The sequence below is a fragment of the Oncorhynchus clarkii genome, chromosome 2, assembly GCF_045791955.1.
Source record: "Oncorhynchus clarkii lewisi isolate Uvic-CL-2024 chromosome 2, UVic_Ocla_1.0, whole genome shotgun sequence".
In the NCBI taxonomy this organism is placed as follows: domain Eukaryota; kingdom Metazoa; phylum Chordata; class Actinopteri; order Salmoniformes; family Salmonidae; genus Oncorhynchus; species Oncorhynchus clarkii.
This window is the reverse complement of record NC_092148.1, coordinates 739295-811383: the sequence shown is the minus strand read 5'-3', so window position 1 is coordinate 811383 and position 72089 is coordinate 739295. Positions and strand designations below refer to the sequence as shown.

Sequence of the window (72089 nt, the reverse complement as noted above, 5' to 3'; positions counted from 1 at the left end):
TTCCAATGTAAAGATACCACATTCTATAGACTCTTCCATTGTAAAGATACCACATTCTATAGACTCTTCCATTGTAAAGATACCACATTCTATAGACTCTTCCATTGTAAAGATACCACATTCTATAGACTCTTCCACTGTAAAGATTCCACATTCTATAGACTCTTCCAATGTAAAGATACCACATTCTATAGACTCTTCCATTGTAAAGATACCACATTCTATAGACTCTTCCATTGTAAAGATACCACATTCTATAGACTCTTCCATTGTAAAGATACCACATTCTATAGACTCTTCCATTGTAAAGATACCACATTCTATAGACTCTTCCATTGTAAAGATACCACATTCTATAGATCCTTCCATTGTAAAGATACCACCTTCTATAGACTCTTCCATTGTAAAGATACCACATTCTATAGACTCTTCCATTGTAAAGATACCACATTCTATAGACTCTTCCACTGTAAAGATTCCACATTCTATAGACTCTTCCATTGTAAAGATACCACATTCTATAGATCCTTCCATTGTAAAGATACCACATTCTATTGACAAAAAGGAAAAAAATAGGCCAGTCTTTAAGGATTGGTTTCTTAGAAGGTCCCAGTTTTAGGTTTTTAGGATGGGTGATGTCCATTAGAAATAGTCCCACATTACATTATGAAAAGGGTTATACGAACCACACAGGCTCTTAGGACACTGCTTTAGAACAATGTCCTCTGAGTAGTTTGAAAATACTAGACCTGTAACCTTCCAGCTTCACTGGAGACTTCAGAGGGAATGTCATGGAAGAGTAAGTAGCAATTTAGCATTACATGTCAAAGTTAATTTACAAAGGTGCGTTGGAAAACGCGTGTTTTTACAGGCATCTTTTTTCCACCCTGTCTTCCAATACATGGAAAAATGATAGGAATTATGTGCTGTTTCTCCAGGCAGCTGAAAACAAATCACAATACAAACACAATGATCCAGACGCTTCTCCAGCATCAGCAGGTTGGATTCCATAACACATAGTAAAACATCTACTCGTTTAGTTTGAGGTGGTTACTGTCTCATTATCTATCTGCATCGATCAATCAATCAATCAATCAATCAATCAATCAATCTATCTATCTGCATCAATCAATCAATCAATCTATCTATCTGCATCAATCAATCAATCAATCAATCAATCAATCTATCTGCATCGATCAATCAATCAATCAATCAATCAATCAATCTATCTATCTGCATCAATCAATCAATCAATCTATCTATCTGCATCAATCAATCAATCAATCTATCTATCTGCATCAATCAATCAATCAATCAATCAATCAATCAATCTATCTGCATCGATCAATCAATCAATCAATCAATCAATCAATCAATCAATCTATCTATCTGCATCAATCAATCAATCAATCTATCTATCTGCATCAATCAATCAATCAATCAATCAATCAATCAATCAATCTATCTGCATCAATCAATCAGATTTGCAACTCATCTCAGCAACTGCTGATTCCTCTGTTTTCCCCTCCCTCCCTCTCTGACTCCCTAACAGACCTAGCTGAGAGCTGGCTGCTCTGTTAGGGGAGAGGACGCAGGCTGACTCCCTAACAGACCCAGCTGAGAGCTGGCTGCTCTGGTAGGGGAGAGGATGCAGGCTGACTCCCTAACAGACCCAGCTGAGAGCTGGCTGCTCTGGTAGGGGAGAGGATGCAGGCTGACTCCCTAACAGACCCAGCTGAGAGCTGGCTGCTCTGGTAGGGGAGAGGGCGCAGGCTGACTCCATAACAGACCCAGCTGAGAGCTGACTGCTCTGGTAGGGGCGAGGATGCAGGCTGACTCCCTAACAGACCCAGCTGAGAGCGGGCTGCTCTGGTAGGGGAGAGGATGCAGGCTGACTCCCTAACAGACCCAGCTGAGAGCTGACTGCTTTGGTAGGGGCGAGGATGCAGGCTGACTCCCTAACAGACCCAGCTGAGAGCGGGCTGCTCTGGTAGGGGAGAGGATGCAGGCTGACTCCCTAACAGACCCAGCTGAGAGCTGGCTGCTCTGGTAGGGGAGAGGATGCAGGCTGACTCCCTAACAGACCCAGCTGAGAGCGGGCTGCTCTGGTAGGGGAGAGGATGCAGGCTGACTCCCTAACAGACCCAGCTGAGAGCTGGCTGCTCTGGTAGGGGAGAGGATGCAGGCTGACTCCCTAACAGACCCAGCTGAGAGCGGGCTGCTCTGGTAGGGGAGAGGATGCAGGCTGACTCCCTAACAGACCCAGCTGAGAGCTGGCTGCTCTGGTAAAGGAGAGGTTGCAGCCCCACTCCCTAACAGACCCAGCTGAGAGCTGGCTTGCTCTTTGATTCCTCTTTTCTGGAAGAATTATTTGTCTGCTCTCCTTTTTTCCTGTCCATTCTATTCCTCCTTCCTTCCTCCGTCTGTTCTGTTTGTTTTAAAACTCAGGCAAATGGCTAAAAATAATCATCTGTAAATCTTAAAATCCTAAATTATCTTGGTTTTGTTATCATGGAAAATCTCAGGCAATTGCAAGCCATCCATGTGTTAAATACCACACAACACCACAGGCCCTACTAAAAACAAAACTTCAATGCATGACAGCCTGTCCCATGTTCCATAAACCTGTCGCACGCTGAGAGAAAACAGCATGGTGTTCGGAGTCCCAAATGGTACCCTGTTACCTATATAGTGGAGCTAAGGCTCTGGTCAAAAGTAGTGCACTACATAGGGAATAGGGTCCACATAGGGCTCTGGTCAAAAGTAGTGCACTACATAGAGAATAGGGTACCCATAGGGCTCTGGTCAAAAGTAGTGCACTACATAGGGAATAGGGTCCCCATCGGGCTCTGGTCAAAAGTAGTGTACTATATAGGGAATTGGGTCCCCATAGGGCTCTGGTCAAAAGTAGTGCACTAAATCAAATCAAATCAAATCAAATTTTATTTGTCACATACACATGGTTAGCAGATGTTAATGCGAGTGTAGCGAAATGCTTGTGCTTCTAGTTCCGACAATGCAGTAATAACCAACAAGTAATCTAACTAACAATTCCAAAACTACTGTCTTGTACACAGTGTGAGGGGATAAAGAATATGTACATAAGGATATATGAATGAGTGATGGTACAGAGCAGCATAGGCAGATACAGTAGATTGTATCGAGTACAGTATATACATATGAGATGAGTATGTAAACAAAGTGGCATAGTTAAAGTGGCTAGTGATACATGTATTACATAAGGATACAGTCGATGATATAGAGTACAGTATATACGTATGCCTATGAGATGAATAATGTAGGGTAAGTAACATTATATAAGGTAGCATTGTTTAAAGTGGCTAGTGATATATTTACATCATTTCCCATCAATTCCCATTATTAAAGTGGCTGGAGTTGAGTCAGTGTCAGTGTGTTGGCAGCAGCCACTCAATGTTAGTGGTGGCTGTTTAACAGTCTGATAGCCTTGAGATAGAAGCTGTTTTTCAGTCTCTCGGTCCCAGCTTTGATGCACCTGTACTGACCTCGCCTTCTGGATGATAGCGGGGTGAACAGGCAGTGGCTCGGGTGGTTGATGTCCTTGATGATCTTTATGGCCTTCCTGTGACATCGGGTGGTGTAGGTGTCCTGGAGGGCAGGTAGTTTGCCCCCGGTGATGCGTTGTGCAGACCTCACTACCCTCTGGAGAGCCTTACGGTTGAGGGCGGAGCAGTTGCCGTACCAGGCGGTGATACAGCCCGCCAGGATGCTCTCGATTGTGCATCTGTAGAAGTTTGTGAGTGCTTTTGGTGACAAGCCGAATTTCTTCAGCCTCCTGAGGTTGAAGAGGCGCTGCTGCGCCTTCTTCACAATGCTGTCTGTGTGAGTGGACCAATTCAGTTTGTCTGTGATGTGTATGCCGAGGAACTTAAAACTTGCTACCCTCTCCACTACTGTTCCATCGATGTGGATAGGGGGGTGTTCCCTCTGCTGTTTCCTGAAGTCCACAATCACTACATAGGGAATAGGGTCCCCATCGGGCTCTGGTCAAAAGTAGTGTACTATATAGGGAATAGGGTCCCCATAGGGCTCTGGTCAACAGTAGTGCACTACATAGGGAATAGGGTCCCCATAGGGCTCTGGTCAACAGTAGTGCACTACATAGGGAATAGGGTCCCCATAGGGCTCTGGTCAACAGTAGTGCACTACATAGGGAATAGGGTCCCCATAGGGCTCTGGTCAACAGTAGTGCACTACATAGGGAATAGGGTCCCCGTAGGACTCTGGTCAACAGTAGTGCACTACATAGGGAATAGGGTCCCCATAGGGCTCTGGTCAACAGTAGTGCACTACATAGGGAATAGGGTCCCCGTAGGACTCTGGTCAACAGTAGTGCACTACATAGGGAATAGGGTCCCCATAGGGCTCTGGTCAACAGTAGTGCACTACATAGGAAATAGACCAGGGGCCATTTGGTACGTCCCCATGGAGTCCAACCAGTCAAATAAGTCTGTTACCAAGTCATGCTGAAGGATTTTGTTTTGTTCAGACAAGCTAAAAAAAATGGTGAAACAATGATTATTCCAATTATTCGTAGCCTACAGCCTGGTTAGATAGCCTACAGCCTGGTTAGATAGCCTACAGCCTGGTTAGATAGCCAACAGCCTGGTTAGATAGCCAACAGCCTGGTTAGATAGCCAACAGCCTGGTTAGATAGCCTACAGCCTGGTTAGATAGCCAACAGCCTGGTTAGATAGCCAACAGCCTGGTTAGATAGCCTACAGCCTGGTTAGATAGCCTACAGCCTGGTTAGATAGCCAACAGCCTGGTTAGATAGCCTACAGCCTGGTTAGATAGCCTACAGCCTGGTTAGATAGCCTACAGCCTGGTTAGATAGCCAACAGCCTGGTTAGATAGCCTACAGCCTGGTTAGATAGCCTACAGCCTGGTTAGATAGCCTACAGCCTGGTTAGATAGCCTACAGCCTGGTTAGATAGCCAACAGCCTGGTTAGATAGCCAACAGCCTGGTTAGATAGCCTACAGCCTGGTTAGATAGCCAACAGCCTGGTTAGATAGCCAACAGCCTGGTTAGATAGCCAACAGCCTGGTTAGATAGCCTACAGCCTGGTTAGATAGCCAACAGCCTGGTTAGATAGCCAACAGCCTGGTTAGATAGCCTACAGCCTGGTTAGATAGCCTACAGCCTGGTTAGATAGCCAACAGCCTGGTTAGATAGCCTACAGCCTGGTTAGATAGCCTACAGCCTGGTTAGATAGCCTACAGCCTGGTTAGATAGCCAACAGCCTGGTTAGATAGCCTACAGCCTGGTTAGATAGCCTACAGCCTGGTTAGATAGCCTACAGCCTGGTTAGATAGCCTACAGCCTGGTTAGATAGCCAACAGCCTGGTTAGATAGCCAACAGCCTGGTTAGATAGCCTACATCCTGGTTAGATAGCCTACAGCCTGGTTAGATAGCCTACAGCCTGGTTAGATAGCCAACAGCCTGGTTAGATAGCCAACAGCCTGGTTAGATAGCCTACAGCCTGGTTAGATAGCCTACAGCCTGGTTAGATAGCCTACAGCCTGGTTAGATAGCCTACATCCTGGTTAGATAGCCTACAGCCTGGTTAGATAGCCTACAGCCTGGTTAGATAGCCAACAGCCTGGTTAGATAGCCAACAGCCTGGTTAGATAGCCTACAGCCTGGTTAGATAGCCTACCAATTACATAGGCCTTTGACCAATTCTGTTGATCTCTCTGTCCTTCTTAGATCAGAGAAATATAGCCTCTTTTACCAACCGGATGCTGCTAGCTTATAGATCCAGTCCACTGAGATGTTTCTCTACTTGTTCAAAGTATGAAGAAGTATGAAACAAATCAAATCAAATCCATTTATATAGCCCTTCGTACATCAGCTGATATCTCAAAGTGCTGTACAGAAACCCAGCCTAAAACCCCAAACAGCAAGCAATGCAGGTGTAGAAGCACGGTGGCTAGGAAAAACTCCCTAGAAAGGCCAGAACCTATGACTGAGGCAGTAGCAGCCACCACAACGTGCTCTTTTCTATGACCTTTGAACTCCACGTGAACCCAATAGTTGCCTGAAATGAATTCGCAAAAGAAGAAAACTTGATTACTAAAAACTAAAGGATTCACACAAGCACGCGCGCACACACACACACGCACGCACGCACGCACGCTCGCACGCACACACACACACAGGCACAGTCACACACGCAGACACAGAACACACGCACGTCGAGGCATCAGCCTCGACCACAAGGAACTATTTTCTGGGACCTTTAAACTTCATGTGAACCCAGCCCATCGCCTGACATGAACTGGACAGGGAACTGTCCAAAATATCCGTGCCCTATTGAAACATCTGCTATACTTTAGCTGGCCCATAAAAACTGAGATGTGTCTATTGTGTATCTTGCAGAAAGGGTTCAACAGTGATTAAAATTCCTTACTGGACACATAATGGAAACCAATAGCATGTCCCAAATAGCACCCTATTCCCTATTTAGTGCACTTCTTTTGACCAGAGTCGATATGGGCCCTGGTCAAAAGTAGTGCTCAATTATAGGGAATAGGGTGCGATTTGGGACGCAAGCAACGTAACAGGGATAAGTGCCATTGGGGTTATGTCAAAAAGTCTAGAAGCTGAGTTGTTAGTTAAACATCAGAAATAACTGATACGTTCACCAAGAGAAACAGTTCCACCATAATAAACCTATTCATTCCAATTATTCAAGTGATTCAACTGGACTTACTTCCTTTGACAGGCACCATCAGCTGCTATTCCAAGTGGTTTTCTTACAAATGGTTCCCATGAAAACAGCAGACAGCTTGACCCTTCACAAACCAATAACATGAGAAATGGAATAACTTTAACTAACTTATCATTTGAGTAAGGATGGGGGGGGGATATATATATTAAAGTATCTATGACTTGGGTGGTTGGAGTCTTTGAAAAATGCCCAGGCCTTCCTCCGACACTGCCTGGTATAGAGTTTCTGGATGGCAGGGAGCTCGGCCTTCCTCTGACACCGCCTGGTATAGAGTTTCTGGATGGCAGGGAGCTCAGCCTTCCTCTGACACCGCCTGGTATAGAGTTTCTGGATGGCAGGGAGCTCGGCCTTCCTCTGACACCGCCTGGTATAGAGTTTCTGGATGGCAGGGAGCTCGGCCTTCCTCTGACACCGCCTGGTATAGAGTTTCTGGATGGCAGGGAGCTCGGCCTTCCTCTGACACCGCCTGGTATAGAGTTTCTGGATGGCAGGGAGCTCGGCCTTCCTCTGACACCGCCTGGTATAGAGTTTCTGGATGGCAGGGAGCTCGGCCTTCCTCTGACACCGCCTGGTATAGAGTTTCTGTATGGCAGGGAGCTCGGAGCTCTGTCAAAGTAACCCTGACCAAGGCCCCTCTTCCCCCCATTGCTCAGTTTGGCCAGGCAGGACAGCTCTAGGAAGAGTCTTGATGGTTTCAATCTTCCTCCATTTAAGAATGATGGAGGCCACTGTGTTCTTGGGGACCTTCAACGGTGCATTTAAAAATAAATGTCATTATGGGGTATTTTGATGTCATTATGTGGTATTGTGATGTCATTATGGGGTATTGTGATGTCATTATGGGGTATTGTGTGTAGATTGATGATAAATGTGTTTTTATTGAATCCATTTCAGAATAAGGCTGTAACTTAACAAGATGTGTAAAAAGTGAAGGGGTCTGAATAGTTTCCGAACACACTGTATTTGTCATCACTATATTCTGCGAATCACACGACTGCAAGACATAGCTCCAGATTGAGCCAAGACACGTATCGAAGACAAGAACCGGGGAGGGTTAGGGGGAAGGTGTTGTTGGAAATGATTGGTAGATTAAGCCAATTAAGTCAATGCACAGGTTTCTCGTGGTCTTCCTATTGGCTAACGAAGGCGTTGCTCCTCCAGACTCTTTGCGCATTTGGGCAGAAGTGTCTGGGAACCAGATGACTACTCTGATGACAGAATAGAGGCTGTACAGGCCCTGTTTTAAGATTGAGAAGACACATTAAAGTGTCCTTGTACAACACCAGCACGTACATCAAGAGGTTGGACTGACATACAGAAGGTTAGTTGGTTTATGTCCCTTGACAGGAAGCTGTCTGAGATGAAAGATTGATTAGTGGCAATGGGAAGTATTGAAGTCCCTCAGAACCTCAAAAACATTGTTTGATGGAAAACCTCAATGATCTGAGTGTTTCCTTTCAAACTTGTCCCTTGAATTATTCCTCCAACTACATCTGTTCTGTGTTGGAGAAACCAGTGGAGCGCCACTTTATCCCATGTAGGGAGTAGCAGGTATCAACTGGTTCCTCTCCAGAACCCTTTCAGGTTTGGGGAAACACTGTCAATGAACATGAGGAAATCGAGGCTGAATGAAGCAAAGCAGTTTTAATAACAGCACTGTTGACCTTTTTATCCTTATTAAACTGCCATTAGAAATCAAACCATCGCATTTGGCAATGAGGCTGCTCTGAGCTTCAGAAGTTGTATTGACCTCAGCCTCGCAGGCCAATAAGTGAGCAGGCCCAAATGTCACAGAGACCGTGGCCAGTGTTCTGTCAAACCCACGTCATTAAGCACTATAATTAGTTACCAGTTATGACTAACTCTGAAACGCATGTTTTCAGATCGCATCATACAGGCTGTGAAATAGGTTAGGAGTCTGTTCAGCTCGCAGACATTGGTTGGTGTAGTCAAAAGGCAGGAAGTGAACACACACACACACACACACACACACACACACACACACACACACACACACACACACACACACACACACACATAATTTTACACACAGTGACACACAGGCACCAGAGACATACAGACCGACAGACATGCAGACAGACACTCCTAGAGGGGTTATGAAATCAGCCATCTATCCTATCCCACTGGGCACAGACATCAATTCAACGTCTATTCCACGTCGGTTTAATGTCATTTCATTGAAATTACATGGAAACAACGTTGATTCAACCGGTGTGTGCCCAGTTGGATATATGTGATGTCATCTCCCTCCCAGAGAGCAGAGAGGGTACAGAACAGACTCCAACACTAGCACCTCCCAGACTGGACCGGGTTAGCCCTAGGTTGGTGTTCAAAGTGGCACCCTATTCCCTATAAAGTGCACTATGTACAATAGGGCCCTGGTCAAAAGTAGTGCACTATGTAGGAAATAGGGTGCCATTTGAGATGTAGTGCTAGTGGACGGCCTGGATGGCCATTAGTCACAGTACTCTGCCCTGTCTGTCCTGTCCGTCTGCTGGGCCTTCAGGGGTGCATAGTGCACGGCCTGGATGGCCATTAGTCACAGTACTCTGCCCTGTCTGTCCTGTCCGTCTGCTGGGCCTTCAGAGGTGCATAGTGTACGGCCTGGATGGCCATTAGTCACAGTACTCTGCCCTGTCTGCCCTGTCCGTCTGCTGGGCCTTCAGGGGTGCATAGTGCACGGCCTGGATGGCCATTCGTCACAGTACTCTGCCCTGTCTGCCCTGTCCGTCTGCTGGGCCTTCAGGGGTGCATAGTGGACGGCCTGGATGGCCATTCGTCACAGTACTCTGCCCTGTCCGTCTGCTGGGCCTTCAGAGGTGCATAGCGGACGACGGAAATATTTCACATGTTACGCTATGTGCGTAGGTTAGACTTCCTATCACACTCTCTTGAATTATGCTCTGAATTCGGATGCATACTCTTTATTTTCTTGCCTGAGTGCGATTGGGGAGACAAACATTCAAAAAGGGATTTTGTTGGAAGGGCTGTCACTGAGTTTTGATTTCTGGAGACCACAGGATATAATGTTGTATGTGACTGATACACAAATCCACTAGATTTGACATAATGAGAGCAAACTGATTTGGCTCTGGGTTTTTCCTGGTACTGTAATTGTAGCTTATTACAGTAGGAAATACAGTAGATCACCTAAATACATAGGCCTGAGATAGAGAGCCTGAACAAATCATCATCTATTTCACTAGGCTATTTTGTTATTAATTCAAGGTTAATTATCCAAGTCAAGGAGTACACATAAAACACTTTTTTTTTTAATCACTCTGTTGTTTTGCTACTACATTTTTCTGTGTTACATCATAGAAAATACAGAAAGGCCAAGGCATCAAGATACAGAAGGACTAGTTCAGGGCATCAAGATACAGAAGGACTAGTTCAGGGCATCAACATGCAGAAGGACTAGTTCAGGGCATCAAGATACAGAAGGACTAGTTCAGGGCATCAAGATACAGAAGGACTAGTTCAGGGCATCAAGATACAGAAGGACTAGTTCAGGGCATCAACATGCAGAAGGACTAGTTCAGGGCATCAAGATACAGAAGGACTAGTTCAGGGCATCAAGATACAGAAGGACTAGTTCAGGGCATCAACATACAGAAGGACTAGGTCAGGGCATCAAGATACAGAAGGACTAGGTCAGGGCATCAAGATACAGAAGGACTAGGTCAGGGCATCAAGATACAGAAGGACTAGTTCAGGGCATCAAGATACAGAAGGACTAGTTCAGGGCATCAAGATACAGAAGGACTAGTTCAGGGCATCAACATACAGAAGGACTAGTTCAGGGCATCAACATACAGAAGGACTAGTTCAGGGCATCAAGATACAGAACGATCAGGGCATCAAGATACAGAAGGACTAGTTCATGGCATCAACATACAGAAGGACTAGTTCAGGGGGGCATCAACATACAGAAACACTAGTTCTGGGGAGCATCAACATACAGAAGGACTAGGTCAGGGCATCAAGATACAGAAGGACTAGGTCAGGGCATCAAGATACAGAAGGACTAGGTCAGGGCATCAAGATACAGAAGGACTAGGTCAGGGCATCAAGATACAGAAGGACTAGTTCAGGGCATCAAGATACAGAAGGACTAGTTCAGGGCATCAACATACAGAAGGACTAGTTCAGGGCATCAAGATACAGAAGGACTAGTTCATGGCATCAACATACAGAAGGACTAGTTCAGGGCATCAACATACTGAAGGACTAGTTCAGGGGGGCATCAACATACAGAAGGACTAGTTCAGGGGAGCATCAACATACAGAAGGACTAGGTCAGGGCATCAAGATACAGAAGGACTAGGTCAGGGCATCAAGATACAGAAGGACTAGTTCAGGGCATCAAGATACAGAAGGACTAGTTCAGGGCATCAAGATACAGAAGGACTAGTTCAGGGCATCAACATACAGAAGGACTAGTTCAGGGCATCAACATACAGAAGGACTAGTTCAGGGCATCAAGATACAGAACGATCAGGGCATCAAGATACAGAAGGACTAGTTCATGGCATCAACATACAGAAGGACTAGTTCAGGGCATCAACATACTGAAGGACTAGTTCAGGGGGGCATCAACATACAGAAACACTAGTTCTGGGGAGCATCAAAATACAGAAGGACTAGGTCAGGGCATCAAGATACAGAAGGACTAGGTCAGGGCATCAAGATACAGAAGGACTAGGTCAGGGCATCAAGATACAGAAGGACTAGGTCAGGGCATCAAGATACAGAAGGACTAGTTCAGGGCATCAAGATACAGAAGGACTAGTTCAGGGCATCAACATACAGAAGGACTAGTTCAGGGCATCAAGATACAGAAGGACTAGTTCATGGCATCAACATACAGAAGGACTAGTTCAGGGCATCAACATACAGAAGGACTAGTTCAGGGGGGCATCAACATACAGAAGGACTAGTTCAGGGGAGCATCAACATACAGAAGGACTAGGTCAGGGCATCAAGATACAGAAGGACTAGTTCAGGGCATCAACATACAGAAGGACTAGTTCAGGGCATCAAGAAACAGAAGGACTAGTTCAGGGCATCAACATACAGAAGGACTAGGTCAGGGCATAAACATACAGAAGGACTAGTTCAGGGCATCAAGATAAAGAAGGACTAGTTCAGGGTATCAAGATACAGAAGGACTAGTTCAGAGCATCAACATACAGAAGGACTAGGTCAGGGCATCAAGATACAGAAGGACTAGTTCAGGGCATCAAGATACAGAAGGACTAGTTCAGGGCATCAAGATACAGAAGGACTAGTTCAGGGCATCAAGATACAGAAGGACTAGTTCAGGGCATCAACATACAGAAGGACTAGTTCAGGGCATCAAGATACAGAACGATCAGGGCATCAAGATACAGAACGATCAGGGCATCAAGATACAGAAGGACTAGTTCATGGCATCAACATACAGAAGGACTAGTTCAGGGCATCAACATACTGAAGGACTAGTTCAGGGGGGCATCAACATACAGAAGGACTAGTTCAGGGCATCAAGATACAGAAGGACTAGGTCAGGGCATCAAGATACAGAAGGACTAGTTCAGGGCATCAAGATACAGAAGGACTAGTTCAGGGCATCAACATACAGAAGGACTAGTTCAGGGCATCAAGATACAGAAGGACTAGTTCATGGCATCAACATACAGAAGGACTAGTTCAGGGCATCAACATACTGAAGGACTAGTTCAGGGGGGCATCAACATACAGAAGGACTAGTTCAGGGGAGCATCAACATACAGAAGGACTAGGTCAGGGCATCAAGATACAGAAGGACTAGTTCAGGGCATCAAGATACAGAAGGACTAGTTCAGGGCATCAAGATACAGAAGGACTAGTTCAGGGCATCAACATACAGAAGGACTAGGTCAGGGCATAAACATACAGAAGGACTAGTTCAGGGCATCAAGATAAAGAAGGACTAGTTCAGGGTATCAAGATACAGAAGGACTAGTTCAGGGCATCAAGATACAGAGGACTAGTTCAGGGCATCAAGATACAGAAGGACTAGTTCAGGGCATCAACATACAGAAGGACTAGTTCAGGGCATCAAGATACAGAAGGACTAGTTCAGGGCATCAACATAGAGAAGGACTAGGTCAGGGCATAAACATACAGAAGGACTAGTTCAGGGCAACAAGATAAAGAAGGAATAGTTCAGGGTATCAAGATACAGAAGGACTAGTTCAGGGCATCAAGATACAGAGGACTAGTTCAGGGCATCAACATACAGAAGGACTAGTTCAGGGCATCAACATACAGAACGGTCAGGGCATCAAGATACAGAAGGACTAGTTCAGGGCATCAACATACAGAAGGACTAGTTCAGGGCATCAAGATACAGAAGGACTAGTTCAGGGCATCAACATAGAGAAGGACTAGGTCAGGGCATAAACATACAGAAGGACTAGTTCAGGGCAACAAGATAAAGAAGGAATAGTTCAGGGTATCAAGATACAGAAGGACTAGTTCAGGGCATCAACATGCAGAAGGACTAGTTCAGGGCATCAACATGCAGAAGGACTAGTTCAGGGCATTAACATACAGAAGGACTAGTTCAGGGCATCAAGATACAGAAGGACTAGTTCAGGGCATCAAGATACAGAAGGACTAGGTCAGGGCATAAACATACAGAAGGACTAGTTCAGGGCATCAAGATAAAGAAGGACTAGTTCAGGGTATCAAGATACAGAAGGACTAGTTCAGGGCATCAAGATACAGAGGACTAGTTCAGGGCATCAAGATACAGAAGGACTAGTTCAGGGCATCAACATACAGAAGGACTAGTTCAGGGCATCAAGATACAGAAGGACTAGTTCAGGGCATCAAGATACAGAAGGACTAGTTCAGGGCATCAACATACAGAAGGACTAGGTCAGGGCATAAACATACAGAAGGACTAGTTCAGGGCATCAAGATAAAGAAGGACTCGTTCAGGGTATCAAGATACAGAAGGACTAGTTCAGGGCATCAAGATACAGAGGACTAGTTCAGGGCATCAACATACAGAAGGACTAGTTCAGGGCATCAACATACAGAACGGTCAGGGCATCAAGATACAGAAGGACTAGTTCAGGGCATCAAGATACAGAACGGTCAGGGCATCAACATGCAGAAGGACTAGTTCAGGGCATCAACATGCAGAAGGACTAGTTCAGGGCATCAAGATACAGAAGGACTAGTTCAGGGTATCAACATACAGAAGGACTAGTTCAGGGCATCAACATACAGAAGGACTAGTTCAGGGCATCAAGATACAGAAGGACTAGGTCAGGGCATCAACATACAGAAGGACTAGTTCAGGGCATCAAGATACAGAAGGACTAGTTCAGGGCATCAAGATACAGAAGGACTAGTTCAGGGCATCAAGATACAGAAGGACTAGGTCAGGGCATCAAGATACAGAAGGACTAGTTCAGGGCATCAAGATACAGAAGGACTAGTTCAGCGCATCAAGATACAGAAGGACTAGTTCAAGGCATCAACATGCAGAGGACTAGGTCAGGGCATCAAGATACAGAAGGACTAGTTCAGGGCATCAACATGCAGAGGACTAGGTCAGGGCATCAACATACAGAAGGACTAGGTCAGGGCATCATCATACAGAAGGACTAGGTCAGGGCATCAAGATACAGAAGGACTAGTTCAGGGCATCAAGATACAGAGGACTAGTTCAGGGCATCAAGATACAGAAGGACTAGTTCAGGGCATCAAGATACAGAAGGACCAGGTCAGGGCATCAATATACAGAAGGACTAGTTCAGGGCATCAAGATACAGAAGGACTAGTTCAGGGCATCAACATACAGAAGGACTAGTTCAGGGCATCAAGATACAGAAGGACTAGTTCAGGGCATCAACATACAGAAGGACTAGAAAATGTATTTTCTATTCTATTTACATTCTCAATTACAATACAATAATATTTTACATTTCTCCAAGTTTCTCTCCCGGCGTGGATGGCTTTGACGTAGAGTTTTCATGGTCTCGCTCCAGAGGAATGCACCAGACCCAGTCAGCAAACACACAACTGTGAAGTCTGACATTTTTCAACTTCCAGAGAGAACACTATTTGACCAGCAGTGAATCAAGTCACTGACAGCAGCAGCAGAGAGAGCCGCTCTGAATCTCAGGTCACATTAATAAGATGCTTTTCCAGCAGCTGCTCCTTCTGGCGGGAGCATGAATAGGGAGATATGTGTCCCAAATTTACACCCTATTCCATATATATATGTGCACTACGTAGGGAATATGGTGCTGTTTGGGATGTAGCCTAGGGGTAGAAGGAATTGGACGCAGCATTGTTTTAGGTGTAGGGGTGATAGCCGAGATATTTCATTAATTATTTTGACTGGTGATAAATGAAGAATGGAAACAGTGTTTCATGGAAAGAATGGGAGGAATGCAGAGCTGGACTCCAAAATAGGAATTGAATCAAACCTTTACTGTTATCTGCAGCTGCTGTGAATCAGCCAATCAAATCTTAGTGTTATCTGCAGCTGCTGTGAATCAGCCAATCAAATCTATCCCTGTATTAAAGGGTCAAAACGGACACGTGGAAAATCAACAGTCAACTAGAGCCCGAATGATATGTGTCGTTTCATGTAAATGATCGTCCGTGTAGATCAATATATATATCAATAATTCCAGCGATAACCGATGTATTCGGCGCACGTGACAAATACATTTTGATTAGATTTGATTTTGTTCAATAAATTCGATGAGAAAAGAGAATCTCATGGTGGTCTGAACACGGGGTCATTCTCATGATGTGTTCTTGTTATTATTGTTATTATTGTTATTATTGTTATTATTGCTATTATTGTTATTACTGTTACTATTGTTATTATTGTTATTACTGTTATTATTGTTATTATTGTTATTATTGTTATTATTGTTATTACTGTTATTATTGTTATTACTGTTATTATTGTTATTATTGTTATTATTGTTATTATTGCCATAAAAGAAGAAATCAACCTTTGAAACATATTTCTTGGACAATTGGCTCTTTTCGATAAGAATTTCTGAGGACTCAGTGTGGAAAATGTTTTCACTTTTTAATTTCCCCAACTGTAAAACAGTATGTTGGCAGAGACCTGTATATCGGTACCAGTAAGTTTAGTTCCTTCAGAGATCAGAATCGGACCCCATAAAACACATTGGTTGGCCACTACAAAGCACACTGCACAGCCACCATTCAAAGCAAGCTCATCATGTTGACTTATAGGCACACATAGTATCCCAAATGGCACCCTATTTGCTACATAGTTCACTACTTTTTGACCAAGGCCCATAGGGCCCATAGTGTCAGAAGTATTGCACTATATAGGGAAAAGGGTGCCATTTGGGAAACAGCCAATGCTAAAAAACTCCCCTGAGTCTTACATTACACCACCAAGGTCATCAGTGATGTCCACACTACACAGCCCAATACTTTACAACTGGACAAATCCCCACTCCAACTGGCCAAATCCCCACTCCAATTGGCCAAATCCCCATCTCCAACTGTCCAAGTCCCCATCTCCAACTGTCCAAGTCCCCATCTCCAACTAGCCAAATCCCCATCTCCAACTGGCCAAATCCCCCATCTCCAACTAGCCAAATCCCCATCTCCAACTAGCCAAATCCCCATCTCCAACTAGCCAAATCCCCATGTCCAACTGGCCAAATCCCCCATCTCCAACTGGCCAAATCCCCCATCTCCAACTGTCCAAGTCCTCATCTCCAACTGTCCAAGTCCCCATCTCCAACTGGCCAAGTCCTCATCTCCAACTGGCCAAGTCCTCATCACCAACTGTCCAAATCCCCATCTCCAACTGTCCAAGTCCCCATCTCCAACTGTCCAAGTCCCCATCTCCAACCGTCCAAGTCCCCATCTCCAACCGGCCAAAATCCCCATCTCCAACCGGCCAAGTCCCCATCTCCAACTGTCCAAATCCCCATCTCCAACTGTCCAAGTCCCCATCTCCAACTGTCCAAGTCCCCATCTCCAACCGTCCAAGTCCCCATCTCCAACCGGCCAAAATCCCCATCTCCAACCGGCCAAAATCCCTATCTCCAACCGGCCAAAATCCCCATCTCCAACCGGCCAAAATCCCTATCTCCAACCGGCCAAAATCCCCATCTCCAACCGGCCAAAATCCCCATCTCCAACCGGCCAAAATCCCCATCTCCAACCGGCCAAATCCCCATCTCCAACCGGCCAAATCCCCATCTCCAACTGACCAAGTCCCTGACACAAATATCAACGGTCTATGTGTCAGACAGAGGGGTAAAGAACATGCCCAGGCTTAACAACACTGGAAGACACTGGGGTGCCGTTTGAGACTCAGACATGGTATTTTAAAACACTGGCAAACACAGTGGTGATGTCACTCATGTGGGCTGATTCAGCCAGTTGCCTCATTTGTCCTACTTCAGGCAGAGGCACCCACCACACCATAACTCGTTAGATAAAACCCAGATGGAGTAGCCATCTAAGTTTCCCCCTAGATTTGTAATTATGCAGCCAGCAAACGTTCCAAAGAGAAACCTCTTGCCCACTGACTGCCGACTGACATCTAAGGAACCACCATCGTGGAAGAGGGGCTTTACTGGTTTATCTATTCTGCAGCCAAACCAGATCGACCAGTGTGATATCTATTCTGCAGCCAAACCAGATCGATCAGTGTGATATCTATTCTGCAGCTAAACCAGATCGACCAGTGTGATATCTTATTCTGCAGCCAAACCAGATCGACCAGTGTGATATCAATTCTGCAGCCAAACTAGATTGACCAGTGTGATATCTATTCTGCAGCCAAACTAGATTGACCAGTGTGATATCAATTCTGCAGCCAAACTAGATTGACCAGTGTGATATCTATTCTGCAGCCAAACTAGATCGACCAGTGTGATATCAATTCTGCAGCCAAACTAGATCGACCAGTGTGATATCAATTCTGCAGCCAAACTAGATTGACCAGTGTGATATCAATTCTGCAGCCAAACCAGATCGACCAGTGTGATATCAATTCTGCAGCCAAACTAGATCGACCAGTGTGATATCAATTCTGCAGCCAAACTAGATTGACCAGTGTGATATCAATTCTGCAGCCAAACCAGATCGACCAGTGTGATATCTATTCTGCAGCCAAACCAGATCGACCAGGGTGATATCTATTCTGCAATCAAACCAGATCGACCAGTGTGATATCAATTCTGCAGTCAAACCAGATCGACCAGGGTGATATCTATTCTGCAATCAAACCAGATCGACCAGTGTGATATCAATTCTGCAATCAAACTAGATCGATCAGTGTGATATCTATTCTGCAGCCAAACTAGATCGACCAGTGTGATATCAATTCTGCAGTCAAACCAGATCGACCAGGGTGATATCAATTCCTCAGCCAAACTAGATCGACCAGTGTGATATCAATTCTGCAGCCAAACCAGATCGACCAGTGTGATATCAATTCTGCAGCCAAACTAGATCGCCAGTGTGATATCTATTCTGCAGCCAAACTAGATCGACCAGTGTGATATCAATTCTGCAGCCAAACCAGATCGACCAGTGTGATATCAATTCTGCAGCCAAACTAGATCGCCAGTGTGATATCTATTCTGCAGCCAAACTAGATCGACCAGTGTGATATCAATTCTGCAGCCAAACTAGATCGACCAGTGTGATATCAATTCTGCAGCCAAACTAGATTGACCAGTGTGATATCAATTCTGCAGCCAAACCAGATCGACCAGTGTGATATCAATTCTGCAGTCAAACCAGATCGACCAGGGTGATATCTATTCTGCAATCAAACCAGATCGACCAGTGTGATATCTATTCTGCAGTCAAACCAGATCGACCAGTGTGATATCAATTCTGCAATCAAACTAGATCGATCAGTGTGATATCTATTCTGCAGCCAAACTAGATCGATCAGTGTGATATCAATTCCGCAGTCAAACCAGATCGACCAGTGTGATATCAATTCCGCAGTCAAACCAGATCGACCAGGGTGATATCAATTCTGCAGCCAAACCAGATTGACCAGTGTGATATCAATTCTGCAGCCAAACCAGATCGACCAGTGTGATATCAATTTTGCAGGCAAACTAGAACTATTTTAATTGCAGAGATGTAATGAGCACAATAATGAAAATCAGGGAACGGAGGAACTAGTTTGAAGTAGGTTCATTTGAATGATCATGAAAAATGTTGATTATTGATATGAATAGCAGCAGTAAAACTGTCAAATGAGCTTATGTGTTCTAAATACTAGTAACGTAGCCTTCCTCTGTGTGCGAAGAACTCAGGATCTAACAGGAAAATGTGAGTCTCATCCTGATCCAATCAGATGTCAGAATTCCCAGACTCTACCAGGGCCAGGGGGGTAATCCCTCCATCATCCCCTTCCTCCCTCCCTCCCTCCATCATCCCCTTCCTCCCTCCCTCCTCCTTCCCCTCCTCCCTCCCTCCTCCCTCCCCTCCTCCCTCCCCTCCTCCTTCCCCTCCTCCATTCCTCCTTCACGCGTCACTGTGTCGTTAGACAGGACTGTTATAAATGGCTCTGCACACACTTCTGAAGCACGCCAAAGGGATTTACAGAGCTTCAGCAAGATACAAAGGAGGGAAAATTCTACAAAGAGAAAACTACCTTTCACTGAATCAGGATGTCTAAGCTTGCAGAGAGAACCCTTTTCGTTTTCTACATTTCAACACAGGTAAATAAATTCATTTAACGTTACAGAGTAGGCTCATCCAAACTATATTATGTGAAGAATATGAAAGCAAGGAGCAACAACTTTGAAAAGTCACACTTGAACACAGTTTCCCTTTTTTCCTCCAGATTTGCTCCCAGATCTTGGCGCAGGTGTGTCAGACAAGGTGCCTCTGTCCGCAGGAGCCTCCGCTGTGCGCCCCCGGGGTCCAGTTGATTCTGGATGACTGCGCATGCTGTCTGGTCTGTGCGAGGCAGAAAGGAGAGGCGTGCTCGGAAATAAGTCCCTGTGATACACACAGGGGTCTGAACTGCGACTACACGGCCGATGTACACCAGAGGACAGGTGTCTGTGTCGGTGAGTCATTTGTTAATTATATTGAACCAGTGATGTTCTAGTGTAGGTGTCAGAACGGGGTAGATTCCCTGGCCTGGTCTCAATTGGATTTGCTCAACTCCTGCGTACCTCTCAACCTCTCTCGCCTCCTTTTGAAAAAGGTCAAAGGGTAATCGAAGAGTGGCAGCGGGGACCCCGCCCCTATCTAAGAGCTATTGATGATGATTAATGATGATGAGGATGATGATGATGATGATGATGACAATTCACATTCATTTGAAGACACAAACACTTAAACATATGACATTTTGGATTTTATCCAGATGTATTGGAAATTAAAAATGTTAAATAATGATTTGTGCTTTTCTTGTGTCCTCCTCTCTTCCACAGCACATGAGGGAGACATCTGCCTGTTGGACGGTTCAGTGTACCAGAATGGAGAGACCTTCTTCCCCAGCTGCAAGTATCAGTGCACCTGCAGGGACGGTCAGATCGCCTGCGTGCCCCGCTGCAACCTGGACGTGATGCTGCCGGGCCCAGACTGCCCTCTACCCAGGAAGGTGGCGGTCCCAGGGGAGTGCTGTGAGAAGTGGGTATGTGAGCCCCAACCAGAGGCCAGTGCCTTGGGCAGCTTCGCCATGGCTGGTAAGCACTCAGTCTATCTGCACTCAAATCAGATCCAAATGTTATTTGTCACATGTGCCGAATAGAACAGGTGTAGTAGACCTTACAGTAAATGCTGAATACAACAGATGTAGTAGACCTTACAGTAAATGCTGAATACAACAGGTGTTATAGACCTTACAGTAAATGCTGAATACAACAGGTGTTATAGACCTTACAGTAAATGCTGAATACAACAGGTGTAGTAGACCTTAGAGTAAATGCTGAATACAACAGATGTAGGTAGACCTCACAGTGAAATGCTGAATACAACAGGTGTAGTAGACCTTACAGTGAAATGCTGAATACAACAGGTGTAGTAGACCTTATAGTGAAATGCTGAATACAACAGGTGTAGGTAGACCTTACAGTGAAATGCTGAATACAACAGGTGTAGTAGACCTTACAGTGAAATGCTGAATACAACAGGTGTTATAGACCTCACAGTGAAATGCTGAATACAACAGGTGTAGTAGACCTTACAGTGAAATGCTGAATACAACAGGTGTAGTAGACCTTACAGTGAAATGCTGAATACAACAGGTGTAGTAGACCTCGCAGTGAAATGCTGAATACAACAGGTGTAGTAGACCTTACAGTGAAATGCTGAATACAACAGGTGTAGTAGACCTTACAGTGAAATGCTGAATACAACAGGTGTAGTAGACCTTACAGTGAAATGCTGAATACAACAGGTGTAGTAGACCTCGCAGTGAAATGCTGAATACAACAGGTGTAGTAGACCTTACAGTGAAATGCTGAATACAACAGGTGTAGGTAGACCTTACAGTGAAATGCTGAATACAACAGATGTAGGTAGACCTTACAGTGAAATGCTGAATACAACAGGTAGACCTTACAGTGAAATGCTGAATACAACAGGTGGTTTGCATAATTGATTCCCCTACATTGGTGTATAATCGGTATACAGGTAATCCAATTCACAGTTCTATCGGCACCTAAAGAAATTCCGATAGAACTGTGAATTGGATTACCTGTATACCGATTATACACCAATGTAGGGGAATCAATTATGCAAACCACACAGATCCCAATAAATCAAATCAAATGTTATTTGTCACATACACATGGTTAGCAGATGTTAATGCGAGTGTAGCGAAATGCTTGTGCTTCTCGTTCCGACAATGCAGTAATAACCAACAAGTAATCTAACTAACAATTCCAAAACTACTGTCTTGTACACAGTGTAAGGGGATAAAGAATATGTACATAAGGATATATGAATGAGTGATGGTACAGAGCAGCATAGGCAAGATACAGTAGATGGTATCGAGTACAGTATATACATACATATGAGATGAGTATGTAAACAAAGTGGCATAGTCACCAGCCAAACATGTTTCCTCTTGTGCACTTCTGCCCAGTAATTCTTACGTCCATCAATCAATCTAGCGTGCATCTGTATTTCCCATGGCAACAACATCGGTCTCATCCGGTGTGTCTCTCCCTGTCCTCCCGTACAGCCTACAGACAGGAGGAGACAGTGGGGTTTGACTCGTGGGACCCCAGTACTAACTGCATAGAGCAGACTACGGAGTGGGGCGCCTGCTCTCGGACCTGTGGCATGAGCATCTCCACCCGGGTCACCAACAAGAACCCCCGCTGTGAGATGGTCAAGCAGACACGTCTGTGCATCGTCAGGCCCTGCGACAAACAGCAACAGGATGTTCCTAAGGTAGGCTACTCAACCTACTGTTACTGTACTAATACCAGCAGTAGGATGTTCCTAAGGTAGGATACTCAACCCATGTTACTGTACTAATACCAGCAGTAGGATGTTCCTAAGGTAGGATACTCAACCCACTGTTACTATACTAATACCAGCAGTAGGATGTTCCTAAGGTAGGATACTCAACCCACTGTCACTGTACTAATACCAGCAGTAGGATGTTCCTAAGGTAGGATACTCAACCCACTGTCACTGTACTAATACCAGCAGTAGGATGTTCCTAAGGTAGGATACTCAACCCACTGTCACTGTACTAATACCAGCAGTAGGATGTTCCTAAGGTAGGATACTCAACCCACTGTTACTGTACTAATACCAGCAGCAGGATGTTCCTAAGGTAGGATACTCAACCCACTGTTACTGTACTAATACCAGAGGTAGGATGTTCCTAAGGTAGGATACTCAACCCACTGTTACTGTACTAATACCTGTAGCAGGATGTTCCTAAGGTAGGATACCCAACCCACTGTTACTGTACTAATACCAGAGGTAGGATGTTCCTAAGGTAGTATACTCAACCCACTGTTACTATACTAATAGCAGCAGTAGGATGTTCCTAAGGTAGGATACTCAACCCACTGTTACTATACTAATACCAGCAGTAGGATGTTCCTAAGGTAGGATACTCAACCCACTGTTACTGTACTAATACCAGCAGTAGGATGTTCCTAAGGTAGGATACTCAACCCACTGTTACTGTACTAATACCAGCAGTAGGATGTTCCTAAGGTAGGATACTCAACCCACTGTTACTGTACTAATACCAGCAGTAGGATGTTCCTAAGGTAGGATACTCAACCCACTGTTACTGTACTAATACCAGCAGTAGGATGTTCCTAAGGTAGTATACCCAACCCACTGTTACTGTACTAATACCAGCAGTAGGATGTTCCTAAGGTAGGATACTCAACCCACTGTCACTGTACTAATACCAGCAGTAGGATGTTCCTAAGGTAGGATACTCAACCCACTGTTACTGTACTAATACCAGCAGTAGGATGTTCCTAAGGTAGGATACTCAACCCACTGTTACTGTACTAATACCAGCAGTAGGATGTTCCTAAGGTAGTATACCCAACCCACTGTTACTGTACTAATACCAGCAGTAGGATGTTCCTAAGGTAGGATACTCAACCCACTGTTACTGTACTAATACCAGCAGTAGGATGTTCCTAAGGTAGGATACTCAACCCACTGTTACTGTACTAATACCAGTAGCAGGATGTTCCTAAGGTAGGATACCCAACCCACTGTTACTGTACTAATAATACAAACCAAATCACAGTTGTAGAGGGAAAATACATCACTAATTTAAATAGCAGAATCGAAGTTCAAGTTCAACTTGCCATTCCGCCTAAATGCAAATCTTCCGACTAACAAAACTCACAAGAGCTCTGACAAAATACACGACAGAAGCTTTCCAGTGTTTCGCCGACTGACAACCATTTCCTCCTCTAAATCCTCAGAGAGGAAGCAAGTGCCTGAGGATGAAGAAGGCGGTGAAACCTGTCCGGTTCAGCTATAAGAACTGCACCAGCGTGCTGACCTACAAGCCCCGGTACTGTGGTGTGTGTACGGACGGGCGTTGCTGCACCCCCCACAGCACCGAGACAGTGCAGGTAGAGTTCCAATGTGCTCAGGGTAAAGCCATCAAGAAACCTGTGATGTTCATCAACACCTGCGCCTGCCACTACCACTGTCCCAGAGACAACGTCGTGTATCGACCATCAGACCTGGTCTACAGCGATTACAGGTTATAACGCTGTTACCACAGACACAACGACAGTTTCTCCTGTTCCTCCGTGACAGTAGTATTGTACTGTACTGTAGTCGGGTGACTCTATATGTTCGTGACTCTAAACATCTCCCTGAAGGTGTATGGTTGGTCTCAGGAGGGAGAATCTCAATTGCATACTTATCGCGTTCCTCTCTCCTCGCCTCCTTCTCAAAACCCATTGGATGAGAAAGCCAGATGTCCCTCCCCTCTGACATTCTCCTCCAATGGGTTTTGAGAAGGAGGCGAGGAGAGAGGGTGCGAGGAGAGAGGACGCGAGGAGTATGCAATTGAGATTCTCACAGTCAGCACTTAGCTACCTTTACAGAATGGATGAGCTTTCTGCATCTGATATAACTGGTGCTTTAGTGTATCATAATGACAGAGTTTTCCTTTTATGCTTACTGCAAACTGCCTCAGTGATCACAGCTCCTGGGTCAGTTTTAAACAGACTCTGACTCAAATGGCCTAAGGAGATCATACACAGCTCCTGGGTCAGTTTTAAACAGACTCTGACTCAAATGGCCTCAGGAGATCATACACAGCTCCTGGGTCAGTTTCAGACAGCCTCTGACTGTTCCAGAGGTATTTCCGAAATAGCGGTTAGGCTACCTACAATCATTTCAAGTGCAATGTCTGCACGTCCAACAATTCTCCAGCTGCACGTCACACAAAAAATGTCTGGTGAAAGCAACACCTGCTCGCTGTTGTATTTGTTCTGGTGAAAACCTGTGTTTCTATCCCTCCCTCATTCCTCTGACCTTAGACCTTGTAGATGTTTGCAGACTCTTGCCCTCTCCCAGGCTCTCCAGTCAACCCGGTCTTGGCCCACACAACAGTCATGTCGACAGCCAGGTCAAAAAGGTTGTTCTTCATAATGTACTGCCGCTTTCCACAGCCAGCCTGTAAGTCTCCGCTCTTGGACCTCTAAGCCCCGCCCCACTTACACGTCAGACCTGGGTCGAATACATGTGTCAAAACTCTCGAGATTATTTAACTTGACAAGTGTGCAGGCTGTGGGTGGAGTTGGCAGTTTATGAGACTATTCCATTGGTTGCATCGTACAGGGCAAGCTAAGTCAAGTTAAGTCAAGCTAAGTCAAGCTAAGTCAAGCTAAGTCAAGTTAAGTCAAGTTAAGTCAAGTGCACCTCCAAAGTCTTTGGCATATATATATATATATATATATATATATATATATATATATATATATATATGTATATATATGTCACCCAGTTCTGATATATACTGTCATTGACTGCGACGCAATGTAGATTTTCCTTAAAAACAGAACGTTAATTTTCTACTCCTCCTATGGTCTCTTGTAGAAAGATACACGTTATGTGAATACTTTACTGTATAGTTGGCGCCAGCGTGTATTAAATACACGGTGTCTGTATGTGTTTGTAAACCGAATGTAAATATGAATTCTATATAGTGTCTGTATGTGTTTGTAAACCGAATGTAAACCGAATGTATATATGAGTTCTATATAGTGTCTGTACGTCTTTGTAAACAGAATGTAAATATGAATTCTATATAGTGTCTGTATGTGTTTGTAAACCGAATGTAAATATGAGTTCTATATAGTGTCTGTACGTCTACTCTGGTTGTGTTTCGCTCAGCCTTTTCGATCAATATAATAATACTGTACTTACTCATGATTTGACATTAAATATGTATATTTTCTATAACTTCTGATCTGTTTCTCTTTATTCCAACCGTCATGATATACCGTGTAGGTAGATTGTTAGACAACAGTTGATGTACATTAAATTGACCTAAAACTGAGTCACAACACCTTTTCATATAAGGTTAATGCATAGTTAGTTTAGTGACAACCCCCGTCGAATGAATGCGACATAAAATGCTTAATGACTATTAGAGACTATGGTGGGTTCTAACTTCCAACGCTTATAAGTCTGTGAAATCACTGAACGCTCAAAGCTCTCCCAGAACGGGTGTATAAAACCCCTATACAGAAAACAGCGACACCTTGTGTGATATTTAAGAAGTGCAGGAAAGTATAAGGAAACATGACCTCTATTGTTATTCCTATCCAGAGTAAAAGTTATCCATGACCATAACTGCGGTATCCCTGGTCCGGCACACTGTCCTCTCCCGGTGGTCTGTAGAGCTAATTGGAAAAGTACAGCAGATCACAGCTCCGACAGAAGCGTCGCGTTGCCAGCCGCGCTGTGTCAATGTGCGGTTCCACCTGCTACACACAAGCACGTTGATTTGGGAGCGGAGAATAGCAGAGGGGCTGAGCGTCTTTATTCTATTTTCCCCTACTGCACTGTAACATATTCATCTATTATGCGTAAGTACAATAGCTGTTGGCCCAGTTTTTCGCAAGTACTCATTAAATTGTTGCTAGTGGTTGTACTAAATGAAACTCAAATTACACAAGTTGCTTTTGTTAACATTGTGAACGTCGGTAGTCAGTGTAGCTAGCTAAGTAATAGTAGTAGTTTCTTGACTTCATAAATCTTAGTAAAATAACCAGCGGTGTATAGCCGAGGCCAAATGCAACCAAAATTAACTTTTATTTAAATTCACAAGATAGAATTAACATGCACGTCAAGCCATCAATAATTAACTCTCTGTGATGATTGAGTTTGGACGCCGCCATTGCCCGCAACATGGGCAGTGAAACAGCTTTGATTTCAAAAGAAGCATTTCCCCAATGGCTGATTGCAATGCTGGACGCCCAATTTCTATAGTGTAGCAGGGCCAGTATGAGTGACCATTCATAAACAAAGACAAATGGGGTCTTATTCCCTATAGAATCCCTATGGGCCCCGGTCAAAACTATGCACCATGGCTGCGTTTACACAGGCAGACTAATTCTGAACCTTTTCCCACTAATTGGTCTTTTGGCCAATCAGATCACCTCTGAAAGAGATCTGATGTGATTGGTTGAAAGATATATGAGAATTGAGCTGCCTGTGTAGAGAATAGGTTACCATTCAGGACGCACAGGGTGTCCAGTCATTTACCGGCAGACAGCCAGGTAAAATCCATTTTCTCTCGTCTCTGGCACTGAGATAAATGACTGAGAACACTACAGTATATCATCGCTGTAGTGTTGAGACAGACAGACGGGTGTTTGCAGTGTAATCCGATGTGCCTCGATTCAAACCTTTATTGTAGGTCTGGGGAAGCGTCCACTGAGATTAGCAGGTTTGAGTCAGACCAGATGCACTTCCCAGATTTCATCCTTGGAGGAATGTTGTAGGTAGACATTTCTGTAGCGTTTAGACTACAAGTTAATAGCCTGTCAGTATCTCTTGCCATTTCAATTTTTTTAACCTTTATTTAACTAGGCGAGTCGGTTAAGAACAAATTCTTATTTACAATCACGGCCTACACCGGCCAAACCCGGACGACGCTGGGCCAGTTGAGCGCCGCCCTGTGGGACTCCCAATGACGGCCGACCCCGGCCAAACCCGGACGACGCCGGGCCAGTTGAGCTCCGCCCTGTGGGACTCCCAATGACGGCCGACCCCGGCCAAACCCGGACGACGCTGGGCCAGTTGAGCGCCGCCCTGTGGGACTCCCAATCACGGCCGGTTGTAATACATACAGCCTTGGATTTGAACCAGGGTGTCTGTAATGACACCTCTAGCACTGAGATGCAGCGCCTTAGACCGCTGTGTCACTCGGGAGCCCATTAGAGCCTGTCACCAAACCCATTCAAACACACATTTATTACTGAAATTAAATCTCCACACTACAGGAACAGCCTTAATCGATTGATGTTCATAATGCTAATATCGTTAGCATTAAATCAAACCAACAAGGGTGAGCAGCAATGACCTCTGACCTCGCTGCCAACTTCCCCGATACGCCGCAATGACAGACGAGGTCGTACAAAAAGGTTTATTGGATTAAAACATCAGGCATAAATAAGTGGATCACACAGCTGTCCGGGACATATTTAAAAGGATGTCACTACTACAGGTTCACTATTATTACTGTTCACAGTACAGACAGACAGAGCTGATTATTATTATTATTAACACAGTACTCTCAGCCATCACCAGCAAGACATTCATCAGAAACACCACATACAACACACACACACACACACAACAACACAGCACATTATCAATACAAGTAACAACAAATAATTAAATTCATGCTTGTTAATCATCAAAAAAGACAAAAATAAAGAGGGACAGGAAATGTGTTACATTACAGAGGAACAGAACAGCCATGAATAAACATTTAGAATAATACATGTGAAAAAACACAACACGACATATTCAAAAATATACACCAGACCATCGGAGCTGTGGTGGACACAGGAGAGGGTAGGTAGACAGGAGAGGGTAGGGAGACAGGAGAGGGTAGGGAGACAGGAGAGGGTAGGTAAACAGGAGAGGGTAGGGAGACAGGAGAGGGTAGGTAAACAGGAGAGGGTAGGGAGACAGGAGAGGGTAGGTAAACAGGAGAGGGTAGGGAGACAGGAGAGTGTAGGTAGACAGGAGAGTGTAGGGAGACAGGAGAGTGTAGGTAGACAGGAGAGGGTAGGTAGACAGGAGAGGGTAGGTAGACAGGAGAGGGTAGGGAGACAGTGGTTTAGATCTCGCTCTCATACGTGTGCATGTGAGTCTTCAGTGAGAGGATTTCAGGGTAACTCCGGCTAGTCCGACGGTAGAAGTCCAGGCCCGTGAGGATCTCCACGTCTCGGACCCGGGCCGTGTGCAGCTTCATCAGATCCTCTACCCACTTAGACTCGTCCTCAGAGCTCTGGAGGGACGAAGACAACGTCAGCTACCTGCACATTTCATGATGCTCTGAGATCTCTGTCAATTCAAGGGACTTTATTGGCATGGGAAACATGTTTACACTGACAAAGCAAGTGAAATAGACAAAAGTGAAATTAACAAATTAACATTACTCACAAGTTTCAAAGGAATAGACACATTTCAAATGTCATATTTCTATATACAGTGTAACAATGTGCAAATAGTTAAAGTACAAAAGGGAAAATAAATAAACATAAATATGGGTTGGATTTACAGTGGTGTTTGTTCTTCACTGGTTGGCCCTTTCTTGTCTCTTTCTGTCTCACAATGTCTCTGTGTGTGAGGCAATAGCACCCTGTTCCCTACACAATACACTACCTTTGATCACAGCCCTATGTAGCAGTCCTACGTAGCAGCCCTATGTAGCAGCCCTATGTTGCAGTCCTATGTAGCAGCCCTATGTAGCAGTCCTATGTAGCAGTCCTATGTAGCAGCCCTATGTAGCAGCCCTATGTAGCAGCCCTATGTAGCAGTCCTATGTAGCAGTCCTATGTAGCAGCCTTATGTAGCAGCCCTATGTAGCAGTCCTATGTAGCAGCCCTATGTAGCAGCCCTATGTAGCAGCCTTATGTAGCAGCCCTATGTAGCAGCCCTATGTAGCAGTCCTATGTAGCAGTCCTATGTAGCAGCCCTATGTAGCAGCCCTATGTCATTTGGACATAGCAGCCCTATGTAGCATCCCTATGTAGCAGTCCTATGTATCAGCCCTATGTATCAGCCCTATGTAGCAGCCCTATGTCATTTGGACGTAGCCAGGGACTCACACTGCAGCTCTCGTCGTTGTCTGAGCGGTGTGGTAGGATGAAGGCAGAGCTGCTAAGAGGTCCAGTACAGATGTCCTCAGCCTGGGTGAAGTCCAGGCAACTGGTTATCACACAGTAGTAGTGGGTTGGAATGGGCCCTGAACCACTTCCATACCTGTAGGCAAAATACATGTGAAGATCACCAAAGGAGGTTGAATATTTATTCATGGTAGACTGTATGTAGCCAGAGGACAGTCAGTAACTATGAGACAGCACAGTCCCACAGACAGAGAACACACAGTAACTACGAGACAGCACAGTCCCACAGACAGAACACACAGTAACTACGAGACAGCACAGTCCCACAGACAGAGAACACACAGTAACTACGAGACAGCACAGTCCCACAGACAGAGAACACACAGTAACTACGAGACAGGAGAGGGTCTGTCCCACAGACAGAGAACACACAGTAACTATGAGACAGCACAGTCCCACAGACAGAGAACACACAGTAACTACGAGACAGCACAGTCCCACAGACAGAGAACACACAGTAACTATGAGACAGCACAGTCCCACAGACAGAGAACACACAGTAACTACGAGACAGCACAGTCCCACAGACAGAGAACACACAGTAACTACGAGACAGCACAGTCCCACAGACAGAGAACACACAGTAACTACGAGACAGCACAGTCCCACAGACAGAGAACACACAGTAACTACGAGACAGCACAGTCCCACAGACAGAGAACACACAGTAACTACGAGACAGCACAGTCCCACAGACAGAGAACACACAGTAACTACGAGACAGCACAGTCCCACAGACAGAGAACACACAGTAACTATGAGACAGCACAGTCCCACAGACAGAGAACACACATGTAGCCAGAGGACAGTCAGTGACTATGAGACAGGAGAGGGTCTGTCCCACAGACAGAGAACACACATGTAGCCAGAGGACAGTCAGTGACTATGAGACAGCACAGTCCCACAGACAGAGAACACACATTCAATCACATGAAGGCTCTATGTGAGGTTCAGTGACATTATGACCATGATGATTGAATGGAACCAAAAGTACAGATATTTGTAATGACCGGTTTTAGCCACTAGGTGGCCCTACAACTACATTTTGCTGGATCATTTCCATGACAATACATTTAATTTGCCTCTATTTTTATTTTTTAATTTAACCTTTATTTAACTAGGCAAGTCAGTTAAGAACAAATTCTTATTTTCAATGACGGCCTAGGAACAGTGGGTTAACTGCCTGTTTAGGGGCAGAACGACAACATGTACCTTGTCAGCTTGGGGGGTTTGAACTTGCAACCTTCCGGCTCAATGCTCTAACCACTAGGCTACCCTGCCGCCCCTGCCTCTACTTTGACGAATGAGTAAAATACGAAATAGAATATTGACCTTGTGCAGGAAAGGAAAGAGAAACATCGACTGTTCCAAATCATTAAGGTGCAAAACGAGGTTTGAGTCATAACACTTTGAAGTTTGTGGAAATGGGAAAGGAATGTAGGAGAATATAACACATTAGATCTGATAAAAGATAATACAAATAAAAAAAACATGTGTTTTTGTTCCGCCATCTTTGAAATGCAAGAGAAAGGCCACAACGTATTACTGCAGATTAGGCGCAATTTAGATTTTGGCCACTAGGTGGCAGCAGTGTATGTGCAACGTTTTAGACTGATTCAATGAACCATTGCATTACTGTTCAAAATGTTGTATCAAATCTGCTCAGATGCGCCTAATTGTTTTGCTACATTTTCAAGTATATAACTGTGCAGTCTCCTCAAACAATACCATGGTATTCTTTCACTGTAATAGCTACTGTAAATTGGACAGTGCAGTTAGATTAACACGAATTTAAGCTTTCTGCCAATAAAAAAACATGTCTATGTCCTGGGAAATGTTACTTACAATGTCATGCTAATCAAATTAGCGCATGTTAGCTCAACCGGACATCAATCCCGTAGAGGTTAAAGTGCACTACCATTGACCAGCACTGGTCAACAGTAGTGCACTATAAAGGGAATTAGGGGCTATGATCAAAAATAGTGCACTCCAATAGGGGCCTTTTTGGGATGTAGCCTGTATGTCAGTGAAGATCAAAAGCCCTTACTGTTTAATTTTCTCTGCCGAGTCTCTCAGGCCATCGTAGTCGTTGTCAAATATGGGCCCACAGATTAAGTTGAGCCCATTTCTCTCCATGGCATACTTCTTCACAAGAGTCTTCTGGAAGTAGCTCCATATTCCTGAAGGAGGGGGAGGGAGGGAGGGAGGGAGGGAGAGAGAGAGAGAGAGAGAGAGAGAGAGAGAGAGAGAGAGAGAGAGAGAGAGAGAGAGAGAGAGAGAGAGAGAGAGAGAGAGAGAGAGAGAGAGAGAGAGAGAGAGAGAGAGAGAGAGAGAGAGAGAGAGAGAGAGAGAGAGAGAGAGAGAGAGAGAGAGAGAGAGAGAGAGAGGCAAACTGTTACAACTCTGCAGCATCTACACCCCTGTGTGTTTAGGGTTGTGAGGACAGACTGGATCAGATCTACACCCCTGTGTGTTTAGGGTTGAGGTAAGACTGGATCAGATCTACACCCCTGTGTGTTTAGGGCTGTGAGGACAGACTGGATCAGATCTACACCCCTGTGTGTTTAGGGCTGTGAGGACAGACTGGATCAGATCTACACCCCTGTATGTTTAGGGCTGTGAGGACAGACTTGATCAGATCTACACCCCTGTATGTTTAGGGTTGAGGTAAGACTGGATCAGATCTACACCCCTGTATGTTTAGGGCTGTGAGGACAGACTGGATCAGATCTACACCCCTGTATGTTTAGGGCTGAGGTAAGACTGCATCAGATCTACGCCCCTGTATGTTTAGGGCTGAGGTAAGACTGGATCAGATCTACACCCCTGTATGTTTAGGGCTGAGGTAAGACTGGATCAGATCTACACCCCTGTATGTTTAGGGTTGTGAGGACAGACTGGATCAGCTCTACACCCCTGTATGTTTAGGGCTGAGGTAAGACTGGATCAGATCTACACCCCTGTATGTTTAGGGCTGTGAGGACAGACTGGATCAGATCTACACCCCTGTATGTTTAGGGCTGTGAGGACAGACTGGATCAGCTCTACACCCCTGTATGTTTAGGGCTGTGAGGACAGACTGGATCAGATCTACACCCCTGTATGTTTAGGGCTGAGGTAAGACTGGATCAGATCTACACCCCTGTATGTTTAGGGCTGAGGTAAGACTGCATCAGATCTACGCCCCTGTATGTTTAGGGCTGAGGTAAGACTGGATCAGATCTACACCCCTGTATGTTTAGGGCTGAGGTAAGACTGCATCAGATCTACGCCCCTGTATGTTTAGGGCTGAGGTAAGACTGGATCAGATCTACACCCCTGTATGTTTAGGGTTGAGGTAAGACTGGATCAGATCTACATCCCTGTATGTTTAGGGTTGTGAGGACAGACTGGATCAGCTCTACACCCCTGTATGTTTAGGGCTGTGAGGACAGACTGGATCAGATCTACACCCCTGTATGTTTAGGGCTGAGGTAAGACTGGATCAGCTCTACACCCCTGTATGTTTAGGGCTGTGAGGACAGACTGGATCAGATCTACACCCCTGTATGTTTAGGGTTGTGAGGACAGACTGGATCAGATCTACACCCCTGTATGTTTAGGGCTGTGAGGACAGACTGGATCAGATCTACACCCCTGTATGTTAGGGCTGAGGTAAGACTGGATCAGCTCTACACCCCTGTATGTTTAGGGCTGTGAGGACAGACGGGATCAGATCTACACCCCTGTATGTTTAGGGTTGTGAGGACAGACTGGATCAGATCTACACCCCTGTACGTTAGGGCTGAGGTAAGACTGGATCAGATCTACACCCCTGTATATTAGGGCTGTGAGGACAGACTGGATCAGATCTACACCCCTGTATATTAGGGCTGTGAGGACAGACTGGATCAGATCTACACCCCTGTATGTTTAGGGTTGAGGTAAGACTGGATCAGATCTACATCCCTGTATGTTTAGGGCTGTGAGGACAGACTGGATCAGCTCTACACCCCTGTATGTTTAGGGCTGTGAGGACAGACTGGATCAGCTCTACACCCCTGTATGTTTAGGGCTGTGAGGACAGACTGGATCAGATCTACACCCCTGTATGTTAGGGCTGAGGTAAGACAGGATCAGACCTTTACCCCTGTTGTGTCTTTCCTGGAATAGCCAGATCAATAGAAGAAGGTGATGACTGGTTGAGACCCAACAAACTTTGATAAAGCTTTCAGTAATTCCCAACAAACCTTTAAAGCTTTCAGTAATACCCAACAAACCTTTAAAGCTTTCAGTAATACCCAACAAACCTTGATAAAGCTTTCAGTAATACCCAACAAACCTTGATAAAGCTTTCAGTAATACCCAATAAACCTTGATAAAGCTTTCAGTAATACCCAACAAACCTTGATAAAGCTTTCAGTAATACCCAACAAACCTTGATAAAGCTTTCAGTAATACCCAACAAACGTTGATAAAGCTTTCAGTAATACCCAACAAACCTTGATAAAGCTTTCAGTAATACCCAACAAACCTTGATAAAGCTTTCAGTAATACCCAACAAACCTTTAAAGCTTTCAGTAATACCCAACAAACCTTGATAAAGCTTTCAGTAATACCCAACAAACGTTGATAAAGCGTTCAGTAATACCCAACAAACGTTGATAAAGCGTTCAGTAATACCCAACAAACGTTGATAAAGCGTTCAGTAATACCCAACAAACGTTGATAAAGCGTTCAGTAATACCCAACAAACGTTGATAAAGCGTTCAGTAATACCCAACAAACGTTCTTGGTCAGGTTTTTTGTCCAGCTTCTATGCTAAATTGCATGTTATATTGTATTATATTTACGGTAGGTTCAGTTTATAGTTGGTTACCCATTACCTTCTATTTGGTTCTGGAACTAAAGTGTAGTGCTGGTTGTTTCTGCCCATGTGATCTACCTAGTCAGAAAAACATACCCAGCCCTAACCATGAGGAAGCCATGACATCTACCCAGTCAGGAAAACATCCTCTAACCATGAGGAAGCCATGACATCTACCCAGTCAGGAAAACATCCCCTAACCATGACATCTACCCAGTCAGGAAAACATCCTCTAACCACGACATCTACCCAGTCAGGAAAACATCCCCTAACCATGAGGAAACCATGACATCTACCCAGTCAGGAAAACATCCTCTAACCATGAGGAAACCATGACATCTACCCAGTCAGGAAAACATCCCCTAACCATGACATCTACCCAGTCAGGAAAACATCCCCTAACCACGAGGAAACCACGACATCTACCCAGTCAGGAAAACATCCTCTAACCATGACATCTACCCAGTCAGGAAACATCCCCTAACCATGACATCTACCCAGTCAGGAAAACATCCCCTAACCATGAGGAAACCACGACATCTACCCAGTCAGGAAAACATCCCCTAACCATGAGGAAACCACGACATCTACCCAGTCAGGAAAACATCCCCTAACCATGACATCTACCCAGTCAGGGAAACATCCCCTAACCATGAGGAAACCATGACATCTACCCAGTCAGGAAAACATCCTCTAACCATGACATCTACCCAGTCAGGAAAACATCCCCTAACCATGACATCTACCCAGTCAGGAAAACATCCCCTAACCATGACATCTACCCAGTCAGGAAAACATCCTCTAACCATGAGGAAACCATGACATCTACCCAGTCAGGAAAACATCCCCTAACCATGACATCTACCCAGTCAGGAAAACATCCTCTAACCATGAGGAAACCACGACATCTACCCAGTCAGGAAAACATCCTCTAACCATGACAACTACCCAGTCAGGAAAACATCCTCTAACCATGAGGAAACCACGACATCTACCCAGTCAGGAAAACATCCTCTAACCATGACATCTACCCAGTCAGGAAAACATCCTCTAACCATGAGGAAACCATGACATCTACCCAGTCAGGAAAACATCCCCTATCCATGAGGAAACCACGACATCTACCCAGTCAGGAAAACATCCTCTAACCATGAGGAAACCACGACATCTACCCAGTCAGGAAAACATCCTCTAACCATGACATCTACCCAGTCAGGAAAACATCCCCTATCCATGACATCTACCCAGTCAGGAAAACATCCCCCAACCATGACATCTACCCAGTCAGGAAAACGTCCCCTAACCATGAGGAAACCACAACATCTACCCAGTCAGGAAAACATCCCCAGCCCTAACCATGACATCTACCCAGTCAGGAAAACATCCTCTAACCATGAGGAAACCATGACATCTACCCAGTCAGGAAAACATCCTCTAACCATGACATCTACCCAGTCAGGATAACATCCCCAGCCCTAACCATGACATCTACCCAGTCAGGAAAACATCCCCTAACCATGACATCTACCCAGTCAGGAAAACATCCCCTAACCATGAGGAAACCACAACATCTACCCAGTCAGGAAAACATCCCCAGCCCTAACCATGAGGAAACCACGACATCTACCCAGTCAGGAAAACATCCCCAGCCCTAACCATGAGGAAACCACGACATCTACCCAGTCAGGAAAACATCCCCAGCCCTAACCATGAGGAAACCACGACATCTACCCAGTCAGGAAAACATCCCCTAACCATGAGGAAACCACGACATCTACCCAGTCAGGAAAACATCCCCAGCCCTAACCATGACATCTACCCAGTCAGGAAAACATCCCCTAACCATGAGGAAACCACGACATCTACCCAGTCAGGAAAACATCCCCTAACCATGAGGAAACCATGACATCTACCCAGTCAGGAAAACATCCCCTAACCATGAGGAAACCACGACATCTACCCAGTCAGGAAAACATCCCCTAACCATGAGGAAACCATGACATCTACCCAGTCAGGAAAACATCCTCTAACCATGAGGAAACATACATGAACATCCTCTCCAACCCAGGCCTCTACCTCAGAGGGAAAGCAATATATATTTGAAGTGTGTACATTATGGAGAGGGGGTGGGGTTGTGTGTACCTATATACATTTCTGGAGGGGATTTTAATGGTGTGGACATTCCTCAAGTACACAGTGGCACAGTTTAACATTGGAGGGTCATAGAACTGACCGCCCCGAAACTGTCGACCCACACGCTATACACACACACACACACACACACACAGACACTCACAGACACACACACACACACACACACACAGACACACACTCACACACACACACACTCACACACAGACTCACACACAGACACACACACAGACACACACACACACACAGACACACACGCTACACACACACTTCCTTTTAAGTCCCTCTCGTTGTTGGGTCTGCAGGTCGTTAGTCAACGTAATTACTTCCTCAAACATTTAATGTAGACTAAGTGAAAACAGGACTAAACCAGGACACAGTTCCATCAATCCATCTTGTCAGTGTGGTTTCTGTTGACTGGTGATGACATGTGAATGTGGCCTATGAATTACATTTGACATGCCAATGTAGTTTTAGAAAATGTTTGACTTACTTTTGAATGCTGGGTACATGGGTACGGTGTTAGTGATGAGGACTGCATCAAATTTGCCGTCTTGGGTCGGAGCCAGCTCTAAAGATAAAACAATAAATGGTGGAAAATCTGTGTTTTATTTATGTTATCTTTATTTAACTAGGCAAGTCAGTTAAGAACAAATTCTTATTTTCAATGACAGCCTAGGAACAGCCTGTTCAGGGGCAGAACGACAGATTTGTACCTTGTCAGCTCGGGGATTTGAACTTACAACCTTCCGGTTACTAGTCCAACGCTCTAACCTCTAGGCTTCCGTGCAGCCCCAAAATGTGCCGCCCCAAAATGTTAATGTACAGTACAATTTAGATTGCTTCATGTCTTGTTCCTGCGTTGTAAACTATAGTACAGTTGTGGCCAAAAGTTTTGAGAATGACACAAATATTCATTTCCACAAAGTTTGCTGCTTCAGTGTCTTTAGATGTTTTTGTCAGATGTTACTATGGAATACTGACGTATAATTACAAGCATTTCATAAGTGTTATTCAAACTCAATCAGCATGACAGAGTGATCTCCAGTCCTCGTCAACACTCACACCTGTGTTAACGAGAGAATAACTGACATGATGTCAGCTGGTCCTTTTGTGGCAGGGCTGAAATGCAGTGGAAATGTTTTTGGGGGATTCAGTTCATTTGCATGGCAAAGAGGGACTTTGCAATCCATCTGATCACTCTTCATAACATTCTGGACTATATGCAAATTACCATCAAACAAACTGAGGCAGTAGACTTTATGAAAACCTATATTTGTGTCAATCTCAAAACTTTTGGCCACGACTGTACATGAACCGGTTGCATCAGCTGGGAGTTCCAAAGGTGGTCTTGAATGCTAAATCGAATGTGGTGTTAGAACCAGGCGCACGTCAAGCTGGTGCAACCGGCCGCTGGTCAACCATAGGAGATCTGACAGGAGAGAACATGGAGGACGTACGTGGAGGGTAGAGGAAGGCGAAGGAGATCTGTTTGTCCGCCTTGTAGTTGGAGCAGGATTGGCTGAAGCCCGGAGGGATACGGATGTCAGGTCTGACACAGTTAGTCAGATGCTCTGGTAGAGGGGTTACTTCTACCTGGAAAACACAATCACAACATTAGACCACTGTAGACTGTAGTCACTGACAATACGCTAGATCAGGTCTCTCTAACCCTGTTCCTGGAGAGAAACCCTCCTGTAGGTTTTAACTCCAACCCTGTTCCTGGAGAGATACCCTCCTGTAGGTTTTAACTCCAACCCTGTTCCTGGAGAGATACCCTCCTGTAGGTTTTAACTACAACAGGGTTGGAGTTAAAACCTACAGGAGGTTATCTCTCCTGGAACAGGGTTGGAGTTAAAACCTACAGGAGGGTATATATCCAGGAACAGGGTTGGAGTGAAAACCTACAGGAGGTTATCTCTCCTGGAACAGGGTTTGGAGTTAAAACCTACAGGAGGGTATATATCCAGGAACAGGGTTGAAGAGCCCTGCTCTAGAGACTATAAATTAGACAACTGTTCAAATTAGCAGTCAACAACTGTTCAAATGAGTAGTCAACATAAAGTATTGACGAGGTATGTACCAGTCCATGTTGAAATGAGTAGTCAACATAAAGTATTGACGAGGTATGTACCAGTCCATGTTGAAATGAGTAGTCAACATAAAGTATTGACGAGGTATGTACCAGTCCATGTTGAAATGAGTAGTCAACATAAAGTATTGACGAGGTATGTACCAGTCCATGTTGAAATGAGTAGTCAACATAAAGTATTGACGAGGTATGTACCAGTCCATGTTGAAATGAGTAGTCAACATAAAGTATTGACGAGGTATGTACCAGTCCATGTTGAAATGAGTAGTCAACATAAAGTATTGACGAGGTATGTACCAGTCCATGGGTTTATCTTGAGAGGATTATTGAAGGAGCTGTTTTCCCTTGTCAAACATCAGTTATAAACACAGTAAATAGCATATAGCTGATATCAAAATAAACCAGGCAGGAAACATGTAGGCTGTGTCCTGTAAGACATACCTGTTTGGAGACTGTGTAGAATGTTGTGTCCTGTTTGACATACCTGTTTGGAGACTGTGTAGGATGTTGTGTCCTGTTTGACATACCTGTTTGGAGACTGTGTAGAATGTTGTGTCCTGTTTGACATACCTGTTTGGAGACTGTGTAGGATGCTGTGTCCTGTTTGACATACCTGTTTGGAGACTGTGTAGAATGCTGTGTCCTGTTTGACATACCTGTTTGGAGACTGTGTAGGATGCTGTGTCCTGTTTGACATACCTGTTTGGAGACTGTGTAGGATGCTGTGTCCTGTTTGACATACCTGTTTGGAGACTGTGTAGAATGCTGTGTCCTGTAAGACATACCTGTTTGGAGACTGTGTAGAATGCTGTGTCCTGTAAGACATACCTGTTTGGAGACTGTGTAGGATGCTGTGTCCTGTTTGACATACCTGTTTGGAGACTGTGTAGAATGCTGTGTCCTGTAAGACATACCTGTTTGGAGACTGTGTAGGATGCTGTGTCCTGTTTGACATACCTGTTTGGAGACCGTGTAGGACGCTGTGTCCTGTATGACATACCTGTTTGGAGACTGTGTAGAATGCTGTGTCCTGTTTGACATACCTGTTTGGAGACTGTGTAGGATGCTGTGTCCTGTTTGACATACCTGTTTGGAGACCGTGTAGGACGCTGTGTCCTGTATGACATACCTGTTTGGAGACTGTGTAGAATGTTGTGTCCTGTTTGACATACCTGTTTGGAGACTGTGTAGGATGCTGTGTCCTGTTTGACATACCTGTTTGGAGACTGTGTAGAATGCTGTGTCCTGTTTGACATACCTGTTTGGAGACTGTGTAGAATGCTGTGTCCTGTTTGACATACCTGTTTGGAGACTGTGTAAAACGATGTGTCCTGTTTGACATACCTGTTTGGAGACTGTGTAGAATGCTGTGTCCTGTTTGACATACCTGTTTGGAGACTGTGTAGGATGTCCACAGGGGCATAGACAGTGATTCACTGTACCCACTGATATAGTCACTGTGGTGTAGAATGCTGTATTTAGTACGGAACAGAACTGCAGGCCGACCATGAGGGAGGTTCTTGCTGTCTGGAAGAGAAGACCATCATCCTAAAAGCTGGTAACAAGACTCTGGAGAGGATATTCAATAGTGATATGAGAAATAGGACATAATACAACCCTTTACTGACACGTCTATGTAATAACATGTTAATAACAACATTGTTGGCCGCTGTAATTAGTGTTATTACACAGGTATTAGCATTACTACTACTCAGGCATAAGACCAACGATGTGGACCAGAGAGAGAGACGTACCATCGACAGCTTGCCTCAGTCTCTGATTAAGCTCTTCCACTTTGTTCTGTAAGAGACAGAGCCACAGTGACTCCAGGTTATAGCCTCTTACAACGGGGACTTTCAATGCTCTCTGCCCCCTATTTTTTGAACGCAACTGCAAAAGATTGAAGGTGAAAATCTCTTGCAAAAACATCTATAATCTCTGCAGAAGCAAGAGGACTTCATAGACAGAAATAAGAAGAAGAGGGAATCAAACAAACAAGCATGAGAACGTGTAACAGCAGCTATGGATTACAGAGACAACAGTCAGTGGCAGACACAGAAACCAGTTTAGACACGTAAAATACACAACATGTAGTAATGCCCAGTGCTACAGATATCAGTCAGGTCATAGGTCAAACACACACGCTATACAGATCAATATAACAACATGTAGTCTATTTCTTGAGATGCAGAAATCATTCGGATTTACTTTATTGAAGCAAATAGCAAGTTGATATAAAAACCAAAAGCTTCAATATCAGTCTGTCTACGGCTGTGAAAGCCATAAAAATACAATCTCATTCTAGTTCTGTGGTGGGAGCCATAGAGATACATACAGTTTCTACAGTATCTATCTCTACAGTTTCTACAGTTTCTACAGTATCTATCTCTACAGTTTCTACAGTTTCTACAGTATCTATCTCTACAGTTTCTACAGTTTCTACAGTATCTATCTCTACAGTTTCTACAGTTTCTACAGTATCTATCTCTACAGTTTCTACAGTTTCTACAGTATCTATCTCTACAGCATCTAGCTCTACAGTTTCTACAGTATCTATCTCTACAGTTTCTACAGTATCTATCTCTACAGTTTCTACAGTATCTATCTCTACAGTGAAACAGTATATATCTCTACAGTTTCTAACTCTACAGTTTATACAGTATCAATATCTATAGTGAAACAGTATCAATCTCTATAGTGCTACAGTATCTATCTCTATAGTGCTACAGTATCTATCTCTATCTCTATAGTGATACATTATCTATCTCTACAGTATCTATCTCTATAGTGATACAGTATCTATCTCTATCTCTATAGTGATACAGTATATATCTCTATAGTGCTACAGTATCTATCTCTACAGTGATACAGTATCTATCTCTACAGTATCTATCTCTATAGTGATACAGTATCTAGCTCTACAGTATCTATCTCTATAGTATATATCTCTACAGTATCTATCTCTACAGTAATACAGTATCTATCTCTATAGTGATACAGTATCTATCTCTACAGTATCTATCTCTACAGTGATACAGTATCTATCTCTACAGTATCTATCTCTATAGTGATACAGTATATATCTCTACAGTGATACAGTATCTATCTCTATAGTGATACAGTATCTATCTCTACAGTGATACAGTATCTAACTCTACAGTATCTATCTCTACAGTGATACAGTATCTATCTCTACAGTGATACAGTATCTATCTCTACAGTGATACAGTATCTATCTCTACAGTGATACAGTATCTATCTCTACAGTGATACAGTATATATCTCTACAGTCTCTATCTCTATAATGCTACAGTATCTATCTCTACAGTGATACAATATCTATCTCTACAGTATCTATCTCTACAGTGATACAGTATCTATCTCTATGGCTATAAGAGCTATGCTGTTCTGTAGCTGACCTTGTCATCACAGCTGCAGCCTAAGTCATCGGTCAGAGTAATGATGGGACCTGAGATGGTGGGTTTAGACACCTCCTCTGGCACGGTGGGCTTGTGGACCGGGCTCTTCAACAGGTGGTTCAGACTGCCATGAGTCCCGTTGTTAGGGGCAGGGTTCAGGCCAAGCAGGTCTATCCCATGAAAATGGACAATAAAGTATTGTATTGTTACGATTACAGTAAAAGATCTCAAGTCAATGCAACACAACTTCACTGTCCATTACGTATGCGTATGGGCTGATGAGTGCTACTGTATGCCTCCCTCAAGTAAAAAACAATAATGAAGATGCCTTACCACACATGACATTGTAAAGTTCAATGTTTTCAAAAACGGGCACTTTGGTCTTGAATTTAAACATAGGTCCATATCCAAAGAAAATGGTCTAAAGAACAGGAACAGGATGAAGGTAATGATTAATCATTTATGGCAACGAGAACACTTCAATCAAGATGAGGATAAAAACTAACATACCTGCATGCTGTTTATCTTGTTGTCATAACCGTGATCTCCTGCAAAACCACATTTCCCAGGGTGCCTCTTTCCTCCTTCTGGAGACTTCCTGTAACAGACAGCATGATGCAACAAAAAAACAAAACAATTTTCCAACATCAGACAATTCATGGTTTTAATAATATTAACTATCTACAATTCCTCACCGGGATGAAGACTATATGCAGCCTAAATAAACATCCAAGGACACTGTGTCTGATTTTCATAACATTTGATTCAAAGCAGACCACACAGATACAGCCCTACATACACAGTAACACACTGAAATCCTTATAAACCCAAGTGTAAAGGATTCAGTTTTTTCCAAGGCCGACCCGACACCACCACATTTCCCTGTAAAGCCATGTAAAAGGAAAACAGACAGTTTTTAATATGAAGTTTGCATTAAACACTACAGTCTGTGGTGTCTGTGTAGGGGACAAGCCACAAGCACGTAGAGCCTGAAAAATCACCAACAGGCAGGGAAAATGGCTAACAAATATTTCATTTAATTTGAGTATTTAATTTAAGAGACCGTTTTACTCTGCTAGCTGCAAAGCTGCTGGAGGGGGTAAGAATTTCTCACTCAGAAAGCATTAAGTTCACAACTCATGGTGCCAGCGATTTAAACTAGTCTATATCTTAGCAGGCAGGAGGAGGGATCTCAAAGATCTCTTTCATGGAGCTCTGTGGCATGCCAACTCAAACAGGGTGTTCGTCCCCATGGAGCTCTGTGGCATGCCAACTCAAACAGGGTGACGTCCCCAAGGAGCAGGCATATTCTGAACCAGCCCTCTCCTCTCTGTCCTTCAAACATTGATTTGTTTTCAGTTGTCGTCCGCGACAGACAGGCATTACCTCACGTGTTTACACAGTGACTGACAACTTTCCACTGGGTCTGACCAACACTGGGACTGATGATGACCAACATACAGAGTCTGTCCAGGTTCATGTTAACAGACACTGCCTGCTCCAGGAACAGGGTACAATAAGACACACCCCCAATAGGACACCACCCCCAATAGGACACACCCCCAATAGGACACGACCACCAATAGGACACGACCACCAATAGGACACACCACCAATAGGAAACCACCACCAATAGGACACCACCACCAATGGGACACCACCACCAATGGGACACCACCACCAATAGGACACGCCACCAATAGGACACACCACCAATAGGACACACCACCAATAGGACACCACCACCAATGGGACACCACCACCAATAGGACACCACCACCAATAGGACACCACCACCAATAGGACACACCACCAATAGGACCCACCCCCCCCCCCCCCCCAATAAGACACCCCCCCAATAGGACACACCATCAATAGGACACCCCCCCAATAGGACACCCCCCCAATAGGACACACCATCAATAGGACACACCATCAATAGGACACCACCACCAGTAGGACACCACCATCAATAGGACACCACCATCAATAGGACACCCCCCCCCCCAATAGGACACACCCCCAATAGGACACCACCACCAGTAGGACACCATCATCAATAGGACACACACCCAATAGGACACCCTCACCAATAGGGCCCACCCCCAATAGGACACCACCACTAATAGGACACCACCCGTAGGACACCACATGCGGGACACCACTCCATAGGACACAGCATGTAGGACACCACATGTAGGACACACCACCAATAGGACACACCACCAATAGGACACACCATAGCAAAACATCTGTGGTCTATGTCTGTTTCGAAATGAGAGACAGAGAGAGAGAGACAGAGAGAGAGAGAGACAGAGAGAGAGACAGAGAGAGAGAAAAAGAGAGAGAGAGAGAAAAAGAGAGAGACAGAGAGAGAGAGAGACAGAGAGAGACAGAGAGAGAGAGAGAGACAGAGACAGAGAGACAGCGACAGAGAGACAGAGAGAGGGAGAGACAGAGAGAGACAGAGAGACAGAGACAGAGAGACAGAGACAGACAGTGAAAGAGAGACAGAGAGAGGGAGAGACAGAGAGAGACAGAGAGACAGAGACAGAGAGACAGAGAGACAGAGACAGAGACAGAGAGAGACAGAGAGACAGAGACAGAGAGAGACAGAGAGACAGAGAGACAGAGACAGAGAGAGACAGAGACAGAGAGACAGAGAGACAGAGAGGGTATAACCTTGCGATATGCCACTTCCTCTCCACTAACAGGTGGATCTCCTCTATTCTCCTGTTGTTGGCGTAGTGAAGGCGCTTGGGGAGATGCTGCTTCAGATAGGGCTTGAAGTGCTGCTCTGTCTTTTTACACTGAGGGGGCAGAACAACACGATTCCAGGTGCTCTGTAGTACAACTTTATCACCCCTATTTCATAAACTATAATTCTGTATTTTTCACCTCAACCTCTGACACCACAACACGGGTATGAATATTGGTCAGAACAATGACTTAGAGAAGACAATGTGTATGGAAATACAACGTGTATAATACTCACTGTAAGATTTGCAATAACAGATTTGGCATCATCTGAAAAAAGACAAACAGTGTTCTGATTGACTGTCGACTGTTAGGAAATGTGCCTCGTTCTACCGTACTACCGAGGACGCAGTCCATAACTGGATCAGTAGGGACACATCAACCTAGTCTGGGGACGAGGAGGCGTGCTCTTCTGAGCAGAAAGATACATGCTAAAGTTATGTTATTGTTTTGGTCTCGACTGACCTGGCCATGTGACCCAGTCAAGGATCAGGATCACTGAGATACAGTACTCTGTCTTTCTCTACACACTTTCCAGTAACTGGAGGAATGGGTCTGCCTGTCTAAACGCAGCTTATGAGGACCACAATGGGTCTGCCTGTCTAAATGCAGACTATGAGGACCAGAATGGGTCTGCCTGTCTAAACGCAGCCTATGAGGACCACAATGGGTCTGCCTGTCTAAACGCAGCCTATGAGGACCACAATGGGTCTGCCTGTCTAAACGAAGCCTATGAGGACCACAATGGGTCTGCCTGTCTAAACGCAGCGTATGAGGATCACAATGTGTCTGCCTGTCTAAACACAGCCTATGAGGACCACAATGGGTCTGCCTGTCTAAACGCAGCCTATGAGGACCACAATGGGTCTGCCTGTCTAAATGCAGCCTATGAGGACCACAATGGGTCTGCCTGTCTAAACGCAGCCTATGAGGACCACAATGGGTCTGCCTGTCTAAACGCAGCCTATGAGGACCACAATGGGTCTGCCTGTCTAAACGCAGCCTATGAGGACCACAATGGGTCTGCCTGTCTAAACACAGCCTATGAGGACCACAATGGGTCTGCCTGTCTAAACGCAGCCTATGAGGACCACAATGGGTCTGCCTGTCTAAATGCAGCCTATGAGGACCACAATGGGTCTGCCTGTCTAAACACAGCCTATGAGGACCACAATGGGTCTGCCTGTCTAACGCAGCCTATGAGGACCACAATGGGTGTTTTTAAATGGTCAATCAATCAATACATCAATACACCAATCAGACAAACAAACCAAACGCTCACATTTGGAGTTGTTGGGGTACCTGGAGCGGATCCTGCCCAGGGAGCCGGGGATCAGGATGATGTCATCAACAGTGGAGGGCATGTATGAGCTGAGGAACTCTGTCCTGTCACAGTGAGCCTCCTCCATACCTGAGGAACACATGTTCAGAACAGACTTTAAATCACTGCAGAATGAATACGAAGAAGAAGAATAAGGTGACTTGATTGTCTATAGTCAGAGAGAATTGGACATCGTCTAGAGCACGTGTCAAACTCATTCCATGGAGGGCCGAGTGTCTGAGGGTTTTCGATCCTGCCTTGTACTTGTTTGATGAATTGAGGTCACGAATTAGTAAATAACTCCCCTCACCTGGTTGTCTAGGGCTTAAATGAAAGGAGAAAACTAAAACCCACAGACACTAGGACCTCCATGGAATGAGTTTGACAGCCCTGGTCTAGAGGTCTGCGGAGGACGGATTTATTCATCCCGCTCACACCCGCTGGCTTTCTGTCCGACTCCCATCCGCTAACGCAAGAACTGGTCCCGAACCCAACCGCAATACTGCCATATTATTTTAGACGAATGTGACGACTCAGCTCACTTGCCAGCCATGGTTGCAGTAAATTGTGCGCCCTGTAGGAAATATAAAAATGCGCAAAAATAACCTAAGAAATAATTTCAATTACCAGAGATTCTCACGTGGACCATTATATTAGGCTATCGGTATTACTGGCATATATCAGCCAATAGGCTAGGCGTACTTTAAAGAGACCTGAGTTGGAGAGACTTTCACTTTCTCTAGAGCTACGTTTTCTTACCTCCCTTTTATGAGTGGGACGATTTTCAGACGGAGACTAATATGAGTGATCAATGTTTATTTATATATAGGCAATGTAGTAAACTATAGCCTAATCATATTTAGGAAGTACATTTTCTTGGAAGGATAACTGATATGTGATTCCCCCCCCCCCCCCCCCCCAGCGTGTGTATTGACTAGGTAGAGTTGGTGTGTATTGACTAGGGTTGGTATGTATTGACCAGGGTTGGTGTGTATTGACCAGGGTTGGTGTGTATTGACCAGGGTTGGTATGTATTGACCAGGGTTAGTGTGTATTGACCAGGGTTGGTATGTATTGACTAGGGTTGGTGTGTATTGACTAGGGTTGGTATGTATTGACCAGGGTTGGTATGTATTGACCAGGGTTGGTGTGTATTGACCAGGGTTGGTGTGTATTGACCAGGGTTGGTGTGTATTGACCAGGGTTGGTGTGTATTGACCAGGGTTGGTATGTATTGACCAGGGTTAGGGTTGGTGTGTATTGACCAGGGTTGGTATGTATTGACCAGGGTTGGTGTGTATTGACCAGGGTTAGGGTTGGTGTGTATTGAACAGGGTTGGTATGTATTGACCAGGGTTGGTATGTATTGACCAGGGTTGGTATGTATTGACTAGGGTTGGTGTGCATTGACTAGGGTTGGTATGTATTGACCAGGGTTGGTGTGTATTGACTAGGGTTGGTATGTATTGACCAGGGTTAGTGTGTATTGACCAGGGTTAGGGTTGGTATGTATTGACCAGGGTTTGTATGTATTGACCAGGGTTGGTATGTATTGACCATGGTTGGTGTGTATTGACCAGGGTTGGTATGTATTGACTAGGGTTGGTATGTATTGACAAGGGTTGGTGTGTATTGACCAGGGTTGGTGTGTATTGACTAGGGTTGGTATGTATTGACCAGGGTTAGTGTGTATTGACCAGGGTTAGGGTTGGTATGTATTGACCAGGGTTTGTATGTATTGACCAGGGTTAGTGTGTATTGACCAGGGTTAGGGTTGGTATGTATTGACTAGGGTTTGTATGTATTGACCAGGGTTGGTATGTATTGACTAGGGTTGGTATGTATTGACTAGGGTTGGTATGTATTGACTAGGGTTGGTATGTATTGACCATGGTTGGTGTGTATTGACCAGGGTTGGTATGTATTGACCAGGGTTGGTGTGTATTGACCAGGGTTGGTGTGTATTGACCAGGGTTGGTATGTATTGACCAGGGTTGGTGTGTATTGACCAGGGGTAGGGTGGGTATGTATTGACCAGGGTTAGGGTGGGTATGTATTGACCAGGGTTAGGGTCAGGGGTCAAGGCGGTTGTGCAGCAGTACCGTGATCTCCCACCATGATGATGTTGACACATCGGTGGAGTTTCATCTGTTTCAGGCCGTCCATCAGCTGACCAATTATCTTATCAATCTCCTTCAAAGGGTTGTTCAGCTGCAGCACAGAATACACTGATCAATATTCACACAGCAATCACAACGATCAGGGGATATCATAGAAGTATTGATCCCCATACAGATCATCAAAATACCTCATCATTATTAGACACTGAACATAACACAATCAGCAGCAGTAAAATAACAATGTGGAGGCTATATACAGGGTATTACGGTACTGAGTCAATGTGGAGGTTATATACAGGGTATTACGGTACTGAGTCAATGTGGAGGCTATATACAGGGTGTTACGGTACCGAGTCAATGTGGAGGCTATATACAGGGTATTACGGTACTGAGTCAATGTGGAGGCTATATACAGGGTGTTACGGTACTGAGTCAATGTGGAGGCTATATACAGGGTGTTAAGGTACAGAGTCAATGTGGAGGCTATATACAGGGTATTACGGTACAGAGTCAATGTGGAGGCTATATACAGGGTGTTACGGTACAGAGTCAATGTGGAGGCTATATACAGGGTGTTACGGTACAGAGTCAATGTGGAGGCTATATACAGGGTGTTACGGTACAGAGTCAATGTGGAGGCTATATACAGGGTGTTACGGTACAGAGTCAATGTGGAGGCTATATACAGGGTGTTACGGTACAGAGTCAATGTGGAGGCTATATACAGGGTGTTACGGTACAGAGTCAATGTGGAGGCTATATACAGGGTGTTACGGTACAGAGTCAATGTGGAGGCTATATACAGGGTGTTACGGTACAGAGTCAATGTGGAGGCTATATACAGGGTATTACGGTACTGAGTCAATGTGGAGGCTATATACAGGGTGTTACGGTACTGAGTCAATGTGGAGGCTATATACAGGGTGTTACGGTACAGAGTCAATGTGGAGGCTATATACAGGGTGTTACGGTACAGAGTCAATGTGGAGGCTATATACAGGGTGTTACGGTACAGAGTCAATGTGGTGGCTATATACAGGGTGTTACGGTACAGAGTGGTGCCCACTGCTACTGTTTAATTATTTGTTACTTTTATTTCTCTATGTTTTACTTATTAAGACTTATTTTTCTTAAAACTTCTTAATTAAGCATTGTTGGTTAAGGCCTTGTAAGTAAACATTTCACTGTAAGGTATGTCGTATTCGGCGCATGTGACAAATACAATTTGACTAGAAATACAAAATCTCTAGAAAATGGTTAATCAATTCCACACTGTACAAGTCATGCATGTACATGCCTGGGTTTGTTTGAGGCCTTGCTATGGCTGGACAGTTGAAACAGAAAGCCAGTGTTTACTACAGTGTTGTAGATTGTTCTGTATGTAACTAGCTCCATCTGGCATGAGTGCTGCTGTCGTGAGTGCTGCTTAACACATACTCAGGTCCCGGTAGTCTGAACCACAACTGTCTCTCCCCCTCAGACTCTGCCCTAGACCCAGCCTCAGCCCTAGACCCAGCCTCAGCCCTATAGACCCAGCCTCAGCCCTAGACCCAGCCTCAGCCCCCAGCCCTAGACCCAGCCCCCAGCCTCAGACCCCAGCCTCAGACCCCAGCCTCAGCCTCCAGCCCCAGCCCTAGACCCAGCCTCCAGCCTCCAGCCCCCAGCCTCCAGCCCCCAGCCTCCAGCCCCCAGCCTCCAGCCTCCAGCCTCCAGCTCACCTCAGTGCTCATGGGCCCCAGCTTGTGGCCAAACGTGTCCGGCTGCTCGGAGTGCATGGCGTAAACATACGGCCTGAAACAACACAGGTGGAAGGGAATCTTAGGTTGGCCATGTGTATCCTCTACCACCCCCATGTCTCAAATACAGGGCTAGGATATGGCAGCAAAGTTACTTACTCAAAGTCAGATGGAGATTGCTGCTAAGCATAGAGCGGCCATCTTGGATGCATGTAGAGGATGGGGTTTCACTGCTGGTATATCATTGCAGATAGTAACAGCCTAAAGAAGAGGATAAAAGAAGCTGACTTTACCTCTCTCCATCTGGCAGATGAAGCCATTGTAGCATGGTCAGGACTCTCCTCTCCAACGGGATGGACCTGGAAAGACACATCAGATGAGTTCATTATATGGAGGACAAAATGGAGATCACTGAACAAAATGTATGGGGTGCTGTGTATCAATGGCTTTACTGTGTCTAGGGTGCTGTGTCTGGGAGGCTGTGTCTGGGGTGCTGTGTCTGGGAGGCTGTGTCTGGGGTGCTGTCTGGGAGGCTGTGTCTGGGGTGCTGTGTCTGGGAGGCTGTGTCTGGGGTGCTGTGTCTGGGAGGCTGTGTCTGGGGTGTTGTGTCTGGGAGGCTGTGTATCAATGTTTTACTGTGTCTGGGAGGCTGTGTCTGGGGTGCTGTGTCTGGGAGGCTGTGTCTGGGGTGCTGTGTCTGGGAGGCTGTGTATCAATGTTTTACTGTGTATTACAACACCACATTTGATCCTTTCTGTTTGCATCCAGGAAAACTGCCAGATTAGAACCACTAAAGACATTATAACAGGCCTATATAGTCATGCACCAGATTAGAACCACTACAGACATTATAACAGGCCTATATAGTCATGCACCAGATTAGAACCACTACAGACATTATAACAGGCCTATATAGTCCTGGGGTACACCAGATTAGAACCACTACAGACATTATAACAGGCCTATATAGTCCTGCACCAGATTAGAACCACTACAGACATTATAACAGGCCTATATAGTCCTGGAGTACACCAGATTAGAACCACTACAGACATTATAACAGACCTATTTAGTCCTGGGGTACACCAGATTAGAACCACTACAGACATTATAACAGGCCTATATAGTCCTGGGGTACACCAGATTAGAACCACTACAGACATTATAACAGGCCTATATAGTCCTGGGGTACACCAGATTAGAACCACTACAGACATTATAACAGGCCTATATAGTCCTGGGGTACACCAGATTAGAACCACTACAGACATTATAACAGGCCTATATAGTCCTGGGGTACACCAGATTAGAACCACTACAGACATTATAACAGACCTATTTAGTCCTGGGGTACACCAGATTAGAACCACTACAGACATTATAACAGGCCTATATAGTCATGCACCAGATTAGAACCACTACAGACATTATAACAGGCCTATATAGTCCTGGGGTACACCAGATTAGAACCACTACAGACATTATAACAGGCCTATATAGTCCTGGGGTACACCAGATTAGAACCACTAAAGACATTATAACAGACCTATATAGTCCTGGGGTACACCAGATTAGAACCACTACAGACATTATAACAGACCTATATAGTCCTGGGGTACACCAGATTAGAACCACTGAAGACATAACAGGCCTATATAGTCCTGGGGTACACCAGATTAGAATCACTAAATACATTATAACAGGCCTATTTAGTCCTGGGGTACACCAGATTAGAACCACTACAGACATTATAACAGGCCTATATAGTCCTAGAATACACCAGATTAGAACCACTAAAGACATAACAGGCCTATTTAGTCCTGGGGTACATCCCTCTCCTTCCCCCCTGGATGTCTTTGAACCTCAAAGCCTCCCCTCCTGTTCCTATCTTGTGGGCCACAAACAGACCTCCATCCTCCAGCCCACTAGGCACAGCTGCCAACCATCAACCCCAGGGTTTGCCTCTCTAACTGGGGCTTGACATGTGGGGGAGCTGGGGGGGGTATGGAAGGGGGTAGATCTTATCCCACTAAATCACTACAGGGGGGATTCTCTTCTTCTCAACCCCTCTGGTGTTGGTTAAGACCTCCCTGGAGTTGGTCTTAACAGAAACTCCACAAAGCTACAACCACAACTCCCCGTCATCTCCAGACCTCATTGGTTAAATAATACAGTCTTATACTGTACTGTAAAGTGACCCCTCCTCCTCCTCCTCAGTGCCCTGCCCCCCCCCCCCTCCTCCTCCTCAGTGCCCTGGCCCCCTCCCCAGTGCCCTGGGCCCCCCCCCCCTCAGTGCCCTGGCCCCCCTCTCCCCCCCCCCCCTCCCCAGTGCCCTGGGCCCCCCCCCTCCCCCTCCTCAGTGCCCTGCCCCCCCCTCCCCCTCCTCAGTGCCCTGCCCCCCCCTCCACCTCCTCAGTGCCCTGGGCCCCCCCTCCTCCTCCTCAGTGCCCTGGGCCCCCCTCCCCCTCAGTGCCCTGGTCCCCCCCCTCCTCCTCCTCAGTGCCCTGCCCCCCCCCCCTCCCCCTCCTCCTCCTCCTCCTCAGTGCCCTGGGCCCCCCCCGCCTCCTCCTCAGTGCCCTGGTTCACCCCCCCCCCCTCCCCCTCCTCCTCCCCAGTGCTCTGGGCCCCCCCGCCCCCCGCCCCCCCTCCTCCTCCTCAGTGCCCTGGTTCACCCCCCCCCCCCCCCCCTCCCCCCACCTCCTCCCCTCCTCAGGAAGTGCACCTTGAAATGCACTTTGTCACTGCTTTTGAAGGAGTCCCCCCCCCAGCTGGCCAAGTTCACATGCAGGCGCCCCGTTTTACGTTAAAAGGCCGATTTGAGTCAAATTGCTCTCAAAACAGTTAGGTCTGTACTCCTCTGAACTGAAGTCTGCCTCAAAGGCCTCTGTGTCTTATGCATGTGTGATGCATTGTGTTTTTTTAGCAGCCTGCAACGCGTTCTGTTAGCCAGAGTACAACTAAACAAGAACATGTCCATGTAGTTTCCAGACATCTCCAACTGAAATCCACAACAGTGTTATGACAATATAATAGCAACACTTTCTGTTGTGTTTTGTCTTTGAGAGTAGACTGTCTTTGAGAGTTGTGTTTTGTCTTTGAGAGTAGACTGTCTTTGAGAGTTGTGTTTTGTCTTTGAGAGTAGACTGTCTTTGAGAGTAGTGTTTTGTCTTTGAGAGTAGACTGTGTTTGAGAGTTGTGTTTTGTCTTTGAGAGTAGACTGTCTTTGAGAGTTGTGTTTTGTCTTTGAGAGGAGACTGTCTTTGAGAGTATTGTTTTGTCTTTGAGAGTAGACTGTCTTTGAGAGTAGTGTTTTGTCTTTGAGAGTAGACTGTCTTTGAGAGTAGTGTTTTGTCTTTGAGAGTAGACTGTCTTTGAGAGTAGTGTTTTGTCTTTGAGAGTAGTGTTTTGTCTTTGAGAGTAGACTGTCTTTGAGAGTTGTGTTTTGTCTTTGAGAGTAGACTGTCTTTGAGAGTTGTGTTTTGTCTTTGAGAGTAGACTGTCTTTGAGAGTAGTGTTTTGTCTTTGAGAGTAGACTGTCTTTGAGAGTAGTGTTTTGTCTTTGCGAGTAGACTGTCTTTGAGAGTTGTGTTTTGTCTTTGAGAGTAGACTGTCTTTGAGAGTTGTGTTTTGTCTTTGAGAGTAGACTGTCTTTGAGAGTTGTGTTTTGTCTTTGAGAGTAGACTGTCTTTGAGAGTAGTGTTTTGTCTTTGAGAGTAGACTGTCTTTGAGAGTAGTGTTTTGTCTTTGAGAGTAGACTGTCTTTGAGAGTAGTGTTTTGTCGTTGAGAGTAGTGTTTTGTCTTTGAGAGTAGACTGTCTTTGAGAGTAGTGTTTTGTCTTTGAGAGTAGACTGTCTTTGAGAGTAGTGTTTTGTCTTTGAGAGTAGACTGTCTTTGAGAGTAGTGTTTTGTCTTTGAGAGTAGACTGTCTTTGAGAGTAGACTGTCTTTGAGAGTAGACTGTCTTTGAGAGTAGACTGTCTTTGAGAGTAGTGTTTTGTCTTTGAGAGTAGTGCTTTGTCTTTGAGAGTAGACTGTCTTTGAGAGTAGACTGTCTTTGAGAGTAGTGTTTTGTCTTTGAGAGTAGACTGTCTTTGAGAGTAGACTGTCTTTGAGAGTAGTGTTTTGTCTTTGAGAGTAGTGCTGAGCCACTAATGCTTTTCTAGGTCCATTTAAAAATATCACGCTTTTTAAATTTCAGTTTCGATATCATTATTTTTTTTTACATTAAATGCATTATAAAATAATTACAAAAACAATTGAGCTTTTTAATGGAAATTCCAAAGCCAAAAATAGTTAACATTAAATTTCCAAAACACTGAAATATTCCATTGTCTCCGTCAGGTCCACATAGGGTAGACATCAATTAAAAATTAAAAATAAATTACTATGAAATAGTACAATATTGGTATATTACTTTGTATTTTTCATTCCTTAAAGTCATCATCTCATCTCTGCTAAGGCAGTAGCAACCAAACAGACAGACCATCTAATGTTATCTCTATCTCTCTCGGTGTGTTGTGTCCATTCATCTCTCATGCGGTCTGTGTGTATCTAACCTAATGTAGCAGGCATAAAAGAGAATTATCTTCTCTGCCTGACCCAGAAAAAACAGGTGCAATGGATTATGGTCAATATAGTTATTTACCACGTTTCTGCGCTTATTAACAAGGTTGAATATTTGCTTAATGAAAACTACATCTCCCTTCAACCCAGCATCCCACATAGTTCTTGATTTCTCTCATGAATGATTTTGATTTCTCCCTAGAGAAACAGCGCGTTGAGCTCACAAAACAAATTTACTCAATTGAATTCAAGTAATTGAATCGATGTTGATCAAAGTAGTTGTTAAATAACCCAACAAATTCACGAAATGTCAGTTAATCGCTAAGCACTACTTGAGAATTCTGAGGAGTATATTGACAGGCTGTGAGCTGTGAGGTGATAAAGTTTGTGGGACATCATATCTTTACATTGAGAAGAGGGGAATATGATACAAATGGCCTTGAACAGATTTTTTTCAGATGTGGTGTAGAGAGAGAGAGAGAGAGAGAGAGAGAGAGGGGAGGTGGTGGTTAGGGGGAGAGTGAGAGAGAGAGGTAGTCAGACAGAGAGAGAGAGGTAGACAGACAGAGAGAGAGAGGTAGACAGAGAGAGAGAGAGGGGAGGTGGTGGTTAGGGGGAGAGTGAGAGAGAGAGGTAGTCAGAGAGAGAGAGGTAGACAGAGAGAGAGAGAGAGGTAGACAGAGAGAGAGAGAGAGAGAGAGAGGTAGACAGAGAGAGAGAGAGAGAGGTAGACAGAGAGAGAGAGAGAGAGAGAGAGAGAGAGAGAGGTAGACAGAGAGAGAGAGAGGTAGACAGAGAGAGAGAGGTAGACAGAGAGAGAGAGAGAGAGAGAGAGAGGTAGACAGACAGAGAGAGACAGAGGTAGACAGAAAGAGCGAGAGAGGTAGACAGACAGAGAGGGTGTGGGGGAGAGAGGGAGAGACTTACACAGGCCAGAAGAAAGTGCCAGCTTTCACCCCCTGCTTCACTGCTGTAATCCAGATCTAGGACAAGAATAAAAGTGAATATAACCACAGTAAATTATCTGTAAAACTGTGATATAAGACAATATAATTTATCATGTAATGGCATATAACACCTTTAAGGACAATGGGAAAATAAATTTTCGTCAACAAAGGTTCTTCAAAAGCGTTTGTGACCTTAAACCACTACAGTACATTTGCAAGGCTGACGCCATTTCCAATTCAATGTCTCAACTTGAAATGGACGGTTATTACATTTAAACACTACTCACTAGTTTTACTACATTCATACTCAAAGCCAAGTTAAACAGTCTCATATGGAAGGAGAGAGAGAGAGAGAGAGAGAGAGAGAGAGAGAGAGAGAGAGAGAGAGAGAGAGAGAGAGAGAGAGAGAGAGAGAGAGAGAGAGAGAGAGAGAGAGAGAGAGAGAGAGAGAGAGACAGAGAGAGAGAGAGAGAGAGAGAGAGAGAGAGAGAGAGAGAGAGAGAGAGAGAGAGAGAGGCAAACCTGGCCATCTGTAAGTAAGGCCATTACTGTGCAAATAGAACACAGATGCAGGCCTTCTAGAATGGGAGGGAGGGCTTCTAGTTTGGGAGGGGGGTGCTTCTAGAATCTGAGGGGGGCTTCTAGAATGGGAGGGGAGGCTTCTAGAATGGAAGGGGAGGCTTCTAGAATGGGAGGGGAGGCTTCTAGAATGGGATGGGGCTTCTAGAATGGGAGGGAGGGCTTCTAGAATGGGAGGGAGGGCTTCTAGAATGGGAGGGAGGGCCTATAGAATGGGAGGGAGGGCTTCTAGAATGGGATGGGGCCTTCTAGAATGGGAGGGAGGGCCTATAGAATGGGAGGGAGGGCTTCTAGAATGGGATGGGGGCTTCTAGAATGGGATGGGGGCTTCTAGAATGGGATGGGGGCTTCTAGAATGGGATGGGGGCTTCTAGAATGGGATGGGAGCTTCTAGAATGGGATGGGGGCTTCTAGAGTGACTTACAGTGCCTTTAGAAAATATTCATACCCCTTAACGTATTCCACATTCTGTTGTTACAGCCTAAAAAGTGGTCATCAATCTACACACAATATCCCATAATGACAAAGTGAAAACAGGTTTCTAGACATTTCATAAAATTAATTGAAAATTAAATACAGATATATCTCATGTATACAAGTATTCATACCCCTGAGTCTATACGTGTTAGAATCACATTTGGCAGCGATTACAGCTGTGTGTCTTTCTGGGTAAGTTTCTAAAAGCTTTGCACACCTGGATTGTACAATATTTGCAGAATATTCAAGCATTGTCAAGTTGGTTGTTGATCATTGCTAGACAGACATTTTCTTGCCAAGTCTTGCCATAGATTTACAAACCGATTTGAGTCAAAACTAGGCCACTCAGGAACATTCAATGTCATCTTGGTGAGCAACTCCAGTGTATATTTTGCCTTCTGTTTTAAGTTACTATCCTGCTGAAAAGTGAATTTGTCTCCCAGTCTATTGGAAAGCAGACTCAACAAGGTTTTCCTCTAGGATTTTGCCTGTGCTCAGCTCTATTCAGTTTATTTTTATCCTAAAAAACTCCCTAATCCTTGCCAATGACAAGCATACCCATAACATGATGCAACCACCACCATGCTTGAAAATATGGAGATTGGTACTCAGTAATGTGTATATTAGATTTGCCCCAAACATAACACTTTGTATCCAGGATATAAAGTTAATTTCTTTGCCACATTTTTTTACTTTAGTATCTTGTTGCAAACAGGATGCATGTTTTAGAATATTTTTATTCTGAACAGACTTCCTTCTTTTCACTCTGTCAATTAGGTTAGTGTTGTGGAGTAACTACAATGTTGTTGATCCATCCTCAGTTTTCTCCTATCACAGCCATTCAACTCTGTAACTGTTTTAAAGTCACCATTGGCCTCATGGTGAAATCCCTGAGCGGTTTCCTTCCTCTCTGGCAACTGAGTTAGGAAGGACGCCTGTATCTTCATAGTGACTCAGTGTGTTGATACCCCATCCAAAGTGTAATTCCTAACTTCACCATTCTCAAAGGGATATTCAATGTCTGCTTCTGTATCTTTACCCATCTACCAATAGGAGCCCTTCTTTGTGAGGCATTGGAAAACCTCCTTGGTCTTTGTGGTTGAATCTGCTCGACTGAGGGACCTGACAGATAATTGTATGTGTGGGGTACAGAGATGAGGCAGTCATTCAAAAAAATCATTTTAAACACTATTATTGCACACAGAGTGAGTCCATGCAACTTATTATGTGACTTGTTAAGTAATTTATGCCATAACAAAGGGGTTCAATACTAATTGACTCAAGACCTTTCAGCTTTCCATTTGTAATTCATTTATAAAAATATAATTCCACTTTGACATTATGGGGTATTGTGTGGAAGAGCAGTGAAACTCAATCTCAATGGAATCCATTTTAAATTCAGGCTGTAACACAAGGAAATGTGTAACAAGTCACGGGGTGTGAATCCTTTGTGAAGGCGCTGTATGACTGAACCACAGAACAGAACAGAGAGAGTCGGGCCTCACCGGCTGTCCTCCCCACCAACGGTGATTCAGCTTCTCTCGACCCCGCAGGTTAAAGTTGGCATCAAACACAGGGTCATGCATGGAGTTGCCAACGATGCCATGGGACTCAGGGTACAGGCCCTACAGGAGGTCAGGACGGAGGTGTTAACCCGTTGAGGCTGGATGTTACATTACGGCAAAACTGAAGCTAAAATGTTCAGCTGAGTTCAGCAAGGAGGAAGAAAAAGGATGATTGACCAGTACGTACCGTTGCAAGAGTATAGAGATTGGGGAACGTTTTCGTGGGGTACACGGGTCTCATGTAAGGAGCATGGGTACCACAGGCTCCTAGAGGTAAAAAGGCACAAACAGATATGATGCAATGGTACGGGCTCCCGAGTGGCACAGCGGTCTAAGACACTGCATCTCAGTGCTATAGGCGTCACTACAGACATCCTGGTTCGATTCCAGGCTGTATCACAACCAGCCGTGATTGAGAGTCCCATAAGGCGGCACACAATTGGCCCAGCGTCGTCCGGGTTAGGGTTTGGCCGGGGTAGGCCTTCATTGTAAATAAGAATTAGTTCTTAACTGACTTGCCTAGTTTAATAAAGTGAATAAAGTAGCCCCTCTCAAATGAAGCCTTGTTATGGATGATTCATAATATCTTACTAAGTTTCTCGATATTGGGGATCACTGTGCTTCCTCTCTTCATGTAGGAGGCTCTGAACCCATCCACTGACACCATGATGAGAGGGGGACGGACAAACCTGGGGACAAAAGATCATGAGACTATCTCTGATGTTCTTACGGGTTTTTTTTTAAAGTTTTGAAAGGTTAAACAAAAAATGTTTTTTATAAAAAAGGTCTGAAGTGTGTAAATGGGATCTCTTACCCAGCCGGACATTCATGGGTTCTAATGTCTTCACAGTCATCCTGCAACCAAGTAGTGTCCCCTTACAAAGAAAGAGTTAAGAGTTAATATGAGGGTTCAATATAACTTTCCACTACCACTATATAGGATACAGTCAGAGAGGTACATGACCAGTCAAAAGATTTAGAACACCAAGGGTTTTTCTTTATTTTTGCTATTTTCTACATTATAGAGTAATAGTAATAACACATATGGAATCATGTAGTAACCAAAAAAGTGTTAAACAAATCAAAATATATTTTAGATTTGAGATTCTTCAAATAGCCACCCTTTGCCTTGATGATAGCTTTGCACACTCTTGGAATTCTCTCAACCAGCTTCACCTGGAATGCTTTTCCAACAGTCTTGAAGGAGTTCCCACATATGCTGAGCACTTGTTTGCTGCTATTTCCTTCACTCTGCGGTCCGACTCATCTCAAACCATCTCAATTTGGTTGAGGTCAGGTGATTGTGGAGGCCAGGTCATCTGATGCAGCACTCCATCCTCCCCCTTCTTGCTCAAATAGCCCTTATACAGCCTGGAGGTGTGTTGAGTCATTGTCCTGTTGAAAAACAATTGGTAGTCCCACTAAGCCCAAACCAGATGGGATGGCGTATCGCTGCAGAATGCTGTGATAGCCATGCTGGTTAAATGTGCCTTGAATTCTAAATAAATCACAGACATTGTCACCGGCAATGCACCCCCACACCATAACACCTCCTCCTCCATGCTTTACGGTGGGAAATACACATGCAGAGATCATCCGTTCACCTACTCTGCGTCTCATAATGACACAGTGGTTGGAGCCAAAAATCTCCAATTTGGACTCATCAGACCAAAGGACAGATTTCCACTGATCTAATGTCCAATGCTCGTGTTTCTTGGCCCAAGCAAGTCTCTTCTTCTTATCGGTGTCCTTTAGTAATGGTTTCTTTGCAGCAATTCGACCACGAAGGCCTGAGTCTCTGAACAGCTGATGTTGAGATGTGTCTGTTACTTGAACTCTGTGAAGCATTTATTTGGGCTGCAATTTCTGAGGCTGGTAACTCTAATGAACTTATAATCCTCAGCAGCAGAGGTAACTCTGGGTCTTCCTTTCCTGTGGCGGTCCTCATGAGAGCCAGTTTCATCATAGCGCTTGATGGTTTTTGCGACTGCACTTGAAGAAACTTTCAAAGTTCTTGAAATTGACTGACCTTCATGTCTTAAAGTAATGATGGTCTGTAGTTTCTCTTTGCTTATTTGAGCTGTTCTTGCCATAATATGGACTTGGTTGTTTACCAAATAAGGCTATCTTCTGTATACCACCTCTACTTTGTCACAACACAACTGATTGGTTGAAACGCATTAAGAATTAAATAAATTCCACAAATTAACTTGGTTGAGGTTATTGAAATGAGGTTCATTGAAATGCATTCCAGGTGACTACCTCATGAAGCTGGTTGAGAGAATGCCAAGAGTGTGCAAAGTTGTCATCAAGGCAAAGGGTGGCTATTTGAAGAATCTCAAATATAAAATATATTTTGATTTGTTTAACACTTTTTGGGTTACTACATGATTCCATATGTGTTATTTCATAGTTTTTATGTCTTCACTATTATTCAACAATGTAGAAAATAGTAAAAATAAAGAAAAACCCTTGAATGAGTAGGTGTTGTAAAGCTTTGGACCGATAGTGTATGTCATGACAACAACAGTCAGAAGGGTTGGCTAAAGCACACGCAGCACTAGTATCAGGGTGAGAGACATCTAGTATCAGTGTCTAACCTTTACAGAGTGTTTTGTAGTTGGTACAGCAGTCTCCTTTGGCCAGACAGTCCTCAGAACAGTGACAGGCATGCTGGTCCTTCCTGGTCTCTCCACAGCGCTCCTTACTGCACTCAAACCCTCCCTCTGGACACAATCAATCATTTATTCAATCAATTAATGAGAGAGGATGTTACATAGGTAACAACAACCCATTAGAACTGCATCAGGGTGTCCCATTCAACAATGAGTCAAGTCATCATAAGGTCATATACAGTGCCTTGCGAAAGTATTCAGCCCCCTTGAACTTTGCGACCTTTTGCCACATTTCAGGCTTCAAACATAAAGATATAAAACTGTATTTTTTTGTGAAGAATCAACAACAAGTGGGACACAATCATGAAGTGGAACGACATTTATTGGATATTTCAAACTTTTCTAACAAATCAAAAACTGAAAAATTGGGCGTGCAAAATTATTCAGCCCCCTTAAGTTAATACTTTGTAGCGCCACCTTTTGCTGCGATTACAGCTGTAAGTCGCTTGGGGTATGTCTCTATCAGTTTTGCACATCGAGAGACTGACATTTTTTCCCATTCCTCCTTGCAAAACAGCTCGAGCTCAGTGAGGTTGGATGGAGAGCATTTGTGAACAGCAGTTTTCAGTTATTTCCACAGATTCTCGATTGGATTCAGGTCTGGACTTTGACTTGGCCATTCTAACACCTGGATATGTTTATTTTTTAACCATTCCATTGTAGATTTTGCTTTATGTTTTGGATCATTGTCTTGTTGGAAGACAAATCTCCGTCCCAGTCTCAGGTCTTTTGCAGACTCCATCAGGTTTTCTTCCAAAATGGTCCTGTATTTGGCTCCATCCATCTTCCCATCAATTTTAACCATCTTCCCTGTCTCTGCTGAAGAAATGCAGGCCCAAACCATGATGCTGCCACCACCATGTTTGACAGTGGGGATGGTGTGTTCAGCTGTGTTGCTTTTACGCCAAACATAACGTTTTGCATTGTTGCCAAAAAGTTCAATTTTGGTTTCATCTGACCAGAGCACCTTCTTCCACATGTTTGGTGTGTCTCCCAGGTGGCTTGTGGCAAACTTTAAACGACACTTTTTATGGATATCTTTAAGAAATGGCTTTCTTCTTGCCACTCTTCCATAAAGGCCAGATTTGTGCAATATACGACTGATTGTTGTCCTATGGACAGAGTCTCCCACCTCAGCTGTAGATCTCTGCAGTTCATCCAGAGTGATCATGGGCCTCTTGGCTGCATCTCTGATCAGTCTTCTCCTTGTATGAGCTGAAAGTTTAGAGGGACGGCCAGGTCTTGGTAGATTTGCAGTGGTCTGATACTCCTTCCATTTCAATATTATCGTTTGCACAGTGCTCCCTGGGATGTTTAAAGCTTGGGAAATATTTTTGTATCCAAATCCGTCTTTAAACTTCTTCACAACAGTATCTCGGACCTGCCTGGTGTGTTCCTTGTTCTTCATGATGCTCTCTGCGCTTTTAACGGACCTCTGAGACTATCACAGTGCAGGTGCATTTATACGGAGACTTGATTACACACAGGTGGATTGTATTTATCATCATTAGTCATTTAGGTCAACATTGGATCATTCAGAGATCCTCACTGAACTTCTGGAGAGAGTTTGCTGCACTGAAAGTAAAGGGGCTGAATAATTTTGCACGCTCAATTTTTCAGTTTTTGATTTGTTAAAAAAGTTTGAAATATCCAATAAATGTCGTTCCACTTCATGATTGTGTCCCACTTGTTGTTGATTCGACACAAAAAAATACAGTTTTATATCTTTATGTTTGAAGCCTGAAATGTGGCAAAAGCTCGCAAAGTTCAAGGGGGCCGAATACTTTCGCAAGGCACTGTACATGAGGTAGAAACTGACAGAGATGGTGATGGTCAGTAAGTAAAGCGTGTGTTCATTTTGAACCCTACATTGATGCAATACAACGTACTGAACATTCTGGAACATGTACAACTTGGACTGGGGAAGAGGGGTTGAACTGAGATGTAAGACCACCATGTTGAGGGAACATGAAAGGGAGCAGGGGGGGACCACCAACCCAGACAGACAGGCTGGCAGGCTTCAGGCTTACCTGTTCTCAAGCAGTGCTCATCAAAATCCTGGCAGCAGCTGTTATAGGTTTTACATAAGTTGTCACAGCGGCAGTTGGGAGGTTCAGCCTCGTCCAATTCAAAGCATCTGTTCTTGCAGGATCCTGACGTGCTGATCCACGGGGAGTCTGAAGGAGCTGGCAGAGAGAGAGAGACAACCATTAACAACTACTGAGGGAGATGAAAGGGAGAGAGAGAGAGAGTCAACCATTAACAACTACTGAGGGAGATGAAAGGGAGAGAGAGAGAGAGAGAGAGAGAGAGAGAAAGAGAGAGAGAGAGAGAGAGACAACCGTTAATATCTACTGAGGGAGCTGGCAGGGGGAGAGAGAGAGAGAGAGAGAGAGAGACAACCGTTAATATCTACTGAGGGAGCTGGCAGGGAGAGAGAGAGAGACAACCATTAATATCTACCTAGGGAGCTGTCAGGGATAGAGAGACAACCGTTAATATCTACTGAGGGAGCTGTCAGGGAGAGAGAGAGAGAGAGAGAGAGAGAGAGAGAACCATTAATATCTACTGAGGGAGCTGTCAGAGATAGAGAGACAACCGTTAATATCTACTGAGGGAGCTGGCAGGGAGAGAGCGACAACCGTTAATATCTACTGAGGGAGAGAGAGACAACCGTTAATATCTACTGCGGGAGCTGGCAGGGAGAGAGAGAGAGGGAGAGAGAGAGAGAGAGACAACCGTTAATATCTACTGAGGGAGCTGGCAGGGAGAGAGAGAGACAACCGTTAATATCTACTGAGGGAGCTGTCAGGGAGAGAGAGAGAGAGAGACAACCGTTAATATCTACTGGGGGAGCTGTCAGGGAGAGAGAGAGAGAGAGAGACAACCGTTAATATCTACTGAGGGAGCTGTCAGAGAGAGAGAGAGAGAACCATTAATATCTACTGAGGGAGCTGTCAGGGAGAGAGAGAGAGACAACCATTAATATCTACTGAGGGAGCTGGCAGAGAGAGAGAGACAACCATTAATATCTACTGAGTGAGCTGTTAGGGAGAGAGAGATAACCGTTAATATCTACCTAGGGAGCTGTCAGGGAGAAAGAGAGAGAGAGAGAGAGAGAGAGAGAGAGAGACCGTTAATATCTACTGAGGGAGCTGTCAGGGAGAGAGAGAGAGAGAGAGAGAGAGAGAGACAGCTGTTAATATCTACTGAGGGAGCTGTCAGGGAGAGAGAGAGACAACCGTTAATATCTACTGAGGGAGCTGTCAGGGAGAGAGAGAGAGACAACCGTTAATATCTACTGAGGAAGCTGTCAGGGAGAGAGAGAGAGACAACCGTTAATATCTACTGAGGGAGCTGGCAGGGAGAGAGAGAGAGACAACCGTTAATATCTACTGAGGGAGCTGTCAGAAAGAGAGAGAGAGACAACCGTTTATATCTACTGAGGGAGCTGTCAGGGAGAGAGAGAGAGAGACAACCGTTAACATCTACTGGAGATATACTCTGAGAAAACTAGGTAGCACCTTTTTTTATGAGAGAGTATTGCAAGAGAAGCTTGGAGTATACTCTGAATCCATGCTCTGTTTCACTATTGAAAATAGAGCATGGATTCAGTCACTATGGATCCACAGCTGCTAGTAAGACAGTTCTATTTGGGTTTTAAAAATGTCTCTACTACTCAACACTTCCCTGAGGTTGGGGAGAGGAACACTTCCCTGAGGTTGTGGAGAGGAACACCTCCCTGAGGTTGGGGAGAGGAACACCTCCCTGAGGTTGGGGAGAGGAACACCTCCCTGAGGTTGGGGAGAGGAACACTGCCCTGAGGTTGGGGAGAGGAACACCTCCCTGAGGTTGGGGAGAGGAACACTTCCCTGAGGTTGGGGAGAGGAACACCTCCCTGAGGTTGGGGAGAGGAACACTTCCCTGAGGTTGGGGAGAGGAACACTTCCCTGAGGTTGGGGAGAGGAACACTTCCCTGAGGTTGGGGAGAGGAACACCTCCCTGAGGTTGGGGAGAGGAACACCTCCCTGAGGTTGGGGAGAGGAACACCTCTCTGAGGTTGGGGAGAGGAACACCTCCTTGAGGTTGGGGAGAGGAACACTTCCCTGAGGTTGGGGAGAGGAACACTTCCCTGAGGTTGGGGAGAGGAACACTTCCCTGAGGTTGGGGAGAGGAACACTTCCCTGAGGTTGGGGAGAGGAACACCTCCTTGAGGTTGGGGAGAGGAACACCTCCCTGAGGTTGGGGAGAGGAAGTCTTCCCTGAGGTTGGGGAGAGGAAGTATTCCCAGAGGTTGGGGAGAGTAACTCTTCCTTGAAGTTGGGGAGAGGAACACCTCCCTGAGGTTGGGGAGAGAAACACCTCCCTGAGGTTGGGGAGAGGAACACTTCCCTGAGGTTGGGGAGAGGAAGTCTTCCCTGAGGTTGGGGAGAGGGACACCTCCCTGAGGTTGGGGAGAGGAACACTTCCCTGAGGTTGGGGAGAGGAAGTCTTCCCTGAGGTTGGGGAGAGGAACACTTCCCTGAGGTTGGGGAGAGGAACACTTCCCTGCGGTTGGGGAGAGGAAGTCTTCCCTGAGGTTGGGCAGAGGAAGTATTCCCTGAGGTTGGGGAGAGGAAGTCTTCCCTGAGGTTGGGCAGAGGAAGTATTCCCTGAGGTTGGGGAGAGGAAGTCTTCCCTGAGGTTGGGGAGAGGAAGTCGTCCCTGAGGTTGGGGAGAGGAAGTCGTCCCTGAGGTTGGGGAGAGGAAGTCTTCCCTGAGATTGGGGAGAGGAGTCTTCCCTGAGGTTGGGGAGAGGAAGTCTTCCCTGAGGTTGGGGAGAGGAAGTCTTCCCTGAGGTTGGGGAGAGGAAGTCTTCCCTGAGGTTGGGGAGAGGAAGTCGTCCCTGAGGTTGGGGAGAGGAAGTCGTCCCTGAGGTTGGGGAGAGGAAGTCGTCCCTGAGGTTGGGGAGAGGAAGTCTTCCCTGAGATTGGGGAGAGGAGTCTTCCCTGGGGTTGGGGAGAGGAAGTCTTCCCTGAGGTTGGGGAGAGGAAGTCTTCCCTGAGGTTGGGGAGAGGAAGTCTTCCCTGAGGTTGGGGAGAGGAAGTCTTCCCTGCGGTTGGGGAGAGGAACACCTCCCTAAGGTTGGGGGGAGGAACACCTCCCTGGGGTTGGGGGGAGGAACACTTCCCTGAGGTTGGGGAGAGTAACTCTTCCCTCTGAGGTTGGGGAGAGGAGGTATTCCCTGAGGTTGGGGAGAGTAACTCTTCCCTGAAGTTGGGGAGAGGAAGTTTCCCCTGAGGTTGGGGAGAGGAAGTATTCCCTGAGGTTGGGGAGAGTAACTCTTCCCTGAAGTTGGGGAGAGGAAGTTTCCCCTGAGGTTGGGGAGAGGAAGTCTTCCCTGAGGTTGGGGAGAGGAACAGAGGGGACCAAGCCAGTGTAACATACAGTACACAATAAGATGTTCCTTGTGGATTCAGGAACAAACCCACAGCAGGAAAAACCTGGGCAACGCCAGGAGAAGCACGTGGACGAATTCTGTGAAGATTCAAACTCAGTTTACTGCACAGGAATAGCTGTATGAGGCATATAACTAGTCATTTACTCGATGTCAAACCCATCCCAGACACAGTGAATGAACTGGATGAAAGGAAACAAACTACCTGTGAAGGAAAGAATACAATGTCCTTTCACAGCTGTGCAGTGGGATCTTTGACAAGTTTCCCGACAGTATATTTCAAACCTCTGAGTTTTTACATGCAGACCAGGTCAGAATATGTGGAGCAGAAACGTCTGAAAAGCTCCCTTGATATTGACACAAGGTAGAGCCGAGCAAACAAACCCCAAATATACACGAACAGGCCAATCACTAGCGAAAAGGACAACAGTAATCGTTTGTTACACTTAAACGCTCTTTGCTTATTAGTTCTGTGTACACTGGCAGACAGATCTGATAGAAAACGATGTGCAAATAAACTGCATTTTGAAATTCCATCGCTACGGATACCTCAGGGAACATAGCGAGTTCCGTATAATGTATATATGTCATGTTTAAAGATCATCTAGATGGTAAATGTGGATTCCATGTTAAGTCTACAGGCTGTTGAGTGATTGATTACTTTGTCCCGAAGTCAGTTTAAGATTTAGTTTAATGCCTCTGGAATCAAAGACAGTTTTCTGTCTGACTTGTTTAAAATGGCAAAAGGAAAGTTGGCTTTATATACATTTACAGCCAGAATACATAAAGGCTTTTTCAAAACATACTGTAAAGCTTATTTTGGTAACTAAATGACAGATACAATGATTCTGCTGTGCTTGTAGTATACCATGCACAATGTTAGTGCAGAACACCCAATATGTCATTATACAAACATTTATTTTTAAATTCACAATTTCAATACTGTAATAGACAAAAAATAATACCCATCAACTATTGTCAGAGAGAGAGAGATAGAGAGAAAGGGAGAGATGGAAGTCCCCCCAAAATATCTATATTTATTGCAAAACAGTTGTCCAATCTTGCTTACTGTCTGTCCTTGAAGAAGCAGCCTCCTCTACAGACCTTTCAGGGCGGTCATAAACATATCCCGAGCAGATATCCGAACCACAGACGATGGAGAGGACACAGAACATCTTTGAAAATGAACGAAACAACAGATAAATGATACAATTCCACAAAATATTGTCACATAAAATGAAACGTGAAACATATGAGGCGATAACGACAAGTCTCCCACAGTAAATATAGCGGGGAGCATGCCAGAACAATCCATCATAACCCAGGTATTCTCTCTTGAACATCCTACATTGTAATATCACAGAGTTTTCTAAACCATGTTTGGTCATTTCCATCATACCTGTTTAAATGATATCTTATATTTCCCCATTATGTCAGGTCCGTCCTACAGAATTCATGTGTTTATCGCAGTGGTCCCTGTTCGGTTCGTTACGGTGCGTCCTGACTGCACCCCGACTATCACTAAGACTGAGCGCAAGAACGGTGTGGTGGCCAAGTTTTGTGATTTCAGATGAACACCTGTTCACGGTGCCAAAGGGAGCTTCCTTCCAGCTCTCAATCCACTAAATCAAGGAAAAGTGCTTATGCTGCCGTTTCATTTTACTGCGCGCAGTGCGCGGTAGGATACTAAACAATGAATGCAAGGAGAGACCACCCCGGTGAATGCATAACAATGCCCTTTGATACTTTTCAAATCGGTCGCCACTTTGAAATGATCATCATCATCCCCTTGTACTGCAAATTATTTAGAAAACAAAAGGAGAGTAAAACTTCCTTGCTGAAAGCCCTGAAAACATCTGACAACCAGTAATAAACGCATAATAGTCATGGGCGCCTATTCGCAAAACATAAGTTCTCATTGTAAACGGAAAGGAACACATGCGGACGCACACGACGCATTTGCATGGATCATAAAGCCTTACAGAACCAATTTCCAAAGAACCATGATTCTCTGCCGAGTGATGCCTGCTCCTAGTCTGCTCTAGACTGGAGTGATTTATACCCTAACTAACCCTGGAACAAGTTATACCCAAACTAACCCTGGAACAAGTTATACCCAAACTAACCCTGGAGTGATTTATACCCAAACTAACCCTGGAACAAGTTATACCAAAACTAACCCTGGAACAAGTTATACCCAAACTAACCCTGGAACAAGTTATACCCAAACTAACCCTGGTGGGATTTATACCCAAACTAACCCTGGTGGGATTTATACCCTAACTAACCCTGGAGTGAGTTATACCCTAACTAACCCTGGAACAAGTTATACCCAAACTAACCCTGGTGGGATTTATACCAAAACTAACCCTGGTGGGATTTATACCCTAACTAACCCTGGAGTGAGTTATACCCTAACCAACCGGGAGTGAGTTATACCCTAACTAACCCTGGAACAAGTTATACCCAAACTAACCCTGGTGGGATTTATACCCTAACTAACCCTGGAGTGAGTTATACCCTAACTAACCCGGGAGTGAGTTATACCCTAACTAACCCTGGAACAAGTTATACCCAAACTAACCCTGGTGGGATTTAAACCCTAACTAACCCTGGAACAAGTTATACCCAAACTAACCCTGGTGGGATTTATACCCAAACTAACCCTGGTGGGATTTATACCCTAACTAACCCTGGAGTGAGTTATACCCTAACTATCCCGGGAGTGAGTTATACCCTAACTAACCCGGGAGTGATTTATACCCAAACTAACCCTGCTGGGATTTATACCCTAACTAACCCTGGAACAAGTTATACCCAAACTAACCCTGGTGGGATTTAAACCCTAACTAACCCTGGAACAAGTTATACCCAAACTAACCCTGGTGGGATTTAAACCCTAACTAACCCTGGAACAAGTTATACCCAAACTAACCCTGGTGGGATTTATACCCTAACTAACCCTGGAGTGAGTTATACCCAAACTAACCCTGCTGGGATTTATACCCTAACTAACCCTGCTGGGATTTATACCCTAACTAACCCTGGAGTGAGTTATACCCAAACTAACCCTGCTGTGAGTTATACCCAAACTAACCCTGGTGTGAGTTATACCCAAACTAACACTGGTGTGATTTATACCCAAACTAACACTGGTGTGATTTATACCCCAACTAACCCTGGTTCTAACCCTGGACTGAGTTTACCATAACTAACCCTGGTTCTAACCCTGGACTGAGTTGTACCATAACTAACCCCGGTTCTAACCCTGGACTGAGTTGTACCATAACTAACCCCGGTTCTAACCCTGGACTGAGTTGTACCATAACTAACCCTGGTTCTAACCCTGGACTGAGTTGTACCATAACTAACCCTGGTTCTAACCCTGGACTGAGTTGTACCATAACTAACCCCGGTTCTAACCCTGGTTCTAACCCTGGACTGAGTTGTACCATAACTAACCCCGGTTCTAACCCTGGACTGAGTTTACCATAACTAACCCTGGTTCTAACCCTGGACTGAGTTGTACCATAACTAACCCCGGTTCTAACCCTGGACTGAGTTGTACCATAACTAACCCCGGTTCTAACCCTGGACTGAGTTGTACCATAACTAACCCTGGTTCTAACCCTGGACTGAGTTGTACCATAACTAACCCTGGTTCTAACCCTGGACTGAGTTGTACCATAACTAACCCCGGTTCTAACCCTGGTTCTAACCCTGGACTGAGTTGTACCATAACTAACCCCGGTTCTAACCCTGGACTGAGTTTACCATAACTAACCCTGGTTCTAACCCTGGACTGAGTTGTACCATAACTAACCCTGGTTCTAACCCTGGACTGAGTTTACCATAACTAACCCTGGTTCTAACCCTGGACTGAGTTGTACCATAACTAACCCTGGTTCTAACCCTGGACTGAGTTGTACCATAACTAACCCTGGTTCTAACCCTGGACTGAGTTGTACCATAACTAACCCCGGTTCTAACCCTGGACTGAGTTTACCATAACTAACCCTGGTTCTAACCCTGGACTGAGTTGTACCATAACTAACCCTGGTTCTAACCCTGGACTGAGTTTACCATAACTAACCCTGGTTCTAACCCTGGTTCTAACACTGGACTGAGATGTACCATAACTAACCCTGGTTCTAACCCTGGACTGAGTTTACCATAACTAACCCTGGTTCTAACCCTGGACTGAGTTGTACCATAACTAACCCTGGTTCTAACCCTGGACTGAGTTGTACCATAACTAACCCCGGTTCTAACCCTGGACTGAGTTGTACCATAACTAACCCCGGTTCTAACCCTGGACTGAGTTTACCATAACTAACCCTGGTTCTAACCCTGGACTGAGTTGTACCATAACTAACCCTGGTTCTAACCCTGGACTGAGTTTACCATAACTAACCCTGGTTCTAACCCTGGACTGAGTTGTACCATAACTAACCCCGGTTCTAACCCTGGTTCTAACCCTGGACTGAGTTGTACCATAACTAACCCCGGTTCTAACCCTGGACTGAGTTGTACCATAACTAACCCTGGTTCTAACCCTGGACTGAGTTGTACCATAACTAACCCTGGTTCTAACACTGGACTGAGTTGTACCATAACTAACCCTGGTTCTAACACTGGGCTGAGTTGTACCATAAGTAACCCTGGTTCTAACACTGGTTCTAACACTGGACTGAGTTGTACCATAACTAACCCTGGTTCTAACACTGGACTGAGTTGTACCATAACTAACCCTGGTTCTAACACTGGACTGAGTTGTACCATAACTAACCCTGGTTCTAACACTGGACTGAGTTGTACCATAACTAACCCTGGTTCTAACACTGGACTGAGTTGTACCATAACTAACCCTGGTTCTAACACTGGACTGAGTTGTACCATAACTAACCCTGGTTCTAACACTGGACTGAGTTGTACCATAACTAACCCTGGTTCTAACACTGGACTGAGTTGTACCATAACTAACCCTGGTTCTAACACTGGACTGAGTTGTACCATAACTAACCCTGGTTCTAACACTGGACTGAGTTGTACCATAACTAACCCTGGTTCTAACCCTGGACTGAGTTGTACCATAGCTAACCCTGGTTCTAACACTGGACTGAGTTGTACCATAACTAACCCTGGTTCTAACACTGGACTGAGTTGTACCATAACTAACTCTGGTTCTAACACTGGACTGAGTTGTACCATAACTAACCCTGGTTCTAACACTGGACTGAGTTGTACCATAACTAACCCTGGTTCTAACCCTGGACTGAGTTTACCATAACTAACCCTGGTTCTAACCCTGGTTCTAACACTGGACTGAGATGTACCATAACTAACCCTGGTTCTAACCCTGGACTGAGTTTACCATAACTAACCCTGGTTCTAACCCTGGACTGAGTTGTACCATAACTAACCCTGGTTCTAACCCTGGACTGAGTTGTACCATAACTAACCCCGGTTCTAACCCTGGACTGAGTTGTACCATAACTAACCCCGGTTCTAACCCTGGACTGAGTTTACCATAACTAACCCTGGTTCTAACCCTGGACTGAGTTGTACCATAACTAACCCTGGTTCTAACCCTGGACTGAGTTTACCATAACTAACCCTGGTTCTAACCCTGGACAGAGTTGTACCATAACTAACCCCGGTTCTAACCCTGGTTCTAACCCTGGACTGAGTT

The 72089-nt window shown here is 44.9% G+C and overlaps 2 protein-coding genes across 2 annotated transcripts; one reads left to right on the top strand and one right to left on the bottom strand.

Annotated features, from left to right (window-relative positions):
• Nucleotides 1–19401: 19401 nt before the first annotated feature.
• LOC139378681 (CCN family member 3-like) lies at nucleotides 19402–24042 on the top strand. The gene is made up of 5 exons (XM_071121094.1): nucleotides 19402–19536; nucleotides 19662–19890; nucleotides 20260–20514; nucleotides 22017–22228; nucleotides 23749–24042. The coding sequence occupies exons 1-5, from the start codon at nucleotides 19486–19488 to the stop codon at nucleotides 24040–24042; spliced, it is 1041 nt and encodes a 346-aa protein (XP_070977195.1). The 5' UTR covers nucleotides 19402–19485.
• Nucleotides 24043–28242: 4200 nt separating this feature from the next.
• Nucleotides 28243–68015, bottom strand: LOC139378678 (autotaxin-like). The gene is made up of 25 exons (XM_071121080.1): nucleotides 67797–68015; nucleotides 67467–67572; nucleotides 62991–63146; nucleotides 60886–61011; nucleotides 59100–59160; nucleotides 58877–58974; nucleotides 58473–58552; nucleotides 58226–58345; nucleotides 55645–55700; nucleotides 50448–50513; nucleotides 50137–50209; nucleotides 48401–48509; nucleotides 46260–46388; nucleotides 45216–45247; nucleotides 44903–45030; nucleotides 42731–42818; nucleotides 42554–42641; nucleotides 42221–42390; nucleotides 40556–40691; nucleotides 40189–40328; nucleotides 38170–38305; nucleotides 37203–37280; nucleotides 31760–31892; nucleotides 29635–29788; nucleotides 28243–28811 (listed from the first exon to the last, which is right to left on the bottom strand). The coding sequence occupies exons 1-25, from the start codon at nucleotides 67824–67826 to the stop codon at nucleotides 28641–28643; spliced, it is 2664 nt and encodes an 887-aa protein (XP_070977181.1). The 5' UTR covers nucleotides 67827–68015; the 3' UTR covers nucleotides 28243–28640.
• Between the last annotated feature and the right edge of the window lie 4074 nt (nucleotides 68016–72089).

What these genes read in the sequence shown, in the direction of transcription:
- LOC139378678 (XM_071121080.1), bottom strand. Translation starts at nt 67,826, where the DNA reads ATGGGGAAATATAAGATATCATTTAAACAG. An exon ending in ATCTCTATACTCTTGCAACG is followed by an intron (nt 58,346 to 58,472) that starts GTACGTACTGGT and finishes GACCTCCTGTAG; the next exon opens with GGCCTGTACCCTGAGTCCCA. An exon ending in CATCTGCCAGATGGAGAGAG is followed by an intron (nt 50,210 to 50,447) that starts GTAAAGTCAGCT and finishes GTGTTGTTTCAG; the next exon opens with GCCGTATGTTTACGCCATGC.
- LOC139378681 (XM_071121094.1), top strand. Translation starts at nt 19,486, where the DNA reads ATGTCTAAGCTTGCAGAGAGAACCCTTTTCGTTTTCTACATTTCAACA. An exon ending in GGGCAGCTTCGCCATGGCTG is followed by an intron (nt 20,515 to 22,016) that starts GTAAGCACTCAG and finishes CCTCCCGTACAG; the next exon opens with CCTACAGACAGGAGGAGACA. An exon ending in AGCAACAGGATGTTCCTAAG is followed by an intron (nt 22,229 to 23,748) that starts GTAGGCTACTCA and finishes CTAAATCCTCAG; the next exon opens with AGAGGAAGCAAGTGCCTGAG.